Source organism: Diadema setosum, chromosome 14 (assembly GCF_964275005.1).
Source record: "Diadema setosum chromosome 14, eeDiaSeto1, whole genome shotgun sequence".
Taxonomy (NCBI): Eukaryota; Metazoa; Echinodermata; class Echinoidea; order Diadematoida; family Diadematidae; genus Diadema; species Diadema setosum.
Window position 1 is genome coordinate 6,613,258 of NC_092698.1, and position 72,089 is coordinate 6,685,346.

The window sequence follows — 72,089 nt, forward strand, 5'->3', positions numbered from 1 at the left end:
TCACTTTAACGAGTCTGATCTTTTTTATTTTTTAAGACTGCAAAGAAGGCTAAATAAGATTTTGCCCCTTAATTTGTAGTTGCATGGTATCCATTTTAATGTACCTCCATGGTGTTTACATTATAAAATTGATTTTAATTAGAAATAGATGAAAATGATTACTGACAGGAAGGGTTCAAATTTGTGAGGCAGTTTCTAATAGCGGAGACATTATTGTGTTCAAAGTTTGACTCGCAAATTAATGTGCCGACATCGAGAGCAAATGGGATTTCATCAATTCGGAGCCCATTAGCGCCAATGAATCGCTGGAGTGAAACTCAGGGCCAAGCAAATATTGTGTATAAATAGGTATCATAGCTTAGAATAGTCTCACTTCCTTTGGTAGACCGTCAGAATGTTTGACCAATGAGAGTGGCTAACTTTGGTAACATTTAACAGTACAGTTAACTTCATGACGTTCGCCCGATTGAGGCCTAAGTTCTAAGAATGCGAAGAGCAAATAATGTATTGTGCAATGGTAAAAAGCATGGTGCGCAAGTATGCCCTGTTCAATATTATGCGGACGAAGATAATGCTTGTAATATTGCCAGTATAGGCAGATCAAAAATTTATTTGCATATTTCCGATGGCGATTTCATACATAAGTTAACAAATTTGGTTACCAAAAATCGACTTAGACAACTTTATTTTGGTAATGCCAATAATGATGTGTTAGAACCTTCGACAATTAAGTTCCAAACTGTTAGCTAATCTTGATAAACCACAAATTAAGTTGGCGTAAACACACACACACACACACACACACACACACACACACACACACACACACACACACACACACACAACGTAGACGCCGTGAGCAATAAAGCAACCAAAAATGTAGGCATTTAGTGACATCACTTTATCCTATATAAGAAGGCGTGACTATCTTCTCATTTTGCTTTGTTTTCCTTACGAAACCTTATTCTGTGTTATCAAAGAAAGTGAGATATCTATGCTTTAGTAAAACAAAAATATAAAAAAATAAATAAATAAATAAAGTTCTGATTGAATTGAAAATTACACCGCTGTATATCACAACAACTCCAAATTAGGCAAAGTCTAGTCTATCAAATTACAGAGATACTAAATTCATCAAAAAGTGAATATGAACAACACTCAATAGCCTATGGCTCACTCTTATTCAAACAATCATTTGAACTCTCTATACGTTACTATATAATCTACTTGTGGCGTTTAATTACGCAATGATTTCAAGAATTTTGAAGTAGAATTATGCTGCTTGATTACTCCAACGGGTGGCTTCTCGCGTTTTGTGAAATTTCTTTTTCTTCAATCATAATTATTTAAAGGGATGGTATCGTTTTGGGTTAAATTAGGGATTCAGATTTTAACTATTTGCCAGATGATCAGAAACCACTTATATTAAAGAGCATACAATTCTAGGAAGAATTCAAGGTTTGTTTGATGAAAATCGGTTTTGAAATGGCTGAGATATCTACAAAAAAAAGGAAATCAAAGTGGTAATAATAACGAGTGGGTGACACCTTTTATTAGGACCCCTATGCTTTTGGATATCTCAGCCGTTTCAAAACCAAATTTGATCAAAATAAACTTTGAATTCCTCTTAGAAAGTATGCTCTTTCATATACTTGATAAGATTTTTTTTCATTATCTCACAAAAATGTTGGAAACCTGAAGCCCCATTTCAACCCTAACTATACCATCATTTAAGGACTAGAGATACAATTTATAAAACAAAACACAAACAAGACCAATGTCGCTGTATGAGTAATCCTTTTATTTCAAAGGTCTTAACATTCAAAATGTAATTTCCTTATACGTTTGATCTTAAGTTTTGACTTGAAATTGTACCAAATATTTCTTATCACAAAGTGTACCATTAAAGTATAAATGAAACTAATATTTAGGTATAGGTTTTCTTCAATTTTAGTTTGTTTGTTTTTCAGTACGAATAAAATAATTTATTGTAAGATCACAAATGCTAATCAACATCTTCACACTTTGTCGGAAAAAAGGAATCAAACTTGTGCTTTCATTTAAGCCGATATTCCACTTTTTAAAGCCAGTCATTGCGTAGTATATTGTGATCTATTACCACTGTACATCGGGTGATGAGGTATCATAAATGAACTTTTTTTCCCGCGAACCCATTCACTCTTACCGAGTTCCGCGTGGTATTCCATTCATTTGTATCTGTGTGAATATACTTTCTGATCTTATAAATGCATGGTGTGAAATAGATTGTATTTAGATTTATTTCAGTTGAATTAAAAGCACACTGTGGCTTTTAAAATGTCAGAGCTGCCTTTGTAGTATGTATACATCTGTGCATATTTTCGTGTATTAATTACGTCAGTGATAGCGTTGGATAAGAAAAATTATTTTTTTTTAAAAGTTGGATAAGAAAGAATTTTATAGATAGTTAAAGCTAAGATACAAAGTTTGCCACAATACGCGTTGCTATATAGATATCCACGCTTTCCGGATGCTTTCAGGGATTAAACGTGCGCCGCCACACGGCGTCCAGTGGGTACACCATGATCGGTCGAAGAATAAAATGAGCAGTTCCTTATTGAAAAGCCGGGTGTTCTACTCACCCCATCACACAACGATTGCGGTGCCATTATCCGTTTATGACGACATTACTACAACAAACTTCGCACAAATATTTGTCTAGCTTCTACGGATGAAACAAAGGGCCTCTTTGGTCAACCCCGTTCTTTCTTCCCCCCTCTCTCTCCCTCCATCTCTCTCCTCTCTCTCTCTCTCTCTCCCTTTATTTCTTTCTTCCTGTCAGCTAGTGTCTCTGTTTCCTTCTCTCTTCCTCGATCGCTAACCCAAATTTACCTCCAATGGTTACCTGTCCCGATGCATCAATTAAAGATTGTACACGAATGGACATCTGGGAGTATTCATGTGATTGCGCCAACAACCACGACAAGACATAGGCCCATGGACCCCGCCCATATTTTTATCTTGTATGACAGGAAACCACAAGGCAATCTGAAGCTGACCTGCTTTGATTTCTGTAATCCATTAAGAAACTCTTGGTACACCTTTACCAACCATATCCCGTCTTCTTGCATTTTCTTGTTTAATCGTAGGGTCGTTTTGTCAACAGTATGAATACCAGAGCCGCCATAAATGAAGACGCTTATACAATGCATCCAGTCATCCCATTTGGGAAGTATTAGTCTAATTACCCAAGGCTCAAATACAACTGTGTTGTTCGCGTTTAAGGCCAGTTATTGTCATTGGTATAAGACACCAGAATTTGCATGGCATCGCCATTTGTAATTGATTTAGCGATGTTTGAATTAATTAGTGGTGTACTCAAAGAATGTTTTTGTCGACCTCTTTTCAAGTGCTGTTCCGGTTTGTTTAAGGCCAGGCAAGTCGCGCATGTAAATATTGGTACTGGGACTTTGAGGAAACTCTTTCTGCTATTTCTCTGCTACGGTCGTCTGTGTAACGTAAGCGCAACAGGTACCGTTTGTTAAAAACACCTAGAATCAACGTTGAAGTGCCCTGAGAACATGACGCATGATTTTTTTTTTTTTTTTTTTTTTTGGGGGGGGGATCTCATGGTTCCCCTGGTAGTAGCGCTCCCCTTTTCGGATGTTTGATTTGAGGATTCGAACCTCACCTCGACAGCGACAATTTTTGTAGGGTCTTACATGGCATGTTATCTGCGGTTTGCAACATTTTGCTTTTTATGCATCTTAGCCCAAAACTGAACAGCTCTTGATCAAATTAAGTTCTATGCAAGTTCAATGAGATATAATAAGTACATATTGTTTTCTGCATCATGGAAGCATGTAATCATGATCTAACACTGGCTATCGAGATCGAATAAAAATATAAAGACAAATCGAAAAATGTAAAAGAGATAATAGAATTGGCGCAGAGGAAAGAAAAATTAGAACGAGAGCATTCGTTTTGTCATACATTACGTGACAAAATACATCTGTATGCCTTGTTACATTACAGCTATATACTATATATATATATATATATATATATATATATATATATATAATTCGTTTGCTATCACTCTCATTTTCCCTTCTTATGCACCAAATTTGTTATTCATTTTCTCCTTTATCTCTTCATCTGTCTACACGCTTTTTATCTGCTTCCATGTCTACACCTTTTCTCTCTCTCTCTCTTTTTAATGATAATGTCTTAATTGCCTCTTGCGCAAAGGAATAGAGTTTAAATTCACACGTATGATTCACCCACACGTAATCTCATTTCAACGATTACATAGTTGTACTTTATTAGTTCAAGAAAACAATCCCATGTGCATGTTTATGTACACGACAGCTAGAGGTAATGATAATCGAGAGTATAAATGTTGAAACTGAAGAAATCTGGTCTTTTGCAATGAGTATTATACTTCCGGATTGGTCACCAGTTGGACGTCCTATCTATGCGAGCACCCACATTGGACAGTAACAATGTTTCTGAAAGGTCACCTCCGAACATTTACCCCTATGAGAGAAAATCGTGTCGAGTTAGCATCCTCGGATTGCTGTCTGCGTACTAACTGGGTCAGCCGTCTTGGAGGCAGAGGACTTGATATGGTGCTTGATTTGTTATGTCAAGACTGTGGTAATGATGGATTATTCAGCCAACAAGTTATATCAATATAAACCCAACTGGACATTAGAACGTTTTATCATTTGTTGCAGTTTCTTAATTATATCTGGTCTTAAACCAGACGCAACTGCTGAATTTCCTCGAATAGCAAATTAAAGTTCTGAATACAAGACGCTGCAGAATTAAATGAGAATTTGATAAGGAAAGAGTGGGAGTGGAAGGGAAGGGGAGAGAGAGAGAGAGCGATAGCACAATAAATAGAAAGATAGAAAGTAAGAAAGGTAAAAAATGTCATTTAGGAACATAAGAAAAAACAAAAACAGGTCACTTTTTTTTCAATTAATGGGATTTTTGCGTCGAGTTCTTGTTATGCAACTGAACGACAAAATGCCCTACCAGGACGTACATACCCGAATAGATCAGTGTTTTAGTAGCCATGATTAAAAAAAAAAATAATAATAATAAAAGAAGTCATGGGCATACGAAATTGGGCTGGGTTGGAACCAACGACAATTTTGGTGATCAGGGCCCCCGTTTTATCAAAAAAATATAATCGATTATAGATATCCTTTCCACACAGGCTGCCATAGACTTACAACAGAAATCAACTATATAGTCAATTATAACTCATCATTAAAACAGGGCCCAGGAGGCCATAGGTTCGAATCCAGCCCGAGTATGTAGGCCCATTTTTATATATATATTTGTTTCTATCATGGCTACTGCTAAAACACTGTTTAATTCTTTGCTTATTTACATCGATGTGAGGCTATTTGCGTATCGGTTGCATAAAAAACTTTTTCTTTTTATGAAATGTTATACCATTTATGAAGTAGCGTCAGAGGTATGTCAATCTGAGTATCTGAAGAAGGTGTCGCTTTCATGCTATCCGTTTGGTCACTCCGTAATTACACCTCTTCAGTCATAATTACTACTTACTTATATTTATATATTTCAAATATGTTTATGTATTTATATAGATTTATATTTGAAAATATATATATTCTAATTTGTTTATGTATTTATAGAGATTTATATAATATATATATATATATAGATATATATATATATATATATATATATATATGTTCAAATAGTGGAGTACAATGTAAATAACACCATAATCACGTGATTTCGACGGCTCTTTCGAAATACCCTTTGTAGATCATCCTAAACATTCCGGTGTTGAGTCCTTCAAAGGTTCGACAGAAATGTCATCTTCAACTGAGATGATCTATGGCGGCTGTCCTTCGGAAAAAAAAAGTTTCTACTCTATATATGATATATATATATATATATTATATATATATATATATATATATATATATATATATGATGTATATATTTCTCTCTTTTTCTTTGATATGCATTTAACTTTAAGTGTTAGCTGTTTTTTCCCCTTTTCCTGTATTCCTGTCTGTCACAAATCGTACTGTATTTCATTTTATTAAATACTTTATGCAATCTTTTTTTTTTTGGATATATGATATATATGATGATTGTAAATCGAATTTGATAACTCATTGATGTGTAATTCTATACACTCTTCCAATCTATAACCCTGCATTCGATGTACTTATACAAACTTTACATTATGAGACAAAAATGAACAAAATGCACGCGCCAAGTATACTACTACTACTACATAGTTGTACTACTACTGGTTACAGCTTGTTATTCCGAAGGTTCGTTATTCCGAAGGCTATTCAGTCCGAAGATTCGTTATTCCGAAGGTTCGTTATTCCGAATTTCATTTTCGGATTAACAAATCTTCGGAATAACGAACCTTCGGAATAACGCCACAAATGTTCGGATTAACGAACCCTTTTTCATTTTCGGATGAACGAACCTCTAGGTATAGGGAATTTGTGTGATTCAGATTAACGAACCTTCGGAATAGTGAACCTTCGGAATAACGAACAGCACCCCTACTCCTACCACCTTCACTAGAACTATATGATTCGTCTCACACACAAACTCATCATGACTGTTACAGACCAATCGCACTCGATAAAAGAGTTTGTGATGTTGTTGAAGGAATCATAAACAGAGGCTGGTCCAGATTCTAATTCATTTTCTTCTTTTATTGCAAGATTTGCGAAGAGAATCAGTGCCTATCGTACATAGAGCAAGACATATTTACTGCAGCAAAGATTTTTTTTTTTTTTCATACAATTTGAAAATACAGTATCATTTTGAAGGCTATCCTATAATAACGGCACGAATTTTGCCAAGTGCAACTCAGTAGAATAATTTAAGGAACGCGGGAAAATGCCAGACTGATTAAGCCTACAAATCTGTAACAAAAAATATTTGAGCGACAGATGCGCATGCCTTCACCAGTTCCTACACTATATTGCGGAAACGCGTTTTCTCGTATCATTGTTAAAGATGCGATACGTAAATTGTTCGTGAAGTTACTTGGGATATAAAGGACTACTCATTTTAATCTATATTTACGCCACTGCAAGGATGAGTTGGACGGAGAGACCATGGAAATACTTTCTTCTACTTCTTCTGATGTGTATCAAGTAGAAAGAATAGCTTTAGTCCATCTAAGGACATTTTGAATTTGCCCTGGGGTACAGCACAAGCAGTATGCCAGTATGCATAAACGGTGATACACGCTTGTCATCTTTTGATAGTGAATCTAACATGACAAAAAAAAATAAAAAATAAGCACGTGTTCTCTGTTTTAGTTAGAGCATAGGTCGTACTAACAGGTGTAACATAACGGAGGTGATAACACCAACAAGCAACTCTGTGGAAACCCAGGTAAAACCGCAAAGTTGTCATTAAACACCACATATTCTGTGTAGCAGAATCAAAATTCAGAATGAAATTGATTTGTGCTATTATATTTGTTCTCTTTCCTTTCTAGTTGCAGAGAATTTACATCATAAAACAAATTTGGTATCACAAAATCTAAAGGGATTATATAGTTTTGGTTTAGACCGAACTTCAGGTTTCTAACTTTTTTGGTGGGATAACGAGAAATCTCTTATGAAATAATTTTTTTTTTTTTTTTTAGATGAAAGAGCATGTGATTTCAAAAGGAATTCAACGTTTATTCAATTTGATGAAAATTGGTTTTGAAATGGCCGAGATATCCAAAACAGGGCAATCTTAATAAAAAGTGGGACCCATATTTCATTATGATCTCTTTGTTTTACTTTGTTTTTGAATGTCTCGGCCATTCAGAACCCAATTTTCATCAAATAAACTTTGAATTTCTCATAGAATGGTGTGTTCTGTACTGTTTCGTAAGTAGTTTCTTGGTAACTCGCAAAAAAGTTAAAAGCTCAATCCTCATCTCCACCAATACTGTACCCATCCTCTTAAGTACTTCAATAATCAGGCTTCGATTTATATTATATTCAAATCAACTCATGTGAGGGTTTACATATACAAGTAGTCCAACTTGCGCAGGTATCAAACGTGTTTATTTCATCAATTGCCTACCATCCTTATTCACTGGAGATCTTCCTAGATTAGATTGCGTGTTGGCATTTTGTAAAGCATAAATATTCTTACATTCACTCAAGAAACTAATAAAAAATAAATCTAATGATAATCAAAAACTCGGACAATATTGATGATCACTGCTGTGGCAAAGTGTATATACTTGGAGTAGTTTAAACCGGTCAAATTCTGAATACTGAAAGCAAAATGTAACAAACAAATCAAATGTCAAGACATCGATCGTTTCATCTAAACAGATAGCCACTTTTCATATTGTTGCCAGAGTAATTTTCGAAATGCCTTCGATATTTCCGCTGATGATAATAAATTAACAATTTCAAGTACATTATCTATTCATATAAAACAAGTCAAATTACATTATACAAGTCATCTTCTCGAATTAGATTTCACTATGAAATATCAAAGCCTATGAGTTGAATAATGCACGAGTCATTTACAAAATGACTATATCATATATAGCATTTACACTTATAGTTCATACATTTACTTTGTACACATTCAAATAAGCATTATAAATACAAACACATTTTGAAAGGATAACAAAACAAGAAATAAACTCGAGCAACAAAACTAGCTTTGATCGAATATCAACCCATCATGAATCATCTTACAAAACAACCATGAGAGCATTTGTTGAAGGGCACAGACAAAATTTAATCAATGATAATTTCGAAGAAATCGTAACAAATTTTCTTGTCTGCTTGTTGTAATGGGAACATAGAATCTGCAAAGTGTCGTTTTGCCCGTATGCAATAACGTTCGTTTATACGTCATTGTACGTGGATGATGATAATCATATTCAGCATCATCGTCATTATTCTGACATCAACACAATTATATAAAATGATAAAATCTCAAATTTTTGGCATGCCAAGCATGTCGCGGCCACAAATTCGGCGTTTGTCTACTTGAAATATGTTAGCTTTTGGAAGCTGTAAGATAACTCAGTTTTGAAAAAAAAAAAACACCGCATTTACACCTTTTTATATGGAGGTCATTTGACCCTTGTTTCATAACAATTCCTAAAATCTAGCTATCTTCAATTTTATTACCTATTTTGTATGTGTAAGCCACTATTATATCATGTGAATTTTGTTACTGTGCTTTAATCGGAGAAGTTGGCCTAGTGGGCGTTTGATTACAAATCCTTACATTCACAAAGAATGTCGCTTTCCTCTATGAACATCGCATGTTGTCGCCATCCATGTTTGCTGAAATGTAACTAAGACCATTCGCCATTTTGTCAATAGTGTACTACTTGCACACAAATATAAATGAAATCATAACTCCTTTTACGTTTCAGGCGGGTTACGGGTGAAGTCGGTTCCAGACAATGTACAATATACGTTACGTTTGGAACCACCACGTCACTTTCAGAGAGCAAAGAACTCAAGAGAGTTAGGGAATGTGAGATAGAGAGAGAGGTATATATAGGGGTATAAAAAAATAGAAAGATTAAAGAAAAGAGAGCGAGTCTATATTTATCACTTACAGAATACATGTTTGTTGTGTGCTTGCATTTTTTAGTGTTGTGCGCGTTACAGTTCACAGTAAAATCAAGAAAGTTATTCAGTAATTGCAAACAATAATAGGGTATATAACTTTTGGTGGTAGCAATATACCTGATTTGAGCTTACGCGTGTACGGGCTCAGCTTCACCTACAGAACAAGAAAACTCTAGAGGCCACATACTCCTAACATTATTTTCTACATCATGCGCCCGACTTTAATATTAACATTTTTGTGCGTATGTGTTTAATGATGAAGACACCTGAAATGAAATCGTCTAGTGGCTCTCGATTTACTGTCGCAATGCGTCGAAGCACTGATACAACATCATCAAATTATATCGTTTTTGTTATCAGGATTTGTGACTTTGTTGGCAGAAGGAATTAAGGATGCTTTACATGAGTCGTCAACCATGTTACAAAAGAAAAGAACAATCAAAGTGGAGCGTAAGTTTACTCCGGTGTTAGAGTCTATGTATTTATAAGAGTAAGTCGTAAGAGACTAATCGTTTGAAACCAGTATGTTACTCTTAGAAAGGACCTAGTCGAATAAATCTATGTATTTTTTATAGCAATATTCAGCATGCAATGCTGTTTGTGCCGAAATTAATAGACATATTACAGATTCACTCCTGGTATGCCCACAGGAATGTTCGTGCAAGTGCAAAACTCTGTAGAATCAACCTAGTGATTTGTTATCATGAATATACATCACCGTCCTATGAGCCATTACCACTTCATCCAAACTCGAAGATGCCACTTTTTCGACATGGGTGGGGTTCTAGCAGGAGAACCGCACCGCATCGCAACGTTAGCTTAACTGCTCCAAACTCTATCGTACCCCGTAGGTCCGTCAAAAAGCAAACACATCATGTTGAGTCATGAAATCAAGAGGAAATTCACTTTTGTTGTGGCTTCATTCTGCATAGTTCCAGCCAGTCGGTCAAGTGGAGTGAAGAGGTTTATTTCACTTTTGTCCTCGCTGCTTGAGAGAGAGAGAGAGAGAGTGAGGTCAGTTATACCTCAACACCGGGATATAATCTATCACTCGCGAAGTATTTACCTAGTTTGTAGAGTCCCCGCGTATACCAATGCACAGTCTTAGCTTGTCCCGTGTCTGTATCTGCAACGCCCAGTAGGTGTTTGACGCTCGAGTACCACCGGTACGGCGCGAACGAGGCGTGAGCTAACCATTCGTCTCGGATGACGGCGTACGACGACACGGCAACGTTGTCGACGATGAGCGATCCGCGTCTTGTGACCGGCGCCACGGCCGACAAACCCCACCTTTTCGTGATGCTGACAACACGCCGCGGTCGAACCTCCCCCCTATCGTGGTTCTGCACGGTGGTGTAGACAAACTGACTAGTCCGTACCTCGCTGGCGAATACGGCCTGGCTGTTGGCAAAGCCAGACGCGGTGTCCGAAACGTAAATTAAGTGCTGTGGCGTTAGCTGAACCACTCTTCCATCATCGGTCTCGATCACGTAAAATAGTGTGCTGTCGTTCAGTTTTCTGTGCACGATCATGACGACGTCACTGAAGGTTAAGCCGCCGTCGTCGTCGACCACGGCTACTTCATCGCCGACCCTGATGTCCAGCATCCTGATTGTGCGTCCGTTGCTAAGATATGCCTGAGAGAGTCCAGGGAAGCAGCCGTCTGATTTCGTTGCCGCCGCAGCTTCTGCAAACCATTGATAAATATCATTGTCGATTCAAACCCCAAATATTCCAATATCAGATAATGTTCTTTGATTATACCTCGCTTGAAATTTTGCCTACCAATAAAACGAACTTGTGATCAACTGTAGATATGAATTAATGATGTCTTATGTTCAGCATTCTTTGAATATTATTGATTGCTACAATTGATAAGGCTTCCTGAAAAATGCAAAATTTTATTCCGTAACTTTCGAAGTTTTTGGCCAGATTTTAAACGAAGTCCACATTGTTCGAGTTACTTAACTTTGTTGATTAATATTAACAGGAAGTAAGGTTTCACTTAAACGACACATTTTGAATTTCTCAAGCTATCAGGGGAATTCTTCTGAAAAGGCTGAATTGTTGTTTTTGCTCTGTAATAAAGTAAGTACAGCATCATTGAAAAGATTTTATTTTTTCAATATTTCTTGTTATAGTAAGTGCAGTATGTTGGCATTCATTATTTCATTTTTTCTCTATTTGATGATTACATCACTTATAGAGTAAAATAAAATGTTTTCAATGATACTGCACTTACAGCAAAACAAGAAATAGTTTGGAAGGTACATGTATTATTAAACTTATCGTATATTTTTCAATTACCTTCTTTGTTTTCCGGGAGATCGAATCTCACATATAGAATATCTCAAATGGATAAATATAGATTTATCTAGTTTTTACATTTAAACTCTTCATAACACACTTTTACTCAATATACACACACTGTATCCACGCCCATCGATTCGGTATTTGTTACGGGCACTAGGTCGGGTCATACCAAGTCAACCACCCCAGAGAGAGAGGTTCTAGAGTTATATGGCAGGCGGGTACTGGTACACAGTACAATTCTTCGTCCCGTTGCAGACAAAACTTTAAACTCTCCCCCTTCAATACTGGGTGCATGGCACATGGAAACTAGTTCCAGGAGAAAGCGCGTGACGTGCGCGCACAAAGAGAATCTGCCAATCACATGCTTAGGAAAAAAGGAGGTGGATTCTAAAGGGCGCCGTTTCGACTTTCTCAGCCTTCTCTAGCTGTCTTTTTATAGTTCTCTTTCTTCTCCCTCTCTTTCCTTGGTTCTCTTCTACTTCTTCTGCAAGTCGTAATATTTGCTCGACCTGGAAACACTTCTTCTCAATTTTCCCCATTTTTCTCCTCCTGTTTGGAAAGGGTAACGACACGGTAAGCTGATTTACAGAGACCTTACGGGAGAAGCTATTTCACCTTTATTTTTTTTTTATTTTTTTTTTTTTGGGGGGGGGGGAGTGTTTTGCCAGTCGTTCTCTTGAAGATATTACATGGGAGTACCATTTGAAAATATTCTCGAAAACATTTCTGTCTTTGAACCGCCAAAAGTCCTGCAATCTACAGTTTAACTGTTAAAGATGCAAGTAGCATCAAAACTGACGGTGTCATTAGTGTATAAAATGAAAAACCTATGCGACTGGGGGAAAAAAAAATAGCCAGGGCGATCAATGAGGTCAAGATTCTGATTCTTCTTCTTTCTTTCCCTTTGATAATTGTGTGATCTTCTCCTTTTTGATCCCCTTCCTTTTTCCTTTTTGTCCCCTATTTTTTGTTTTTTTTAACCCTTTCTTCTTTCGTATTTCATTGTCAAGATTGTTTTCTTTTTTTATGATCTTTTCAATGTGTGTTAATTTAGAGTTTGAGATTGGTTGTTTGTTTTTAGGGGGTTGTTTTTACACTCACCTGTTTTGACCGAACAATGCACCCAGGACTTGGTCTCGTAGAAGACCCAGTCGAAGCCAGCGTCCACAGCCAGTCGGGCAAGGGCACCGTACTTCTCCTTGTCTCGGTCGCTTGTGGTGATGTCCACGGCTCTGCCTTCGGCGTGGAGTGACTTCCGGTTGGGTTGATCCTCGTCCCACGCCTCTACGACTCGGAGTTTGATGCCGGGCCACTTGTTCATCACGCTGATCGCCAGGGTGTTCAGCTTGTCTTTACATCGCTGTGAGGGAAATCAGTCAGAGTGGATAAGCAGAAGAAATATTTTAATCAAAGTTTAATCAAATTTAAGTCAAAATTAACTCCATATTTTTCATCACTTCAATAAGCAAGTGATTGTCATCGGTATCATTCCATGTTCTCTGAAAACACACGGAAATTCCATAACCTTTTCATTCGATATCCGATTCTAATGATTTTTGAAGTATGTGTCTTCTTTATTTATCAAAGGCATCTTGACTATGGTACATAGGGAGTCACTTTACATCTCACTTGCTACCTACCAGCATTTACAAAAAAGCGTTGAAAAGGTCTGTTTTCAGACATACGGCGTCGTTGACGTTTTCCCTATGAAGAGGTGCGTTGTCATTCTTCTTTTCTTTTTATTTTTAGGAGACCTATTTCATTAAAAAAAACATCGACATTCACTACTGTATGCAGTGTTGTGGATTATGTTCAATCTAATTTGACATCTGTTTGATTGAATTCTTTAATGTATTTTAGGAAAGGATTACTTTGTTGTAATTTTCCAACCAGTGTATCAGCACCTATTCAAAATGACAGTTTAGGGTATTGTAATTGGTACCATAACGAAATATACTTGTATGCTATTTTTGGGTATGCAACGTCTCAAGTGACGCCATTTAGGGTCCATTAGAGATATTTAGACGCGGATGGGTAGGCCTTATATAGCACATTAATTTTGTTTTAGAGCGACCCACGGGACGTGGAAGAGTTTCACCCGGAAGATTCTTTTTTTTTTTTTTTGCATGTGACAAATTCAATTTGTTTTCTCTAGAGTCTTCAAAATTTATATCCATGCATAGAGTTAAATGAATTCACATGAACAGGACATAATTGTCCTTGAAAAAAAAAAAAAGATCGTTTGTGTGTGTGCATGTGTGTAGAGTGTGTGTACAATCTGTTTGTTTGGGTGATGTTCATTATTCCAAAACTTCATTAATCCGTAAATGAAATAATGTTTGTCATTCCAAAGGTTCGTCATTCTGAAACACACAAATTCTGTATACGCAGGCACGGCAGGTGTTCGTAAATCCGAAAATGAAGAACGTTTCGTTAATCCGAACATGTGTCATTATTTCGAAGGTTCATTATTCCGAAGGTTCGTTTACTCAAATATGAAATAAGCTTCGTTTTCCAAAGGTTCGTTTATCCGAAAATGTAATCAGTTCGTTATTTCCGAAGGTTCGTTTATCAAAAAATGAAAAGAAGAAGCGTATCAATGAGTCTTTTAATACGAACCTAATTTTGTTTTCGGAATAACGAGCCTTCGCATTAACGAGAACTTTTTGATCTTAGAATTAATGAATTTTCGGAATTACGAACCTTACTTCTTTTCGGTTTAACGAACCTTCGGAATATTGAACCTTATTCAATTTTTGAAACTACGAACCTTATGACAGTGCGAATGAAGATAATTCCAGCGCTTCCAATATTGGGCATGCCCCGAGTTTGTGGTTGAGTTTTCACGACTATTGTCTTTGCTCCCTCCGTTATCATGCAATAAGCCTAAATTAGCTTGATAAAAACCCATCGCTCCATCTTGACGGTGACATTAAAGACATTATGTTTAGTGAGTGCAGACTAACATCAATATTGATGTCAGGCAAACACGCATACGCGGTCCAAACTACTGATGACGTCACAGAATGTACAGCCCTATTGGAGGTCACATTTTTAGGCTCGAGCTAAGCTAAATCATTTTCGCTAAATTGTTTCAAAAAGAGCCAATCATTGACGACTGTATACAAGGCTAGGTGATAACGAGATGGTGAGTGAGAAAGGTTTGCGATTTGTATTTCCTCTTATGCATCTAAAATAGAAAATGATATTTTGATTGAATTGACTTATGTTCATATCATATTTTCTTAAGCACGATTATTATCATATTGATTAATTTGCTTCCTTAAGTCAGGAAGGATTCACTTCTACGCTTTTAGTAAATAACACAGTGATTGATAGTTTATAACATTTTTCTTTTTACAACTCAAAGTTCATTAACTGCAGAGGGAGGCAATATTGTCGTAAGCTATATAAATGACAAACGATAACTCAAAAACAAAAATGTATTGATCTTGCCTTGTAAGGGAACATAGATATCGGTAGTAAGAGCGATAAAAAGAGCAGATGGCCGCCACTTGAAGCATAGCTTGAAGGAATTATCATCATAGAATGTCATTCTGAATAAAGTACTTTTTAACTCAGTTAAGCTCATTTGTAAATTCCAGATGAAGCGGGTATCTCTTCTACCAGCCTTAAAGGGATGATATAGTTTTAGTTGAGATGGGGCTTCAGGTTCCCACTTTTTTTGTGAGATAGTGAGAAACCTCTAATGAAATATTAAAGAGCATAATTCGATTCCAAGAGGAATTCAAAGTTTATTTGATGAAAATTGGTTCTAAAATGACTGAGATATCCAAAAACAAAGAGGTCCTAATAAAAGATGGGACCCATCTTTTATTAGGGCCACTTTGTTTTACTTTGTTTTTGGATATCTCAGCCATTTCAAAACCGATTTTTATCAAGTAAACTTTGAATTCCTATAAGAATATAGTATGCTTTTTTTAAATAGCTCCAAAAAGTTGAAATTTGAATCCCTCATCTCAACCAAAACTATACGATCCCTTTAAGGCATTGACCGTTTTTGCTCTTTGTTTGTTTGTTTTGTTTTGTTTTTTGTTTTTTGTTTTGTTTGTTTTTGTTTGTTTTTTGCTTGTTTTTGCTTGTTTTTGTTTTTGTGTTTTGCTAATAGGATCAGATCAACATCTGTTATACATTCGACGCACGGATTCACATGGATCATCGCAGATTATCTTTCATATCAACCTCGATTCCGACTCTATAGAATATCGACTCTATACATGGAAAAAAAAAAACGAAAAACACAACCACCGGCAAGATGACATTCGAATTTAGAGCAAACGAAAGTGTGATTTGGGTTCGTATCAATTACAGTGGGAGACTTATATACTCCTCAACGTCTTAGAAGTCAACCATGGCTGTATACAACTGCACAGAATACTTTTAGTATACTACGTTGAAATGCCAGGAGCATTTTTCATCCATTTTAACCGCATGAGAATGCACTTCTCGCCCACGCGATCGCAGCCCGACGTCACTAACCACCCTTCTTGCAATACACTGTAACTGAAGACTGTTAAAAGTCAAGAATTTTACAGACCGCTAAACGAAAGGGTTAGATGAAGAGGAAAGAAGGGCGAGAGTGGGAGAGACAGAAAAAGAGAGAGGGAGGAAAAAAGTGTGTGCGTGTGTGTGACAGTTTACATTGATAAGTATACCCTCTTCTCCCACACACCCCCATACACACGCGCACACACACACACACACACACACACACACTCATGCACACACACAGAGCTGATTATATGGCGCTAAAATTCAACTACAGCGTCCTGGGGGTGATACTTCCTTATAACCAACTTCAAGACAAATTTGAACTGCATTCCGTTCCCAAACTTGTCCTCCCTAATTAACCCCAGATTAACCATGTTAATCTGAATCCGACAGATTACCGACTTCTGTCGACATGGCGAAAAGGACATAAAATTCATTGACCTTTATTGAATCAACATAACTAAAATATGCACCAACTTTGCACTAACCTGCATACATTCACAATATTCAGTCAATGAACTTTAGCTTTGTCTATTGAGGAAGGAAAGCAAGATATCACAAGAAAAGTGACGAAAAATGAGTATTAACATCTCACTTTTTGATGATATCATTCAAAGAGCTATTTCATACCATTTTTCTTTGCTTTGATACTCTGATTACATGCATCATTAAATAAAAATGCAAACATACAATATGTAAATAATATTTTTTTATGTATATTACATATCTATTACATAGATACATAATATTCTTTTAAAATATAATGTCAGTGTGTTTCTGTATTTGTGAGGTATAGCTGTATGTGTGTGTGTGTGTGTGTGTGTGTGTGCTTATGTGTGTGTGAGTGTGTATGTAGACTGGATGAGGTCACATTACCTATGTGATTTTTTTCCCAGTGCTCTAAAATGATCGGCTGCCAATCACAGCTACCATGTTGACATGTCGATTGGTGCGTATAAAATACCCCCGGGGAGCCGGTATTGTGCTCTGATTTGTCCCGCTACTCCCGGCTAAATCCCCTACTCCTAAGTGCTTTTATTCAAGCCAAGAGCCCCCAACACACCCCACCTCACCCCCTCCTTTTTTTCCTCCTTTGCGCGACGGTCCTGTAGATTTATGCCAATCTATTTCAGTACAGTCGAGTTAAAAAAAGGCACGTCTATTCTGCTTTTAGTGGTATAGTCTAAGCAGAAGTCACAAAAATCACACATTTCGCTATATACGTGGAGTGGTCACAACTTACAGTAGTGCATTGTATATCCTGCATTTATGGCGGACCCCACGTGTATCTATCAGCGAAGATATGACAAAGTATTGATAACCTTTAACATAGAGGCCACTGAGAAGTGTATCTTTCCTTCGATATTTTACACACGATTCAAATAAGTACTGAAACCAATCACATGTAAATCATTTCGTTCTAGGTTTTTCGTCAGTTTTTTTTCTTTCTTTCTCTTGCTGTTCTGATGTAAAAGAATCTATTCCCGCTGAGAAATAGTTTTTCCTAATCTGACATCCTAGACATCTTATACACACGTATTAATGAAGCTTATTAAAGAGTCACATTGAAATAATATATATATATATATATATATATATATATATATATATATATATATATATCAATCACATAGGTAAAGTCAATACGCATTTTACTGGCAATTTAATAATGAAATTATTTTAAGTAAAGGTATCCTATTTCAACTTGAGAATTGTATTATCCATTCTTTAAGATTACTAAGATGTAGATGAATTCGCAAGTAAATGATATGAAAAGGATGGTGATTATCTGCAATATTCGTGCTCAAAAAGCGGTTTACCCTTTAAGAGACGAGTAAGCGAGTATGGTGGCTTTAAACGGTCAGACAAACACACAGTAGGCCAAATTGCTCGCTACTCCCATTCAATACGTGTGGTCCTTTGTTGGCCATTGTGGGAGTAAAACATACAAACCTGTCAGTTTTCGGGCTAAATGCTCTCCCGACCAAGTCAACTCTAACAAATTTGTTGATATAGTCGGAAGCTTCCCATCCCTTCATAGACAGAACAGAGAGAGAAAGGGAGAGAGAGAGAGAGAGAGAGAGAGAGAGAGAGGGAGAAGTCCTCCAATACAACTACTTACTAGTACCATACAATACGATAAATACAAAGCAGTATGTACAATACAATACATTTTCCACGATTTTCCGGTATGAATAGAATTGACTGAATGGAAATCGGATGTTTTCTAAAGTTAATGTCAATTTTGTTCGTGCTTCCTACTCTCTGTGAAAAGCAACGGAAAAAAAAAAACCGGAAACGGAAATCTTCACAGCCAAGCAGGCATTTTATTCACCTCCCCCTCCCCTCAACATGCTCAATATGCTAGCAGTAATGTACTACTAATATGTGACTGGATAAAATTAGAGACGATGAAGACCGGCACTAACGCTATGATTCATTTTTTTTTTTTTTTTTTTTTTTGTGACAGCTACATCATTATAGTACTATTGTATAACGCTGTATATTTGTTGCGGAAAAAGAAAATTGCTTTTATTTTGTATGAAAAAAAAAATCACTTGCATCTTGCATACTATACAATTATTACCCTTATATATATATTGTACTATATATTTCGTGATTTGTATTTTTTTTTTAGATTGTTCAATAACGTGAATTGACAAAAATATAAATACTTTGCATTATGTGTAATATGCTCCTATTACTTTTTATAGATGAAAAAAAAAATGAATGGAATTGAAAAAAAAAATTCTTCTTTCGAGCGGGTTTTGTGTGTATCATAATGATGCGTCTGTATGTACCTGCTTAAATCTGCTTGTGTATACGGAATTATAAGACAATAATTGGGTTGCTTATGGTTTGCTTAGATGGAGATGATAATCATTATGTCAAGGTAATTGTCATGCCTTATCTATCGATAAAAAGGAACGAAAGAAAAGCTGTAAAAAATGATGCTCGATAGGAGTTTAGATGCAATATACACGGACTGAAAGCACATTGATAAAATTAGCATTCTCACGGTAATATTTGCATGATGTGTAAAGGTGCGCACTCACACACAAACATATATACACATACAGATAAACACACAGACGCACAATTATAACGTCATGTACAAATATCACGAAGTTATCATATTGTGTATCTGTATGTGGATTTCTGCGTAAACACACTGGTAGGAAATTGAATGGGTTTTTTTTTTTTCTCCAGACTCAAGATAATGGTAATGACGAATTATGCGCATGATATCTATCCCGCCAAAACATTTGTCACAATTTTCTTAACGTGTCATTTAAACTGACACCATGAAAATGTAAATCTAAGACTCGTATGGTTTAATATCTTGTTGATTACATGGAAGTTTACCAAAAACACTCTTTCCCCGGCAGCAATCGCGATAATACATGACACAAAGTGGCAGGTCTTGTCATTTGCGTTGAATTTATGCATGAAAAAAATGCAGAAATGAAATCAATCAATCAATCAAACAATATCACATCATTATAATCATATCAAACTGTCAATTTTGAGCAAGGATTGTTATTTTCAGATCATTACCTATACCTTGTTATAAGAAATCAAATCAACACAAAAAGAGCTTCCAAATCAGATATGCTCAATATTTTCCTTAGTGTCATAAAACCAAATCGAAATCTAAAAATGGATATTAGAGAGCAGTCGTGAAATGATAACCAAAGAAGCGAATTAAAATGCATGCAGAACATGACAGATTTGAGATTCAGAAAATCTGAGGGCACTCGTATACCTGGATGTTAATTGCTTTCAAACACAACTCAAGAATTTTCCTTATTTGTGATAAGTAAGAAAACCTTACTTTCTTTCAACAGTACACGTTTTAAATGCGTTTAAACCTGAAGTGAAGACCTTTTAGTAGGTTAGGTTTTAACAAGGAGGGAAACCTTTTTCTATATGACATCCCCCCCCCCCACCTTCATGAAAGCGGATTTGCGAAATTTCCTGGTGAAAAGAATAGACCAGAATCTAAGCTCAACGGAAAATCAAACTAAAATATGCTCCATTCGATTTGCTCACAAAGTACACTGTAGAATACAATAGACTGAATTTGTGCCACCACTTGTATACCAGCCGGTGAATCAGGCAGAAGATATGGATGTCATCTTGTAACACCTCCCTTTCTTGTCTTCTTTCTCTTTCTTATATTTTCATCATCTTTTCTTCTTTTTTTCGTAAATACAAAACAGTGACTCATCAAGTTGCGAAAAAGTCTTTGGCTTTCGTGTAACTCCATTGGGACAATCCTCGTCAACACGAATATGTTTAAAAAACACATATTAATGACACGAAATGACATGTCGAGAATGGAAACGTTTCTTGGCCAAGTAACGTGCGTGCCATTTTCACCACTACAGCTGGTTTTAACACCCTGCCTCTATTCCCAAGTGTCTGCCGGCTATTTGAGGCTAGGTGTGATCGCTCCCCACGGGCAAACACCCGGCAGCAAAGAGCAAAAATCGCGCTCAACAATCGCCACCTCCGCCAGTCGACCAACTCCAAATCAAAAGGCACAGATTAAGTGATAAACTGTGTTTGGAAGAAACCCGTCAAGTGTACACTTGAACGTGACCAAGTGGCGACCGCCTGTGTAAAGTGAAAGAAAAGCGCCAGTCCATTTGAGCGCTGGAGGAGAAAGAAGGGCGAATACATACTCAAAACAGTTAAACGCTCTTCAAGTGTCTTCGCCATTCAGGCTAGCCAGGTTCAATAGCCTTGGTAAGTCAACATCAGGGGGTGCATATATGGAACGCTGGCCACACAAAATGATGGAGTTTACTGCTTTTTGGTAACTTTATGCCGACTGTGGCAGCGCATACACGTTGACACCCTTCGCTCGGGGACCAAGCCGACGAGCTGGGGCCTGCCAGAGCTGGCGTCGTGGAGGTGCAGAACTGTTAAAAGAAATAAAGTTTTGTCGAAAGGCGTTCGCCCTCCATTAGAATGCATCCTATGCATCTGTGAGAGAGTGAGTTCCACATCCAAATGGACCCGACGGAAGACCAGCTAGTGCAACATCTTCTCATATATGGAAAATGAAAGAAACAATTAAACGAACAAACAAACAAGTGTGTTTTCGTCTTGCAAAAAAAAAACAAAAACCCAACAACAACAACAACAAACTATTAAGTAGAAGATCCAAAATTATGAGATAATTGTCACACACACACACGCACACAAGTTTAGGGAATTTTAATTCACAAATATGACTTCAACATGTTAATATCTAATTCTCTTGATTCTTGAACATAATCAGTATATCATAAGCATCCCTTGTTTCGAAATCACATAATAGTGAAAACCTATCAAATATAGCGTTAACAAAATCTGATTGTATTAATTCAACTTTATGTAATTCGGAATAACTAGACAGAAGAGGTGAAATGGATTGGCAGTTCGTTTTCAGAAGTAGAGTGAACTGACAGACCATAATACAGAATTGGGATTTAATGGGATACTGTCATGCACTTTTTTGGCAAACTGTCCATTAATGGGAATAGCGTTTGAGTAAGCCCTGCCCTGAATGAACGTTAACATATGATTTTTTTTTTTATCAAGAGAGAGAAAGAGAGAGAGAAAAAAACGAGGCAGACAAAAAAAAAATGACGCATGGGACTGTCATAGCCTTGGTGTCAACAATTTGGAGTGAAATTGTCAATTTAAAAATTCAAAATCTGTCCCCGATTCGGGACAAAATCCGGAAAGGAGACCTATTTTTGTGCGGATTTAAGCATTCAGTGGGCGCAGCGGAGCTCGGTAAATGGTATTTTGCGAGCGAGTGGTCGCTTTGTGCGACGCCTGTCCATTAAAAACAGGATTGTCAATCTTGATTGTCGGGGAAAAGAAAACACGTCATTTTTTTTTTGAGCCATTTGCCATAGACGCAAACGCAGCCATTCCACATATATTTCAAGGCCTTCGAAAAGTTCATTCAGATCATCACAGTCCATCTCAAAAAAGGGTACATCGTTGTGCAAGTGAAGGCATGATGGGCATGGAAAATGTAACCCAAGTTTGCTCGTATACGGTCTGAAAGATTAATTCGTTTGTGAAAACTGTTATATCGACAAAGAACGTGTCAAAATTTAGGGAGAAATTCGATGATATTATACCAATACGCAAAAACACTAAGTAAAGTTATATTCCATATCTTAAATTATTATTAACATTGAATGCTCAAAACGCTGGAATATAAATAAAATGTGTTTATACATACATATATATATATATATATATATATATATATATATATATATATATATATATATATTTATATATATTTATACATACATATATATATATATATATATATATATATATATATATATATATATATATATATATATATATATATATATATATATTTATATATATAGTGCGAGAGATAGTTCCCCTCCCAAACCTGCGCGGTGCCTCATTGTGGATAGCATATATACTGAAAGAAATTAGACTGAGGCGGACGTTGCTCTCGATCTTGAGTCTCCCTTTTATTCAGTCAAGCTTTCGGCCAGTCATCAGGCCTTCCTCAGGATCTACCAACAGAATAGATATTATCTGAATAACCTGATGTGTCATAATATATAATGCAATTTCATATATTACCAATCTTCTGAATTATCTCCTTTATATATATATATATATATATATATATATACACTTTTGGACGTCACATAATGGTTTGGTGATAGATGCAGTGTTTAGCCACATTTGCAAAATTAATTTACTTATCTAAGCGACAATGACTCATTTCAAGCCTCATCTCCACAGTGACGTCTGTCATCACAAAGGTTGTTGGGGTGTTGGGTTGTTCTAGATAAAAACACGGCTGATTTGAAGCACGACACTTAATTCTTTCATTTTCTCTTTTTTCGAACAGTGTTGATAGGAAGATAGATTCGACTGTCCATGAATTGCCTATTATTCTTCTAGTGAGACAAGGGTATGTTCGTAGTATACCCTGATTGTGGAGTAAGTTTAGGGAAGAGGAAAATATGGGTGGAAAAGTACACATAAAGTATAAATATCTCTTGTGCTCCAACAACTGTTTTCATATCTGTCCGCTAAATTGGAATAACGAATTAGTCGAAAACACTCGTAGTATGAAATATTAGACAAACACGCGCACACCTGATAATCAAATACTCCATCAGAATTTCTGAATGCCCGGCACATTTGTTTGCAAGTTCTTCAGACCAAAACTCCAAAAGCGATTCTTTCCCCTCCCCCTCCGCCCTTCTCGAATTTCGCTGATCCCTGCCTGTCTACAGGTACTTAACACAAAGTAGTGGGATTAATCGCGACACACGAGGGTGAGCGATGATAAGGAGGCGCCCGCAGACCTAACGTCGTAGACGAGGCAACCGATTGAAGGGGAGGTTATTTTTGGTCTCTTTTTGAAAATGAATTTCTTCTGAACAGTAAATAGGACAGCACGTTGCAATACTATGTAGTCTTCACCGATAATAGCAGTGCACCGTCTTCCTCAGCAACCCTTGCCTCTGTGCATATCTTTTTATCAGTGCATTAATTCTTCATTCAATTCATTTTTGTCTTTAGATTAAACATAGATATAATAATTTCAATTGATTTTGTGCTTTGTAAATGCTTTTTGTATATACTGAACTTATAATTTATCATTTTTATGACACTTTACATTGCCATTGATGGATGTTGTAAACACAACACTGTGTGATTTGTGTGGAAACCTAATAAATGAAATGAAATGAAATGAAATGAAATAAACTCCATTTTCCGCTGGTGGACGTAAAAATTGTAAATATGAAGTATAAATGTGAAAATGCAACCTTTTTTTAACCGAAATGAACATGGGCCATAACCGATGTTGATGGTAATTAGGTGATCCATGTATTATTAATTGTTAATTGCGTTTGTGCTCCTGTATTTTATAGTGTGCCTGTTATTATCCACGTCTTTTCTTTCCCCCACATCACAACTCATGTTCGCTTTTCTCTTTTATTATTTTTTTTTACCCTCCTTTTTTCCTCTATATAACCTCCTTCGTCTACCCCCCCCCCTTTTTTTTGTGCCTTCTTTGCTCTCATCTCCTTCATTGACTGACTGGGACGAAGATGAATTGAAAAATGTCAAGTGCATGACCCGTCTCATCCACTCAGCATAAATACATAACTTCCCACACATTACACAAACACGAAAAGGGCACAACAGTCCCACCTATGCATTTTGAACGACATCAAGCCATGGCAACGGCAAACAAGACAGTGTTTTCGGTTGCTTCGTAATCATGACCCCTTTTGGACAAAGACAATCGGTGCATAAAACCTTATACCTTATATTGTTTCTGTTAGTGCAGATCCAGTATTGCAGCTGTTAAGCGCAAAGAAAGGTAAGGAACGATGTAAGGGAAAATGTGTGTCCTTACATTCTTTAGTTTACACATAATTCAGCAACGCAAGGTTACATTTTAAATTCTTACAAAATCAACAAGTCAAAGACGACATTGACAAAAGTAGAATTGCATAATCATCTGTATAAATACCATTGGACTGTTTGGTATACACTCTTTGTCGAGGAATCTGTTGGTCACGGCCAAACCAGACAGGTGTATAAGAAAGAAGGTCTTGAGAAAGAACGAGGAAGCAGAATTTCTATATCGTCAGCAGACGGTAAAGAGTAGCTATGTATCCACACTTGAATCTTTAAGGAATATCTTCATGCCTCACCTATTTTTTTCCAATTAATTTGATTCTATTTCACATCCTTTTAAATATGTACAAAGATATGAATGCATTAAGAACAAGCCACAAAATGATGTTTAAGCAATTACGAACACGAATGCATTGTACAGTAGTACCAGCGACGAAAACAGAGATCAGTAAAACAGTAAAGACAGTAAAAATGCAGCATGTGACGAAACAGCAAAAACCCTAATTGGCCCATCAGCTGATATTAAACCCTATCGTAGCACTGCATCTTACGAATTCACATCATAAAAGTTGTTTAACTTAACTTAAAAGACAGATACATAGACATAATGATAGAAACAAGTGGAACGACAGGCAGGAAAATAGAAATTAAAAGCATGGCATGATGAAAGCATTGAAATGGGTCAAGAATTAGATAAGAAAGAAAACGAAGTGCGGACAAAATGGGTCAAGAATTAGATAAGAAAGAAAACGAAGTGCGGACAAAAATTTACGCATAATAAACTTTTCAAGAGCTGACGTATGTGTTTATATATGAAGAGTTTGTTTGCAAAAACCGATAAGTCCATATTTGCCAAATGGGGATATTTGCGATTAAACGTCAAGAAAAATAAAGAGAATAATAAGAAAATTTTTGTTTCTTTTGACCATAACTTCAAAAATATACCTTTATATGTAGTGACCAATATATCATTTGAAAGGTATTATTTTGTACTTTATGACAGAGATCGTACTTCAAAAACTTCAAAAATGGACTTATCGGTTTTTGCAAACAAACCCTTCATATATATATATATATATATATATATATATATATATCCAAAAGATATTTACATTATGAGGTGAAATTACAAAGTAATTGTGAAAATACATCTTCCTTACATTTGTCTTCCAAGTGCAGGCAGAGATTATTCATTTCGGATAACATTTGACATGACATTCCAGATTGCAGGGCATTGATAAGATAAACTAATTCTTTAAACCTCATATTTATAAATGGGTACGTTTTATCTCTTTCATCAACAGTTACATAATCATATTTACGATCTGAACTTCACGTAATCCTGAATTGCAAATGGTAGAAACTTGTTCAAAAATTTAGAAATTTACTTAAAATGTGAGTACATAAAAACGGAAATATAATTATATATTTTTACGATTATAATATATTCATAAAATAATCAACATGTGTGTTCATTAAGTGTGTGTGTGTGTGTGTTTGTGTATGTGTGTTATTTGAATGTTGTATTTCGCCGTCAATGCTTGCGACACACTCTAACAATACTATCAACGCCGAAACATGCAAATATGACAAAATGAAAGCAGTGCGAACTCGTTTAAACCGTCCGTCTGCAAGCTATGAATCATCTCGCAATATTTCATGTCAAAAGCCCTTTCTAAATGAAAAATTAGTGAGGAACTATCTAGCACATATATTTCATTTTCGTTGATGTTGTGTATTTTATGTTGAAACAAATATGTGGAAGAGTCATGCCAATCAAGATCTTTTGATGGGAAGTTGTAAACTTTTATCCTTAAATGGCTCCTTAAAAACCAAAACTGTGTGTTCCGTCTCATGCCAATGTTGCACAACGAGATTAATGCATACACCAGTCTTTCATCCAACAACTCTAATCAGAATCCTGCCTGAAATAACAAGTTGACTGGACTTTGGTGTGGTGTTTAAGCTCTTTTGAAGGCCATGATACGTATTCTGGGAATAAAATATTCAAAATATAACTGAAGGAATTTATTTATTTAGATGGAAATGCATGCACGTCTTCAAAAGGGTGTATGATACATTCTGTTCCAATTTCATCTTATCAAGATAAGTAACCAATTCTTCATATTCACTTTCTGTCTGTTAATATCTGATTAAGCCCATATCTTAAAATGGAATAAAGTTCATTTCGTTTCCCTTAAAAAAGTCATCAATCGTACATCTTTTGAAAATTAAAAATGCCTTACAAATTCTGAAAATGTAAGATGTTACATGAAGATGTAAAACGAATAAAAAGGATAATGAATCTTGGTAGTTTTATCACGCACCTTATACATTGTGCCACAGGAACACACGTAAAATCATTGTGGGTTTTTTTTTTTCCTGATACATAGTGAAAATGTGTCATCATAGCTATGCACTTATAGGAGATTCGACGGTTATAGCACCCTACATATAGTGTCAGATGGTATTAGCCTCTTTCAACACATTGCAAGATGAATCATTAAAAGTATGATTGCCAACCATGCTTGAGTTTAATGAATTTGTATCTATTCATTAAGGTCTCGTACTACTCCTCTCCTTGTATCTCATAAGACACCACTTTAATGATACTGAGGTGCGTTTAAGAGAAAAACTTTCTTACTTATTCCATCGTGGACAGTGATTAAGCTCAACTTTCTCCGAGTTCACAAATTTTGGGCATGACAGCCTTAAAACTAGCCTCAGAAATATTGCGTTGTGGCAATGTGACACACGAGGGATTGTTTCTTTTTGTATCAACACATTTGAAGTCTACCTTATCTAAATGTCCTCTATTTATGATCAGAAGGCACACAGTGCATCGAATGTCCGTGAACCTTTATCAATTCAACCTCCTTTATTTATCTTTATTCGAGTGGGGATCGAGATAAAGTGATAAGTAGAAGATAAAGAAAGGAGACGTAAAAATGGGTTTTTGTCTTTGCAGTTTGTTCTTTTGTTGATTTTTGCTTTGTCTTACTTTGTTTTGTTTTGTTTTGTTTTGTGATTCTTGTTCTTAACTGACTCGTACGCTGTGCGGGCGGGTTACTCGGGCAAAGTCTGCAGCTTGAAGTGGATACCCCTTTAAAAAAAAAAAGAAACGTTCCTATTTTTTTTTTTCTTAAAGCAAGACCCTGGTGTGATAGCTTTATTATCTGAAGTTTTCATTCCGGGTGGTTCACAGTGATACAATTTAGTCAATACAGTTATTTAAAAGGTACGGCATCAATATTGAATATATATTTAATATGAATATTTGAAAACAAAACAATAACAAAACAGACTAAAACCCACTAGAAAGTCCCTTCTGATTCATCTATGCTTTAACATTTGACCAACAGATTGCACAATTAAAGTTTCTTTCCCAATATTTAGATTTCCCATCTACTCTGTACTTTTTAAAACCTGCCACGTGGTACGGACGCTCACACACACACACTCATACAGGGACAAAGAAACATAAAACTATTCACACACTGTGACGCGTGTGTATATATGGAATAGAAAAGTTCGATCCTACTTTAAAGGTGTTGTTTACCATTGGGAGCATTACAAAATCTTCGAGTTATCACATTCGATGTATAATATGTGTAGGTCAGTTGTATCACAAAACATCTTACCATATAAAAATTTCGCAATAAAGCCTAAAATATAAGGAGATATCATTATATTTCTCTATAAACTATAATTTTTGACGGTTTATTCTAGAAACAATTTTATTTACATAACTATTGTTCAAATTTTGTATATCTAACAATACTTAACATTGATTATACTGATTTACATATTGGTTGTTCTATCCCTAACTCGCATTTTAGAACTATTTTGAAGCACTAAAGCTGGATTTTTGTTTCATTTGCAAATGGTAAATAATTTCTTTAACAGTCACATTGACATAAGATGATAATTCTCTTCTGACAAGCTGAAGTTGATTCGGAAGTTCATCTACGATATTTGCTTTACCTGGCCACCTTATCTGTACTTCAGCTATGTAAGCAACCTTGATGAACCTAGGTAAAGATACATTTCATGTTGACTACTGTTGATATCAATATGATCCCCTCATAACAATAATCAAGGCTTGTATCTCCCATATCATAATGTCTCTGTTCAGCATTCATTGTCTATTTATAAATGTGTGTTTTTTATGTTTCATATTTCTTCGTCTTATGATAAAAAAATTACACAGAATCGACTGTGGCATAATGCATATGACAATTCATAAGCTTCAGTTTCACCTGACATGATGACATACAAACAACAATTATCTTAACTATCAAACGAAACTCGTTTTGTTTTTTACTTTAAAAGGTTTTCTTTTCATGAGGTTGATGTGCGTGTACCTCCCAAATTAAGTAAATCGTTAATTCTCCATTAATACAACGTATGATTTTTTTTAAATAGAATATGCATTTTCATGTTATATACACTTAATGCGTAACGGAAACTGTATGTATGTATGCAAGTAAATGATATATATATATATATATATATATATATATATATATTAGATTCGCCAGAAAACCTTTAGCTGAACAATTTTAATTCATGCATTGAAACTCTCAGCGAAATTTACCAGTAAATCGACACGGTTTTGATTAATTTTCCTATTTCTGTCTAACTGCTTTAAAAATCATTGCCCGGAATAAAAGAGACATAAATGTGGGTTCGATGCAAGTGCATGACCCTTAACACCCAAACGCTGTTGAGGAGGTCAGATATGATCAAGATATATGCTGTATTGCCATGATAAATACTAATTGTCGAAAGATACTATAACCAGAATACTGTATACCAGAAATATGGTGTCCATCAGTAATTATAGTTGTCATATACCACCATGTACATATCACGGTCTTACCAAACAATCTTAGTCATTTAAAATCGCACCGCATGGACTTTACTCTTTGACTGTTTTATGAACTCATTAAATGCTAATCACCTGAAAAGGGGAGATCTTGTTTTCGGGTGAGTATTATTAATCCAGATTATGTCCGTTCCGATAGTGCTAAATCAATGAGTGATAAAAAACACAACAATTATATAAACTTTCTGCCCAGCTAAGTTGGTGCTTGTGGAATAACGAAAACTCTTATTTCATGTATAATATGACGCTGTTTAAATGTTCTTAAATACTTTTGGAGTGTTTTTCTTTTAATCAAACACATTTCCCCAACATAAACCCAATTGCGATTCTATGTATATTTCTATGATGTTGACTAAGTAAAATAAGTTCTCTTTGTCAGTCTTCAGGCTTCAAGTAATATATAAATATACATCTCTCTCTCTCTCTCTCTCTCTCTCTCTCTCTCTCTATATATATATATATATATACTTATATTCGTATATATGTATATATATTTATATATATACACATATATATACTTATATATATTTTATATATATATATATATATATTTATGTATATATATACACGTATATATATCTATATATATTTTATATATATATATATATATATATTTATGTATATATATACACGTATATATATCTATATATATATTTCATTCTTTAATTATTTTGTTAATTTCTAACAAAAAATATACACAATCATAAGCGCAGCGTAACTTTACCAGAACAAAGTTTTTTTTTTTCAAATACACACGCACACACACACACACACACACATATATATATATATATATATATATATATATATATATATATATATTCAGGACTATGCACAAGTGTACAATATGTTCATTTATATTGCGGAGATATGCAAAGCGAGGGTCACGTTTGATACTTGCCTGTAAAACTGTCCTGGTATTTCACACAATAATGGTGCGTGCATAATCTTTGTGATGCCTGTAGCTATAATGATGCAGCTGTATGCCTCGTCGATAACATCATTTTGTACACATTGTTCTTACTCATTTTTTCTTCTAGCCTTTACATTCACATTTGGGTTCAAGATCTTTGAAAAGAAAACCCAAACGAGATGATTTATTTTACTGGGAGTTTCTTCAGTGTGTCGTATATTCATCATTATTTAGTTACATCTGCATCTCCCCTAATCTGGTATATGCAAAGACATTCGCATATGGAACGGGACACTGTGTTGAATCCAGTCATTCAGATTGACTTAAAATGACAGTAGAAGGGAATCTTTTAAAAGAATCATTCGATGGGAAGACACTAGATAACTGTAATTAGATCACTTCTCATTTCAGGTAAAAGACTGTCCTGACTAAAACGTTCTACTCTTTTTTCCTTCTCCACACTTCACAGTCAGAAGCCACTCGTTACCGATGATAAGGTCTCGGTGACATACAACCTCGCGCCATGAGCATTAGCAGTGCTGAGCTGACTGTCGCCTGCTAAAAGACGCGCAAAAACCCCAACCTGTTGTAGACTGAACGCCGAATTGTATGTAATATCGTCAACCCATGAATGCTACCTATACTATCCGTCGCAAGACTACTGTCTAAAAATTTAATAGCTGTTCGATTTGTATTAGTAACCTGACGTTTAGCTGTGCATATTAGCATAATTGTTATTATCACACACACATGTGTGTGTATGTATATATATTGTAGAATATATACATATATATATATATATATATGTGTGTGTGTGTGTGTGTGTTTGTGTGCGTGTACGTGTGTATGCGTGTGTGCGTGTGTGTCTGTACAGAGAGAAGAATACATAAATGTACATGTGTATATATCAATGCACAACATGTTTAGGTAGCAAGAATAATGATAGATCTTGCGAGAGAGAATCCGCACTTTAAACTCAGAGATGCATAGGCTACATTTCCGATCTTTGTTGTCAAAGTTGAATGCCATACATCCACTCATCAAGCCAACATGTACTTCTTGCAGTTGTTAATGGATTTCTTTGATTCAATCTACGTAAGAATGTCCGCCGTGCATGCAACAACAAAAAATGCAACAACAAAAAAGTTAATGATGTTTCGGTTTTTTCACTTTCGTATCAGAGCGAAGCCCAGTCTTATTTTGCCTAAATCTGGCACTGTGTCTTAAATGGCGGCATATTGTGTAATATGATACAGACTTGTGATAAGTGTGTCCGCCATTCTGTTCAGCGACTGGGGCAGTCGACATACTTTCTGGCTATTCGCGTTGGGAAACATAAAACAAGATCAACACCTTACGCATATAGCCAAAGTTCAGTCCTCGGGTTCATTGCTTGTTTTTGTAACCCTTCCTCCTAATAAAATCGGGTCTTGTCTGCATGGAAAGAAGAAGAGGGAATGGATAGAGAGAGAGAGAGAGAGAGAGAGAGAGGAGGGAATGGAAAAGGAGAGACTGCAGAAAGAGAGATGGAGAGAGAAGGAGAGAGTCGGCGAAGGGCGCGAACACCGTGTTTCGTCAGACCCCTGGTCAGACAGTGAATCTCCACTGACGCCTTGGCGCAGGGATGCTGTATTTTCACATTGGATCTCGAGCTCAATGCGTGTCCGCGCTGGCTGGCTGTACACTCCATCATTCTAATTACGAGTCTCGAATGTCCTGACAAACTGAATTCCTGTTTTCCTTTCATTACTTACCATATTCGTACGACGGGAAGGAAGCAGAGAGTGAGACCCGTGCAGGTAAAATGTCGAGAGCGACCGGGATTCTCGCGCGCGGGAAATAATCCCACGGTTCACGCAAACTCCGCAGAGCAGCAACCCCCATTGTATCTCTGTGAATGGACTACGCGTAAATACGTGTTATCAAATTCTTGAAAAAAAAAGTCCAGTTTTGGATGCCTTTAAGACAACACCATCCAGAAAACTTGGAACGGGGTGATAAAAAGAATGAGAGTAAGAGAGGAAAGAGATACAATATAGGCCAATAATCCATCGATAAGAAGAAGGAAAAAAAGGAAGGAATAGCAAATCAATGGTAGAGGTTATTGTAGCCATGGAGATACAGAAAAAAAAAGATAGGAGAAGAGGAGGGGACGATATTGAGAAAAATCGTGCAAGAAAAAGGAACAAGTCAGAAATATGAACCTAAAGGGAATAGTTATACGACAACGACAAGACTAGGAACATAAAAGAAAGTAAAGAAAGATAGTAAGTAAAATGAAAGCCAAATGTAAGAGAGGGTAAATGAGAGTGAACAAGGATAGGAAATGACCAACATTCTATCGTCCATATGTTTTATGCAGATTTACATAAAGTGGTTACGTCCAGGCAACAAGCTTACTTTGATGAAAAAAAAAATTAACTATGCGTCACATTTATACAGCGTATATATTACTTGTAACGGCAGAGGAAAAGTTTTGAATTGCCGGTTGTTGCAAAGTTAACAGAAAACATAGAAAAGAGCGATGCCTTAAAAGTGTGAGCAAATTTAAAACACCAGATTTTATCAAAAGGGCGTTCGCCAGCCATCGACCATGGCATAGATGGTGTTGCCGGGGGTACCAATTAATTTCCAAATATTGTTATAAAAAGTCATCAATCTTCCGAGATAAGATCTGACGAAAATATGAAAGTCTGACATTTAAGCGGTATTTTGCGTACAAAGATGAAAGTAGATTATCATAGAGTGTATTGTTCATTCATACTTTGGAAAGGAAATTGATATCATTGAAAACTGTTTGGAGGAAAAAATTAAGAAAGGGAAAAGTTGTGCCGAGAAAAATTTAGCACCTATAGTTTATAGGTGCTACGTTCAGTTCACAATTGTTTTGGCGTAATGATAGCATACTATGTTTGCGTGTAACAGCGCATTACTTTGGTGACGGATTCTCCGTAAGACACAAGAGATCGGGAAGTTGTGATATCACGTTGCTAGGAAACCATCCTGCTCCCATCCCATAACTTTCTCGAAGGCAGCCAATGAATGGGGCGGTTTGGGTAAACCATTACCGAACTCATAGCAGAGACATCTCGAGTTTTCTGATTGGTTGTCCGCTGCTAGTACACTAGATTAGTGGAAATGAGAACATGCTGAAGGATGTACATGTTTTCTAGGAAGAGGATGGATTAGAACACTGCTTGAATGAAAGACCTTTTGGACGGAACTCTACCAAACAATCGTATGTGCGGAGACACAAAAATTAAAACATTTTGATTTCTGAAATTTCCAAGTTGAGCTTCGTGGTCCATCATAACATCAAGTTTCCTACATATTATTATTCGTTAAATTATAGCTTCTTCTCCTTCTTCTTCTTCTTCTTCTTTTTAGACAGGAATGGTCCATTACGTATTGAAACTTGTTGAAGCTTGTTGTGATTGAAGCTTATGTGATTTGAAATTCTTTTAAAAAGTTCTTTACTCATGTAAGCGATATGTATATTATTCTGCATTTCTATATTTTTTTTACGAAAATGAAATTATTTAAATTTTGAAATTTATTACGCAGTGTACAGGATTGAAAGTTGATGATAATAGCAAACAAGAAGAAGAGGAGAAGAAAAGGAAGCGTAGAGAAGATCACCATAATCTTTGGAGAAGAAGCATTTTATAGAAATGAGAGGGAAAAAATGAAATGATAAAGGAAGAGAAGGAATAGGAGAAAATAGCCCCGTGGCAATCATTACATAAAAATAATAGGAACAGGATCATCACAAAATGAGGGAAAGTGGAAAGGGGTGACAGGTAAAAAGAGGGGAGAGAGAAGTGTTCAGGGTGGAGCGAACGCGCCAGATTAGCTTACTTCTCACAGGCAAAGAGTACAGAGGAGGGAGGGAAAAATCAGAAAGCAAAACTGTTTCCAGCAATTAGTTCGTGACGCCATTTCTTTATATGGCGAGCAGCAAAGCGGAGAGCCCGCAGCGTTGACCCCCCTCTCTCTCCGGTTTCAATCGGCGTGTGATACGTCCCAATTTTTCATTAAAGCTGTTTTGATGTTCGCGCTATTATTCGCAGTGGCCATTGTCGACTAGCCGCAACAGGAGTTCAAATGGCCCATTAGTCTGTCGGTTTTCCCACCCCTAGTACACACAAACGCACAAACGCACACACGCACACTAGAAAAGTATCTACCATTACTTTCCCCCCCCCCCCCCTCTCCTTTGTGATATCTTCGGAATGAAGCTGTTTCGGACGAGACGCGTTCAATGTCAGTATTTCTTTTCGCTGACTGCTGGCGGGAGGGGGAGGAGGGGTAGCTCACATTTCTGTCCTGTTCCACACACTTGGTCATAGATTTTGATTGGGTGCAGATCTTAGAGTTTTAGTGTAGAATTGGTCAGGAGTCATCTTTCTGCTAGAAATAAAGGTTTCTCTATACGTGCCTAATTGATGTGTGTTATCATTTAAGTGTTTCATATTTTGTAAGCGTTAGTGTAAATTGGTACATACTAAAAGACGTGCATGAACCAAATGTCACTGTGACCGAAGGGAATTTTGATTGTCATGACCAAGTTAAAGAATGCTGTTTCGAAATTGGGTGAAAATGCATGACAGTGGGCCTTTGTATTGTTTAAGTTAAGAAACCCGAAACTACCTTAAGTGTACAAGAAAAAGATGGAGGGTAAATGTTGGGTTTAAGATACAGCTAACAGGTGGTAGTTATACCTGTCCGTGAAACTGTAGCATGGCACTCGAGTGATACCAGCAGACACAGTATGCTGCTCGTGTACCAGAAAAAAGTGGTATCTACTGACCACTAATCACTGACCACTGAGCCCTAAGTTTATATAGCAAACTTCACCTGATGAGCATAATCTCTCGCCTCGTCGTTTTGAGAGCCGTTTAGATGCTGCGGTGATGGAACAAAGCGCCTGCTTCGACGGACAGGCAAAATATTTTGACACGATTTCCATAAACCGTGCGCCACAGAACGACTCTAACGCCGGTGATCACTTAAGCAAACTGTACTAAGCGCTGCAAACTATTAACAAAGTCAGCGATTTTGTTAAAGACGTTATATCCTATGTTGAAACAGCTCTGTCTTCTACTACCGCATCGGAACAATACCTGGATTGGTGTTCAGATTAACCCGTGCACTGTGCGGAATCAAATCGCTCAATATATACGCACTCTACTGGTGCTTAGATGGAGTGCACGCTTTGTGACGAGTAGCAGACTCCTTCACCCCCTGCTTATGATGGAGCAAAGATGTGTTTAAAGATGTTGTCATACGGGGTTAATATTGTCCTTGACTTTAACTCATTCGTCACTTGTGGAAACCTGTTTGTACACAATGTCAATAGCATTTTCAGGTTATGGGTCTGAGAGAGTTAAAAGTGTTATGTCATGACAGTATTCTCATCGAAATGAAACGGCTGGCTCACCGCGATTGCACTGCATCTGCTAATAACCGGAAAGCAAAGGAATTTTGCCCGTAGTCGTTTTAGTGAATCACCATACGTTACAACGAGCTTAAATTAATCAAAGGTAAACAGTCGTTAAGGCGTTTGATCTGTAGACTTTATACGTTACATATTAAGTCTCGGGGACTGGCAGGATTTTGACCCGTAAGCCTTGTGTTGAACATAGTATACTAAGAGCTGTGCATGTGTGAGTATTTGTGTGCTTGTGTGAAACTGTTGTGCGAGTCTGAAGTATGCAACGTGCTTGTCGTTCTGATGCAACTACATTCGAAGAATGATACACTTTCCCCTACCAAGAGGTTTCTCAAATTAAACCAGAGTTCGGCGAGAGCGAGCTTAAGCATCGCCACCGAGAGTGCAGAAATGGCGTCGGCAAGCACCATGCCGCGAGCAACATCATGCATTAACCCACAAAGATAATTGATGTTGTATCATAAATTTCATCCAGGAGGGAATCCCTCTGAAATATTGATCACAGAGTCCTTCATACTCATGTGTGAAATCGAAGCTGACCGCATGAATAATGCACTTAGTTACGAGATGTGCGTGTGTGTGTTAAAGAGACAGAGTGCGAGTGTATGCGCGCGAATTTGTGCGCGAGTGTGTTCTCATTACACTTTGTCTTGCATAAGAGTTAATCTGTGAGAACTCTGTTACCAAGTTCATGAAAAGAATAACATTACAACTTGCTATGGATCAGCGTCAAATCTGATAAAACCATTCAGATAAAAAAAAAAGAACAGAAACACTCTTTTTTTTTTATTTGAGATTTCGGCATCATTGAAATTTAATCCCAGTTAGACAAAGTCAACATTTTTTTTTTTAATTGTACCTTGATCTTGAAGAACGACGATTCTAATAAAATAAAAGGCTGGCAGCCGTGCATGAGAACTTACCTGTGTCATGAGACGATCTGCTCCGGTGCCTTCTTCATCCTTGAAGACGATGTCGCCATTCGGGTTCGGCGACAACGAGTGGAACCTCTCGTCACCGCGGGCGATGGGTCCCTCTGCGGGGCCACTGGCCCCTACCATGTTCTCGGCGATGTTGGGCACCCTTTGCTTGTACTGCAGCGGGGTGCGGTTCTGCGGACGGTGGGACGTCTTGCCCGAGCGGCCCGGGTTGCACGACTCCGACACGGTGACGAGGCACATCAGGACCACGGCCACTCGCGAGATGACACTGTGCGACATGTCCGCTCTCAGGTTTGAATCACCACGGGAGCTTAATTCTTCTTTATCCGCCACTCAACTTCGAAACTTGGTGGCTTACATTCCTTTCGAACACAGCTTCGTCACCCTTCTTGGAGATCGCGATGAAAAGAAAGAAGGATTAAAATCAGCCTGTCTTCATCCGTAGAACTTGCCTCGCTATCTCTTCTATAATTCAATCGCCACTACGGATGACTTTTAATCCAGTTTTCCGAATTGTACTTCGATTGACTCCTGGTAGTCTTTTACAAGAGGAGCGGTACATCGATATCTACATAAGACTTGGATCGCTGTCTCCGCCGCATTCTCCACAACATGTGTGAACGCCGCAAATCCTGCGATGTGGGTTTTTATTCTCCGACTGTCATAGAAATCCCGACAAGTAGCAAGAAAGAAAAAAAAATCGAGTCAAAGAATGGAAAAAGAAGCCAGTATACAAAAAACACACAAGGCGATGCGGGGAGGGCGTTGATTGGCTGAAATCAGCCGTATCCAAATTGTTTGATTAGGTCCTCGAGTGGTGTTGGCGGAGGTGAGTCCACGAGTTCCCCTCATCACACCAGCCTCTTAGGTGCGTCGCCGGTGACCCGACCCCACCCCCCACTCAGAGTTTGTCTTGGTCTGCCCGCATTAGACTTTGAAATTTGGAGCACGGCGATTAGTTTTCGGATATCGTTTTTCGTCATCATTATATTGCGGTTAGAAGGTTAGGTTGAGTTCTGCTGCGAGCAAAACCACGTGTTAACGAGACTGCGATAGATGTAACATCCGAGGCGAAGACCTTGCATCGCATCACCACCGCTCGGAATGGGAATCGCCGATCGAGCGATAGCATGTATCCGAGTGCCTGCGATAGCCTACATGCTGCCCCCAAAGTAAACACGTCGATGAATCGAGGTAATGAAATAATACCGGCAGGACGGGAGGGTTCACACGCAGTTCACGTCGATGCCCTACATTGGGGTGACGTCGGATACACTCTCTAATTTGAGTCACGTCTATAGCTTAGCCTTCTCTCAACATCGATGCGAATGCTGCATCAAAAAACAACAACCACGGTGAGCAAGTTGTTGGCGCGAATTCCCCTCTCTCTCGCGCCTGTTTGGATGCCCCTCCACGCACCAATATCAATAATTGGCAAAAATAGCTTCCGTCTCGACGTCAGCCGTCTATCGCATATCCTTGACACGGTTGCTGAGAGCCATCTAGAGCGCATGCGTGGCGCTTCGTTTTAACCGAACATCACGTGACACTTGATATGCCCCGATTGTAGAGCCATCGATCACTCAATGCAAGAAAGCCAATGCTAAAAATTACGATGATGACCTCAACTGAACCGAAAGAAATCACTTGTCAAATGACAAAGAATAAAACCAAAAAAGGTTTCATCTTTTCAATCCGTCATTGAAGGGATATAAGTTGATTATTGGTCCTTTTCTTATCATTAAAGGATGTTGCGTGTTCACTTATCGAAATATCACTGGGTGATTCTCTTCGCACTGATTTCACGTTCATCAGATGATAAGAACTCGATGAAAATGTATGGTTTGTATCATGTACAGACTATTTTGTGAATAGCTCATTAACAAATGAGAACTCCTTTCAGAATGAGACCGTTATCTCTGTCGTTTGTTTTATGAAAATTATGCGGCATTTGTATTTTCCCCCAATTATAAGATATCAAATATGCGTTTACAGAGCATATAAAAAAAAGCGTGTTGTAAGACAGGGCAATTCTATTCTTATGCTCTGTTTCTTTGCCGCTTTTATTTACATGGAGCCCGAGGGAGGAGCCGAAGTCATGACGAGAGGAACCCTATATAGGTTAAGCCTTCAAATACCGCAGGCCACCTATCTATATACGGCGCCAACGACACTGTGAGATGGAGACACTGAGAGAGTTAAGACAACCGGACTGCATCCCATTTTTGATTGACATATCGCTGTACATGCATCAGGGAATGGAAAACCACCGATATCTAGCTCCCCGGGGACTGCGGGTGGCTATCAGTGACGACGGTTCGGCAGCTACAACGATGCGTCATAACGCAGCTCTTCATGATCTAAAATCGTCGACATTAAAAGGGAGATAGACTCTGCTCCTACACAGTGATTTTTCCTTCCAGCTCTCTGACAATGACAAAAAAGAAACGCAATCATCCCATGTCCATAACTATCCTTCCATTACAATTTATAGAAAACAATCTGGAAATTGTAATATACAAACATTATCTATTTTCATTAAAGAAAAAAAAACTTATTACAAGAGATTAGCTAATTAAGTATATTCTTTTTTTTTTTTTTTTGGCCCTGAAGGTTTGCGTAGCTGCGTTAGTGTTCGTAGATATTTTCATCTTTTGATTTTAAAGCTATACAAGTGTGACAACTTGGTCGTGATTTTTGTCATATCAATTGCTCAGGACTCAGCAGCGGTCATCGTGATACGAACGAATAGATTTAAAAGAAACCAAAAGATGGCGAATGATCTATAAAAATAAAATATCCAAGAAGATGTTCCAACCGTATCCTGGGAGATAAGATCTTTTGTGTGTATATTGTATTGGTGAAGTACAGTTTGGTCTATGGTGTCTTTACACATACTGATCGGTCCATCGCTCTTTTTGGGACTTTTTTCGTTTTATGCAAATGTGAGATTCTGGATATTCTGAAAAACCCCAAATAAGCCAACAACAATAACTTTTAACTGACGTAGAAACGCTTTCAGAATAGGTCATTCGTTGAAAAGTCCCCGTGGTATCCTATTAGGTGCACACACACATATACGAGCACACACACACACACACACACACACACACACACTCACACTCACACACGCACACACTCACACACGCACACACACACACACACACACACACACATATATATATATATATATATATATATATATATATATATATATATATATATATATAATATCATATACCACTTCCTATAGTCAAATAAATTCATAAGCAAATTAGCAAAAAAAAAAGAATATTTTTGTTTTAGAGTTTACATGCTTTCATGGACTGTTGCTACTAAAATCGCCAATTAAGACTTCAAACTCCCAAATGGTTTATGCACATGAATGACACGAAAGTCATTCTTCAACGGTCTACAAATCACAAACTAGAACTCTTTCCCCTTAAAAGTCATCATTGCTACACATTATTATTGAGTAGGTCATTGCAGTACAAGAAACACTTTATGCGAAGTTTGTCAAAAAGAAAACTTAGTGAAGATTTGTGTGCGCGTCAGTGAGAGACTTGCCAGGCTATGACATCATCACCAGTCCTCATCTCATATTTATTGCATATAGTGGCTATATATAATTGCTATATCACTCTTTTGAGAAAGCATGTGAAGAGTTTGAATACAAAACGGTTTAAGCACCATTTTTATATATTTGAAATAAGTTCATCATCAGATAGTGAAAAATAAAACCTTGCCAGGGATACTTCACTTCTTTCATTACAATGAATGTTCTGGGAGTTATGATAAAGAATAATTCATACTTTATTATTTCTTATTGTTTTCTTTGTTTTTTATCAGCTTTAATCGCAAATATCTCAAATTAACAAGAATGGGGTTATTTCGTTTTGCGATAAAGCTCTTCATTCGAAACTTCGAGATCTCTCAACTTTCTTAATGCCAGGTCGAATTTCGATGAGATTTCATATGGTCTCTTTTGCTTTTTATCATATTCTATACATGTAGTTGCACTTTAACAGTTAGGGGGTTTCGAATCTCATCCATCCTCCCCTTATCTCGCCCTGGTCCTCGGTCGAACGTACAGGTGTCTAGCAGCCTGTGTCACCCCATCCATTGCAGTGCCCATCGGCCCCTCACCCGGGACATTTACGACCCGCTGATCAATGACGTTCCGGCAGGACGTCATCTTCAAAAAGCAATATTCCGGCGAGTTTATCGGTCCCTATTCGCGGGGACTCGCCAACTTTCGGCATACCCGCCAAAAATCCAGGACAAGCAACATGTCAAATGCTTTTCTCTCCGGGGGGTGCAACAGAAACATAGTAATTGTTTCACCTTTGTGTGTCCTGCCTCCTGGGCCTGTGCACATCGAAAAGATCCATCCGAAATTAATCAATCACTTGTGGTATTGATTTGATCACTGAGTTCACTTCATGCCATCATGAGTTAATTAGAATCAGAATGATGCTCGTTCATATTAGATTGATCACAGATGGATCAGTTTAAGGTTGTCTCCTAAGGTAACTTTTGTCTTGTGTGAAAAGAGACGCCCATGCGGTATTTAGTTGTCCGTTGTACTACAATCATGATTTTATGCAAACTTATTATGCTCAAAGAAAAGAAAAGAAAAGAAACTACCCATAATGAGAACGAATTCAGACTTCTTTTCCGCTGTATGTTTAAGTCATTTCAACACATAGATCATGTCACTCGCTGACGTTATATTTGGAGCTGCAATGCATAATGGCGACACAGCTGTGAGAAGTTGTGGTGGATAAATTACCCTTTAAAGTGAATCGTTCTCAGAAACAATGTTACCTCGTTGCAGCACGAACAACACCAAATAGATTGTTGTTGGGAAATGCAATGTAGAACTTCATGCCAATTGAAGAACATTGAAAAAAAGGAAATGCTCATCATTTCTCCCGATGTACAGATGTTTTCATCCCTTGGGTGTATCTAGTAATGCAAATGTATTCTGAGAGAATGTTTTTAATTGTCTTATATAAGTTTTGCTCATTGAGCGTGCTTTCATTGACAAGCTATGAATATGCGCTCGATGTATACCAATTCTTGTTGATGATGGCGTGCTCTAAAATCAGCAAATGTTGTTAACGACAAGCGGCAACAGATACCGCAAATGAAAATAATCTTCATCTATGATGAAAAAAATCTATAGTGATTGATAACTGCATGTTAGGCTTCAGAGAAATGCCTGTTGATACTCCCTCCGATATCAAATTTCAAATATTATTGATGAGCAAACCTAAAATACTGCACTGTTCTAGCAATTTCTTCTATGTCATATATACTGTTCTTTTTGTTTTTGAAGAGTGCAAGCTTTTAATGTAATTACTGCGGTTCAATGATTACAATCTTTGATTGAATTCAAGGATTTGTGACAAACATTTTTCGTCACTTTATAACTTCCAAAAATAAGTTTTTCTCAAGTAAGAAAATATGGGTCACCCCCATGAGATCGACACCCATGAGTCATACAGCCCCCGAGTTAGACATTGAAAAAAGGTCTATGAGTCGTACAGTCCATGAGTTTGACACTAAGGCAAATAAGACCCATGATTTCGACACAGCCCACGAATTCGACACTACTTAATGTGTCGGTTTCGTGGGCCTTGTTTTCTTAGTGCCGAATTCATGAGCTATATGACTCGTTGGCTGTATAACTCGTGGGCTGTATGACTCATAGGTTGTATGACTCGTAGTCTTTATGATTCGTGGGTGTTGAACTCGTGACTTGCACCCAGAAAATATGTGACTAATTACAATTCACAATATGAAGAAAGACATGTGCTTTAATAATATTTTAGTGCGCGGACACGAAGACTATCAAGAACATATTCAAGAGCAAGATGTGATGTCTTTATATTTGTAGGGCAGAATTCAAGTGTGAACGGGGCCATCCAACCCGACCTAGAACATGAATGTTGTCGGTCAGATCAGCGATTGATCGCTCCTGTCATGGTTCAAGTCGTCCCAAGCTCAAGACATAGATCAAATGTGTGACGGTCGTCTCCCAGCGGTCATGCAACTCTGTGCTCGTGACGTCACACGAAATTGATTCACACGATATTGTTCTATCACTCAAAGCAGGAAATGAACTACGAAAGGCGGGAATATAGCACGTTTTGATATGACCTTCTGTCAGACGACAACCAAAACACAAAAATGGTAAGAACGACTTTGTTATTGTTGTTGTGGTGGTGGTGGTGGTGTCAGTACTTTAGAGGCGCGTCATTCAAGATTATATTTTGATTTTGTTTTAATGTTGATACTTTGATAGTATTGACATTTTTAATCGCAATCAATCTAACTAATTCCCATTGAAACAATAAGCTTCCGCATAACAGTACTTTCTGACTAAAATTTCTTACACTGGGAGCGGTCTGCTAGATAAAAATGTCCTGTTCAAGATCAAAGGTAAATTCTGCACAACCCGGCTCGGTGTGCGCACGAGTTGGTCGCCGCCCCAACTGGCCTTTTTCTTGGCAAAAGCAAAGGCTGGCAATTGTATTTTCTTTTCTTTCTTTTTTCACACAAAGGTATGATAAATCAACGTCTCACGTATTCGTCAGATTCTTCTTTTTTTTTTTTTCAATTACATCTACGATTTGGTCAGCCTCCTCTATAATGAATGGAATTCACAAATTACAGACTGAAGTAACGCCACTTGCAGATCTATACATTCATGATTGTAAGCCAATTCTAGTATTAGTCTGTTAAGTCGTTCAATTGCAATTGTTTCACATGAAGATTCCTTGCACTGTGCTACTTTTGTGTCAGTGGGTTTGTCTATTTATCATCAATGATGAAGTGACCAGGACCATTTCTAACGTCAAAACGTTGTCTAGACTCATTGGGCATTGACATTCGCCACTATAATCATGGGCGTGTCAAGGGTGCACGTCACGTGTTCGATACCTACGACTCATATAGACCACGAGTCATACAGCCCACGAGTTATACAGCCCAGGAGTCATTCACCTTCGAGTCAGACAGCCCATGAGTTCGACACTAAGCAAACAAGGCCCATCAGATCGACACACTAAGCCCCGTGAGGTAATGTCGATCTCGTGGGCAGTTTTTGCCTCGTGTCGAACTCGTGGGCCTTTTGCTTAGTGTCGAACTTGTGGGCCTTGTTTGCCTAATGTCGAACTCGCTGGCCTTGTTTGCCTAGTGTCGGACTCATGGGCTGTATGACTCGTGAGCTGTATGATTCATTGCCCCATTTTTTATGTCGAACTCGTGGGTCGTATGACTCGTGGGTGTCGGTCTCGTGGGACAATTAACCCCGGCGTGAAGACGACAGTGCAAAGCAAAAGCTGAGACATTTGCAGATAGCGTCAAGAAAGTAGTAGATAGCATCCGGTAAAGAAAAAAGTACGCACTCGGTCTTACCAATCAATTTACCCCTTTTCCACCTCTTACCCATCATTCCCTCAGGCTGATTACAGATTGATAGCATTCTAGGTATCAAAATACATGGTGATATGATCATGTATATGGAACGATAAGGAAATAATTATGTTAAAATTGAGATGAATGATGGAATAAATAAATAAAGGACTTTATATAAATATCTGCATTCAAATAAGTATTTAGATATAATGTGTATGGTTATAGGTGCATACACAGACAAACACACTCACACTCATATATATATATATATATATATATATATATATATCTGAGTGTGTGTGTCTGTGTCTGTGTATGGCATCTATAACCATACACATTATATCTAAATACTTATTTGAATATGTATGTATATACATGTATATATATATATATATATATATGTGTGTGTGTGTGTGTATCACTATAAAATTTAAAGAATTTAATCTCATTCCTGTGTTGTACTTATCAATTGAATATCTAAAGAAATAAATGATTTTATTTTGTCGAGGTGAGAAAGGTCTGTCTAGTGAGTGTACATCTCAGTAAGAAAGGAAGAAGTCTACGATTGTCAAATTCCTTTTACTATCAGAGGCTGTGGCATGTGGAATACGGAGCAGACTTACAGTATTGAGTTCAATGTGATTCCAGTCTGTTTAATACGCTAACTGGAAAAGAACTTTGCACCTCTTGTTTGTTTTTATTCTATTCGTAGACGCGTGTAGGGCCTGAAGCATAGACTGACCAAGAACAGGAAATGGCTCACAAAACATCATTTATCAGAAAGGAGGAACAATTTACTGCACTCCCACACACATATATAATTTTAAATTAATAATTGAACTATATGCGTACTGAAACATGTTTTTATATTTTTTGTCGTCTATTTTGGCAGTATTATCGCGAGGTACAATTGCTCTATTGAAGCAACTTGCCTATATGCAGCAAAGCCCTGGCGTTCTGTACCTCCTTCTCTCTCTCTATCGTCACAATTTTCTTTTTTTGAGGTTGATAATTCTCTTTTTAAGGCGTAGCACACAGCCTAATGCGATCAGGGCCGTGAAAGCTACGAGAGTAAAACTTGCATTGTTACTTGCTGGGACGTTATTCACCGGGGTCTATCAGGTGGAAGCGAAGCGAACGCCCGGAGGCCCCGCGTCTATTCTCTGGTAGCGTTGATTGGCGTTGTGCTATGGCCAAGAACGTCAACATGAACTCTTCGAAAAATTATTCGAGAATAGTTTTTTTTTTCCATAACTTCACACCACCAAAGGGGAAAATGTGACGTGTATTTGCGCTCAAATTTAACAATGGAATGTGGATTTTGCGAATTTTCCGCATCCCTCCCCCTTCAAACTATGTTTTTTTCCTTCCCCTTTTTAAAATGACTGACACTTGCATTTCCGTCACACTGCCTCCGTTTCCTGCTGTTAAGCTATGTCAGTTGTAAAGGATGAGTATTACACGCTGCAGTTGTTTTCATTTCGGTGAAAATTTAAGCAGTATTTTAACTTACCACTAAGACATGTCATGGCCATTTTTCTCAATAGAAATCCTTTCCTGATGAATTCAAAGGGTTAAAATTCAAACTTTCCTAATGGTTAGGTTGCTTATTAGGGTTATCCTACGCTAGGACTAACTTGAATGAAAGAGGAATGAGGCTATAGTCAATTACGAGACAGGTATTACCACAAAAAAAAAATTTCTGTCGGTAAAGGCAGATCAATCAATCCACGCTAGATTTGATGAAATGAGTTAAACCTTTGAAGGACAATAGTGATTTTGACTTGTCAAAGGATGCAGGAAAATGTGGATGCACAATAGTCACCCAAGTGGCAAATAAGAAGATTGCGTAAGTACCGTGGTAATTTTTACTATTTTTGTATAATTTAGATATCATTCTCAACCTTTTTAAACCTGACGCTCACCTTGGCTCCTAAGTTTTGTTTCTATGCCTAGTTACATAGAATACGAACATTTTATCATTCATTTCTGGCCGACTGGCCCACTTGAGAGAGGTAACTCGCGGACCACCAGTGGCCCGTGGTCCAGCGGTTGAGAACTGGGGCTTTTGATGAAAGTGACGTTTCCGTGATCAGTGAATAAGCGTCAATAGAATGATGTCGTCGATGAAAACACCACTTGAAACTGAGATTCTCTAGCGATCGAAATAACTTTATCTGATCTGTTTATGATCATTTTTATCATTCGATCGTAAAGAGTACAACGCAGTATGGATATACCAAAAAGTGTAAGAACAAACAGCGGGATACAGTAAGAATACTGGAGGGCTACGGCTTTATGCTGGGTTTAATAAGCTTGCAACATTTGAAGGGTAATTTTGTACCAGTTAAAATTTCGTCCGAAAAGAAAGTGTTCAGGTTGATAAGCACAACAATCAAATTTTGATCAAAATCAGACGAAAATAAGGCAAGTTATGAAATTTTGAATAATGAAGTTTGCTAAGTTTCACAAATCAGACCTCGAACATTCAATAATATGAATACGAAAAAGAGTGGGCGGATGATGTCCTCGCCTTGCAACCTGTCATATGGTTGTAAACAAAATCTTGAAATCTATAGTTTGTTTGTTGGCTTGTTTGTTGTTGTTGTTGTTGTTGTCGTTGTTTTGGTGGAGGTTAAACGCGATTATACCCCTTGTCTCAAATCTGACGTACGTGGGTGACTTGATTTAGAGGAGAGGGGGAGGATCAAAGGACAGAGAAAAGCGATATTCTGCTTTCGTTAAAAAAAAAGGATATAATACAATCCTTTGTTTTTAAACGAAAGCAGAATATCGCTTCTCTCTGTCCTTGATCCTAGGATAATGAGTAGGACTTGTTTGTTATTTTGCTATCGGTTGACTTCTTTATGACCCAATTTACGACACGTGCACACTTTATGTAACTATCTGGAAAAATAATGAGAATATCTTCGCGTTTGATACACATTTCATATCATAACGAGTTTAAGGCCAGTTTATATGGCCAGGTTTAAGGCCAGGTCATATCATAATGAGTTTAAGGCCAGGTTAAAAAGTCATCTCTTGAAGTATTTTCTGCTTGAATTTCTTGTATGCATGTCATTTTGTAATGCGCAGTAGAGTATATCATTATAGTAATAACTGCGTAATATAAATGTCCTTTTATTATTATTATTATTATAACGGTTATTGGAACAGCAATATTTGCAAAGCAGCCTCTCATATCAGCTTTCTCGTTCTTTGAATGTGTGCATTTATAGATGTTAATGCGCTAAGTTTCATCAGGTAGTAAGTTCGAGACGTATAACTTTCTGTAATAAGAGCAAGATGATGTTATTAAAAAAAAGAGACTTGGCTAGCATATCACAGTACTACATGCATACATTAACGTACCAGATATATAGTTCATCAATTAATGTTGAAACTCACTATAACCAATATTGAAATTATTGCACGCGACTGTCCCAGCTCAGTTGCCCGAATATTAAATTTTCAAATGATTTCAACAGTAATAGAGAAAATCGAGCAAATATAAGGAGCTTAGTTTGTTTTTGTTTTTGTTTTCAATTTAAACAAATAGACAAATAATTGTCTCCCTTTTTTATTGAAAGTTTTCCAAAATATTCCATCCAAGTGAGCACCGGATTGTTGAATTTCAATTTTAAAAACGCAAAGAGGTCCCTCGTGTGGGAGTTGGGGTAACCCTCTCCCACACATCCTCACTCGCGGTCGCTACATTCCGTCGCTTGCGTGTTTCCCCCACAGTATTGAACATAATACAGCTCCCTCGATCCCCCCCCCCCCACGCACACAAAAGTTTTGCACACGACAGTGCCTCCCACACCCTACCCCGCTTCACTCTCTCAAAAAGGTGTACTATTTCCAGTGTTGCCCCCCCCCCCCCATCCTGTTTACGGGCATATACATCCTTAAGACATTAACTCTGACCTACTGAATTCTGAGTATAGGTATTGGGAAACTCTTTGTAGTTTTAGGCTATTCACCCATTTTCCTCTTCCTTGTGAGAACCCACGTAGTACAAGCACAGTCTTTTAAGTGGGTACCTCCATTTTTATCAACAGAATGTATAGATATGTTTGTATAAATGATGCTTCATTTTGTAATGGCTGCAGGTATATGAACATGCTATTCCTTACTACCTGTGTATCATTCCTTTAAATGTATGCAAAAATTACGTATTCTTTGTACATTCTGTAAAAAAAGAAGAAGAAAAGAAGTAGAAATAAAGTTTAAATTGAATTAAATTGAATTGACTTAGTTACAAGTCTTTCTAACACTATGGAGGGACTGGAAAGGAAAGTGACAGGTTGATAGTGTGATAGTACCTTTTTATCTTATACATTGTTATGATTTTGAAATTTGTTTGCAATTGGAACAACACCTAATGAAAGTGGCTTACTAGTAAAAACAAACTACAAGTGGCGTCAAAATATCAAAAGCGATTTTGCTTTGTACTGATTTCACCACAAACACAGGACTGACTTGAAGTTTGCAAAAGTTTGCAAAAGCCGACATTGGATTGTCATCTCTCCGTGTAACGAAACGGATCTGTCATTTTGATTGACGGTAAAACAAAAAATATATGTAGTTTCTTCCAGCTGAATTTATTTTTAAGTTGTGGGTAGGGCCAACACGAACAGAAATAGTTTATTCATATTGAAACAAATAGATGATAATACATATTGTGAATGATTTAAATAGTTTTCATTGGTCCTTTTTTTTATGTTCTCTTTAAGCATATTTTTCGGGATAGTCTACTGATATTTGTAAGCTTATTCCTGTGAGATTTATAAATACTTGACAAAATTTTCACTGGGGTATTGAAAGTTAAGATTGTATATCTTTTAATCTATCAAATAGAACACAAAATGTCACAGATATCCATGGGTTCTTACTTTTCCCATTGTACACTGTCAACCCAGCAACAGGTAAAAGATGTGTATATTGCGTAAATTTACTTTTGATATATCAATACTTCTTTGTGTTACACTAACAAATTAATCATAACCATTATCATAATCATATGACAATAATTAATGTGTTATCCGGGATTTGACTGCATAGGAGGCAAGAGTGCATTGAAACCATTTTCAACATATTATATTATCTTATATTTATAAAAAAAAAAAACACCTTTTAGTTAACGTCGATGATTTTTTGTTGGTTCATCAATCGTTGGGAGTAAAAATTCACACATTTACAATTTACATACCCGGTTAATTTGCAAAATTAATTGGGCATGGAACTCTGAAACCTGATACGTCCACCTTTCCAGGTGGAGGTAACACCTATCTAGTAGAAATGCTAGTGGCCCTGCAACTTTATAACCCTTTTGCTTATAGGTGATTCAGAATTTCTATCCATTTTGCAAACAGGTATGAAAATATTGTACTTACCGATACAAAACTGCACATGATGTGTGTATGCATTTGGAATGACCCACTCCTCACCACCACCCCCCCCCCCCCAAAAAAAGAAAAGCGTTTACTTGTAAGCGTTGCTTCTTAGGCACACAAACCACTGTAATGCTCCTGGAACATACTGCCCATAAATACTGTGATTACACAGTGAAAAAAAAAAATCCATGACGTTATGATACACAATGGTCCACAAAACAGATTAGTAATCACAAGAAGGATAGCTCACTGAAGAAAAAGAAAGGAAAATAAAACACACCTTTAAAAAAAATTCTTGAACTTGGTAGGCAACCTTAATAACCTGCTGGATTAAGGATCTCTTTTAACATTTGACATTTTTTGTTTGATCCAGCTTCTGTCTCAAGAATATGCATGCATTTATGCTACGTAAGTCAATGAGAATTACTGTATATACATTCGCGGCTTTATCATTACGTCACTTGTTTGAGAATTAAATCGTACGATATTATCTTACATCTTTCTTTTTGAATGCCGATAATTGAAATAAAGCGGCAAATTTCATACAAGAAACGAACGAAGGAGCCAAACGAGCAACGATGTCATGTATTTATCTTCGCCAATTACAGTGAACTTTTCGAGGATTGTACAGTGAACTCTTTTGACGATTGTACGTTGTGTTTTTCTGAGTTTGTCCAAATAAGCATTATCTTTGTCGGATGAGTGAACGAACTGGCGTAACCCCCGATGGTACACACATGGCGACAAAGAGCATAAGAGATGTCACATTTGCCCTGTCAATAGTGGTCCAAGGCGAGTTCCTTCCTATTCTTTCATACATTTCTTATTCTCCCTCCTTTTTCTTCCACCCCCCCCCCCCCATCCCTTCCCCCTTCCGGCAGTGCCTCAGTCTGGTTACTACTGTAGCACCCGTCGGCATCATTAGAGGATTGATAAGACGAAGGGCAAAGTCTCATCCGAGTCTTCACTACCTGGTAACGATTCGATAAATTCGGCATTTTAATCCCCGAAGTATGGTAATCGCACACTTGCATGTATCTCCTAAAAGGGGACGGGTCTTGCACCTCTTTTAGCCTGCAACACTACCTCAAACATATCCCCCTTCTCCTTCTCCGGACCTTCAAAACACGGCGGACCCACTAGCACACGCACACAAAGGTTAAGTAAAGGAAAAGCAGACAGAATTTTACCTTGACACAAAGGTGACACATCAGGTGCACGTCACGGGTTCGACAACCACGCGTCGTACAGCCCACGAGTCATACAGCCCATGAGCTCGAGGGCCTTGTTTGCCTACTATCGGACTCACGGGCCTTAAATATTTGCCCATTGTCGAGCTCATTGGCTCTATGATTCGTGGGCTGCATAATTGCGTGGGCTGTATGACTCATGGACCTATTTTCAATGTCGACCTCGTGGGCCGTATGACTCGTTGGTGTCGGTCTCGTGGGATGACTCTTATGAATCGTAAATATACATTATGTTTATCGCATATATTTAATGTACAAAACGAACATGTTGCGAAGTGCATGCACTGTTCCAAGCAAACATGATCACACATCTTGCGTATGCGCACATAGTATCATTATACACACGAATATATTATACACTCAACCAAAAAAGTAAGTTCCCCCCTAGCATTTTGGATATATCTCAAAAAGTATTTTACCGATTTTCATAATTCAAACGGGAATGGATAGGGAATTTTATTACTCATAACATGAATGGCATATCATTGCCACCAAATATCATTATTGGTGTGAAAAAAGGATGCATTTTATGTCAAAATTCATGGGGAAAAAGTTGCACTTAAGGTTATATGAAGCATATTGTGTACATTTCTTATGCAAGTTAGCAAATTACCTTTTTAAATTCTTAGGTAATTCTCAGGAATTTCTGCAGGTACAATGTGCTTCCCTATTAAACAGATGTTATGCATACTTTTTAAACAATAGGCCTTTCCAATATGAAAATGTTGGTCGAAGCTATGTGCTTTTTAATTCCAATTTGGGTTGATCACATTAATGTGCTTATAGCCATTTTGTATCATGCCGCGTCTGCAAATTTTTGAAAGAGGGAGAGCTACAGCTTTCCTTGAAACTGGGGTTCTGGTTAAGAAGTGGCCAGGAGACTAGTCGTTTCGCCCAATGCCATAAGGAAACTTAGACTAAAGTTTCAGGAAACTGGAGAGGTCAAAGGTCTGACAAGAGGTGGACGACCATAGGAAATGTACACAATATGCCTCATATAACCTCAAGTGCAACTTTTTCCCCATGCATTTTGACATAAAATGCATTTTTTCACACCAATGATGGTATCTGGTGGCAATGATATGCCATTCATGTTATGAGTAATAAAATTCACTATCCATTCCCCTCGTTTGAATTATGAAAATCGATAAAATACTTTTTGAGATATATCCAAAAATGCTAGAGGAAAGTTACTTTTTTGGTTGAGTGTATATATATATATATATATATATATATATATATATATATATATACGTGTGTGTGTATGTGTGTGTATGTATGTATGCATATGTAATAGATATATTAATTTTGTGTAAATGCGTACACTCTGCACATAGGACATCGTCACCATATACTGTTCTCTAATTAAGTGGCGCCATTGGGGTATAAAATGGCGCCACTTTGTGCTTCCTTATACGTACATAGCGAACGCTGTCCGCACTGTTCAGTTTCAATATTCTCGCTCACTTTATGGAAATGATTCCTGTTCTCGTCCATAATGTGTGAATTAGTAAAGTGCACATAACTGTCTATATTCCTACTTGCTGGACCTTTTCTGGCTCCTTATACAACATGTATCATTACAATGATTGCACAATGGATGAAAGATCCCCCCCCCCCCACACACACATATATATATATATATATATATATATATATATATATATATATGTATATACATTAGTTTTGGACCACCAAATTTATCTTTTGGTGGCCCGATCGTTTTACTTTTGCTTTTATTTTGGGCTACTACTGTACATATCACCAGTCAAAAACAAAAGTTAGTGTCGAGCCCTGATTCACATACATACTAAGATTATGTTTATATGAATTAACAATAACAACGGTTATCTTCCGAACCTCGCTTCGATCATTACCTTCTTGGGATGGAAATCTCCAACACGAGCCGCTCCGTCTCTTGTTGTCTCATTCCAGAAAGCAAAGAACTCGGTGGCTGCTCGGTCAATTTGCACTGTGAAAAGAAAAGGCTAAGTTGTAAGAATTTCCCGATTTTGGAAAAACAAATGGATTTAAACACAGACGAAATGCGCTGTTGAGCTTCTATTGGGTATCGTTGATAGAACATTTTGGCTTCACTACTATTACAGGCCTAACTACTTGCAAAATTTTCACCGGCAGATGGTCTGTGTTGGAGGAAATGTTCTTCTTATCAGACTAGAAATGAGAAATAATGCCAAAGACCCCCTGAATTTCAATGCAAACATGCTTCCAGATTAGGTTTAATTCCCCAAGTGTTCTCCCAAACATTACTTACTTCTGCTTGAGTGTCCTTAGAAGGAAACCGTAATGATTTCAACCTGGCACTCAAGCATCAAGTGTTGTTACTTTCGACCAGGGCTCATAGACTTGAAATAAATTCGACAAATGCAGCCTTGCAATAATTTCCTCCCCTCTCAGTTTGCAACAAAGCACTCACGGAGGAATACGCAAGAGCATATTCCGCAACATTACTCGTGGTCTTTTCCTAATCATTAGCTGGTAAATCATTCCATCTATAACATTTTGTTGATTGATCTATAGAGTATTATGTAATTCTTGGTTTCATGATCTTATAGACTTACGACACTGAAATATCGTTATAGTTTCACAATGCACAAACATAACGATTGGCAGAATATTAGGAATATGTACGATTACTTTTCATTCATTCAAATTGACAAAGTGTGCACTTTATCAAAATGATCAAAGATAATTTTTACTGTCCATCCACTGGCAGAAAAATCGTTGCTAGGGAAATGAGGAACCAGATGTTGTCTTGAGAGCTACTATCATTATTATCACTTTCGTTTACTTTGCATTTCAACATAAAATTCAAGGAGAAAATCATCTTACATGATAAAAAGAATGTGGTGATTCTAGGTGAATACACAGCTGGTTGCCTACGGCTATAGCTACCATTTATCTAAAAGCTACTAGCATTTTATTGATCTTTAGAAGACAGTGACATGGAATTCTGTTATCAGTCAGCAATTTCATTTGAGAAGTGTAAACTCAGCTTTAAGGATTTTATAAATTTCAACGTGAAATATGTTTTTTTTTTCTTTATTGTTGTCCATTTAGCGGAGGTGAGAATATAAAAAAAAGAATGACCATATATTCAAGCAATGCGACTGCCAAATAAAGATTTATCATCTTTAGTCAATTCGACACACCCACTTAACCACCAACACACTTCAGAGTGGAGGAGGGGGAACCGTAAAATTCAATCCTTTCGAGATAAGTTCTTGGCCCCCTTTCACAATGATCCCTTCACACCGTGATTTCGCCCGGATGTGTTCCAGTTTGTGATTATCCCTTTTGTCATTTTCCATTCTTTCAAAATAGTGTGCCACAAAAGGAATATTGATCATCATCGCCTCCGAGAGTCGACACTGCTCCTAAATTCCCCTCACATAAATAGAGAGACTTCCTAATGGCATCACATCAAGAACAAAAAGGAGAAGAGAAAGAGACAGAGCTGAACGAATAGAAAGAGAAAGATAGAAGGAGAAAGAAAATGACAGAGAGGCAGGGGTGCATAGAAATAGACAGAGGGAAAGAGAAAAAGACAGTGATGGGGAAAGAGAGGGAGTTAGAGAAGGAATTAGAGTGTGTCTCTTTTGCTATGTTGTCTAGAACGCTACGTCTTGCCTCAAGCCACAAAATATCTTCCCCGCAAAATCTATACCACATTATTTCGTATGTCAACCTGTGCGGGTTCTGCATGTTTGATATAATTTCCAGCGGGTTCAGTGTCCGAGGATGTTCTATTTATTCCCATGCTGTGTTCACAGTTAGACTTGTTTTCTCTGTTTTCCTCGCTTCTTTGTCAACAACAACCAAAGGTTATTAACTACCGAATGCAAATTTATTTCGGTTAATCACTGGCCGTAGACAATAAATACCAAAGTGTCATGGAATAACATCAGTGGACGAACATTCAGCTGTCAAAGCCGGAGACATATTTGATTTATGGCCTTATATTTTTCTGCAGACGTACAGAATAAGCTATGTAATTCCCGTCCAGAGATTATTTTAGGCATCATCATCAGACGGAAGAAGTGTTTAAAGGAAGGTCATTTTTTTAAGGATCGTCGATCAAATCTTCCTGCTAAGCTTGCGTGATTATTTACGACAAATTACAAATTCATTTTATTCAGGCTTTCGTACCACTTTCACTTCCTACGACTGCGAGTTAAGCCGGAAATGTATTTGCTGAAATTGATATTTCGATTTAACTTGTCACCGGATATATAAATGACGACTTTCAAGGCCATTTCTAAAGATTTATTAAGATCGAAACCCGATCATGACCGTAGTTTCACTTTAGGCAGTTATTTTTTGGTTGCGTCTTTAAGCGAAAAGGTAAAGGGACCACGAGATTGGTTCACATGGATCAATTACAAAACAATCTGTTCTGATCGTAGTTAATTGTTACATCATTGATAATACCTAAGCAGTTATGTTCTGGCAGTAAATGACTGCATAGCCTTTCAGCGTACATGCGAGTGCAAATCTATACCCATTCCACCTTGGCATTTTTTTTGTCATACACACTTCACGACAATTAGTGTCAAGGGAGATTTCGAAATAATAAAAGACATTTATATGCTTCTTTGTCTGCAGCTGCATATTGTTAAGAAAGAACATCTTTGGTGCCCCCATGAAATTAGCGTTTTCACTTCCGTTGCCTGGATATTGTTGTTAAATCCTAAAAAATGCAGTTTTAATAATGTATCTATTTTTCGAGAATATAGGCTATCGATCAATTGAAAGCATCAAAAAGCCATAAGGAACTTAATGTTTTTACTGATTTTGGTAAGGAATACTGACACATGTCATATACTTCACTAATTCACTAAAATAACAATGTATGATTATGTATATATTTGTATGTCTGTTTGTTTGTGTGCGTGTGTGATTATGAATATTTATATGTGTGTTTCTTTGTGTGCGTGAGTGCTTTTTTTCATGGCTAGAGACATATTCAGGTTAAAAATCTCAGCGTACATGTCCGGAAGAAGATTAGGCTGAGAGAGACTGAAGGGCATTCCCCGATGGGATGAACAAGCTCGCTCATCACGCGCCGTCATCCCAAACTCGTCCAGGGAGCCCCAGACGATCGCCGGTGAAACCCGACGCCAGGGGATTAGCGGTCCTAAACGGTGCGCTGGGGGTCCTCACGCACGCCTCAGCCCGTGGAGAGGGTTTGTTAACGTAATGACCAAGAATAACATGGGGGTCGATCGAAATAGCTTCCCCTTGCTATAATCCCTCTGTCCTGTATGGTGTAATCTATTTAGCTCGGTCCATTCCGTCCATCTCTATCATAACACTCAACTGTCTTTCTTATTTTTCTCCCTTATTTCTTTTCATATATTCTCGGTGTCTATATCATCTTCTTATTTATCACATTCTCTCCCTTGTCAGATCTCAACCTTCATCTCCTTAAACCGTTGTTTTCTCTCTTTCTCACAATGTCTTTTTTGTTGTTGTTATCCTGGCGACGCTGGAATGCGTATCTTCAATCATACAAAATCCAAAAATGAGAGAGATACAAATGAACATAAGTAAAAAAAATGACACAGCTTTGTAATATCATGTAGGATAATTGCTCTCTAACTTTACACACACACACACACGCATATATATATATATATATATATATATATATATAGTATTATATGTATATATATAGACAGAGTATATATATATATACACATATTTACATACATATACATATACATACACATATACATAATTATACATTTTTGTTTTCAAAAATACACATACAACTTCGCCTTCGCAGAGATCATCAACCTGTACTAGTATATTATAACACAAGTCTCTTATATGCGTCTCTCGATATCTCTTTCTCTCCCTCCCTCTCACTTTTTCTCCCTATCTCACACCCGACTTTCTCCAAAAACTGTGTAGCCCCTAGCCGCTGACAGGGTCGTCCTAGTCTGAAATAGATGAGTTCGTCTTGATCGAGATGAGTGTTTGTTCAAAGCTTGCCCTGGACTCGTATGACTAAGTGCAACCGCCGAGGTTGCTCAGGGTTATCAACCTATACCATCAAACTAAGGCCTATACTACTATTTTCTTCTGTATATGCTTCTTGAAATCGTTTAAAAAAAATTGTAAATAATGACAAATAGAAAATAACCATAATGGGTAATGCCATATGTGTATATACAATGTTGATAGAATTGCTGAAGGGTCATAAGATTACTGTAAAGCAATGCCGTTATAGAGAATAAATCAAATCAAATCGAATCAAATCAAATCGAATCAAATCAAATCAAATCGAATCAAATCAAATCAAATCGAATCGAATCGAATCGAATCAAATCAAATCAATTCAAATCAAATCATACCAAATCTAAAGGAGAAGGGTGCGACTTAATGCTGCAACGCATGTGAAAAAAAAAAAAATCAGTTACCATGCCAGCACTTAACCAGTACTGTTAACCCGCAGTTAACTGGCTATGATATCGTGAATTGCATATACAGATAGCTTCACCATCAAGAAAGTTTCTGTCTAAAGAACTTCCGCAATGTCGAGTTTGTTTGTTTTTGCGTAATTGTAGCCGGATTTTAAAATGTCTAAAGACCGACGGATAATTTATGTACTGTATCACAACTATTTGTGTCTGATTAATTATGATCGTCTTCTGTACTTCTGTTACATTTAGAGTTACTTAATTTATCTTTTGAACGGCAAGTACATTCTTAAGTTTGCATAAATGCATAGAATAATGCCTGCTCGTCTTCACCTTCTTTTATTACGGAATAATGTCTAACATTTTAGTTAATCACTAACTTGTTTCAACTGTTAACAGATTCAAACCACTTTATAGTCATTAACATTGTTCGATTAACTTTGTGTTACATTAATTTATAAAAAAGAAATGTAGAAACAATATAAACCAATCAATCAATAAAGACCGACGGATGGGACTCTACCGTTTTGGACAATAATTATTGAGCGCGTCATCAAGGACAGGTAGCTATCTGATGATTTTGCTCATGTTTGTGCATTGAAAAGTCAGTTGAGATTGAAGGATAGTCAATAGGGACAGTCCTAACAGAAAAGTAACATGCAGAAAACTTTCATCTGTTGGGGAGAAGAATAGGAGATTCAGGCTTCTACCAACCTTTAGTGATTTGCTGGATAGCTTTCATCCACTCCTGTGGACTTCTTCACAAAAACGGTGCAATATCACTTAGATGTCACTTAGATATCACTAACATGTCTATCATTCATACTCTCGAAATAGATAAATGGGAAATTATTCCCCAGACCGAATGGCAAGTTAATATTAAGATTGCTGTGAACGCATACACACGTTTATACAAATTCTGGTTACAGTTTGTTATTCCAAAGGTGAATTGATCCGAAAATGAAAAAAGGTTCGTTATATCGAAGGTTCGTTAATCCGAGAACGAATCAAAGCTTGTAATTCCGAAGGTTCCTAAGGTTCCATATGAACCTTATTTCATTTTTGCACTATCGAACCTTCAGAATAACGAACTTTTGGAATAACGCTACGAAATATATTCGGATTAGCGAACTCTATTGCTTTTTCGGATAAAATTAACATTTATACTTTTAGGGACTTCGTGTGTTCCAGAATAAGGAACCTTCGGAATAACGAATCTTATTTCATCTTCGGCTTAACGAACCTTTGGAATAACGACCATCAACCTAAATTCAGACAAAGTTAAAAGTTTGTGGTGATTATCATTTTATAGCATTATTAAATATTAAATTCTAGCCTTAAACAATTAAATTTACCTGATTTGTTGTCTTTTAAAATAAACGTGTAACTTATTTACCCCTTACCTTTCCAAGTTTTCCTTGATTTCTGTTTGTGGGCTGCCGTAAAGTCTGAGTCGATTCGATGCCTCCTCGTTTTTCAAAGCAAAAACAGAGACAACAAATTAAAACAAACCAGAATTTAAACCAGCTGACCAAATATATGATGATGATGATGATGATGATGATAACAAAACTGATATTGTAATACATCGCTTTTATAACGCGCATTGTATGAATATCTCATACCCTGTACAATGCATGACACAAAATATATCGAACATAAAACAAAGAAGATACTTAGACAGTAAAACAAACCTTCATCCAATTACACACATTGAATAAAAAATAGATTAATCTTTCTAAGTACAGCTGAAGCAATAACTTATACAAATACAAACTAAACAAGTTTTAGGGACTCTGCAGATGAGGCTTGCTACAAAGACAGTTTTGAGACATTCCTTAACGAATGAACTTGACCATAAACGTGCATTTTTCACATGCTATCTGTTATAACCCGAGATTTCAATAGGTTAGCATTCTGGAAAAGTTTGCTACCTGGAGGGACATGTCAATCTGATATTACGACATCGAAAATGTAGGATGTGGCGGCATTATGTGTAAAACAGTCAAGACAGTGAGGAGGATACTGAACTGGATACAAGGATGAACAAAGAGTCAAGGAGAAGAAAAATAGCCAGTATGGTGTCAAAGAACAATATTGTCATTGCATAACGCGAACTTTAATGTCCCTACAACAACAACAGCAGCATCAGCAGTAGCAACAACAACAACAACAACAAATCTTGACAACTAAACAGTAATTGTTACAAAAAGTTATTTAATACTTTTAAACATGTATTTATGTGAAGCTGAATTTTGAAACATGTTTGATTTTATGCCACCTTACTCAAGAAGAGTTGGTCAATCTGATTGGCGGAAATGCTACAAAGAGCGGGTACTGTTGTGTAGTAGCGACAGGTCATGTTCGTCATGCCGAAGGTTCATTCATTCGGTTACAGTTCGTTTTTCCGAAGGTTGTTCGTTATTCCGAAGACTCGTTAATCCGAATATGAGATAGGTTCGTGATTCGTTTTCGGATTAACGAATCTTCGGAATAACGAACCTAATTTTATTATCGAAAAAAAGAAACTCCAAAATAGAGTACCTTATTATTTTTGGAATTACTTACTTTCGGAATAACGAACATCACTCGTTAATCCGGAAATAAAATGAGATTTGCTCTTCCAAAGGTTCGTTAATACGAAAACGGAATAGGGTTCGTTATTCCGAAGTGATCGTTCGTACGCACCCTCTTTACATATTCGGATTAACAAACCTTATCTTATTTCCGGATGAACGAAACTTGCGGAATAACGAATCTAATTTCATTGCCGGATAAACGACCCTTCCAAATAATGAGCCTTATTTTGTGTTCGGAATTAAAAACCTTCGGAATAACGAACATCGCTCTTTAATCCGGAAAAAGAACTAAGGCTCGTTATTTAGAAGATTCGTTATTACGAAACTGACAAAATCCGTTTACCGAGAAGTTCATTAATGGCAAAAAACGGTTTGTTAAAGCTAACATTTGTGGCATTGTTCTTTGTTTCATTTTTGGAATAACGAACCTTCGGAATAAGGAACCGGGTTTTTTTTTTCATTTTTGGTTTTACAAATTTTCGGAATAACAATCCTTATTTCATTTTCTGATGAACAAACATTCGGAATAACAAACCTTTGGAATAAAGAATTGTAACCATGGCAACAGCGAGGCACGAAGTGAAACCATCCATCGTCAGGAAAGGCATGGGCGGGTACGCCTCCACTGGCGTGCGATGTGGGTTGGTGTGGCGCCAAACTTGTTACTGAGCGCTGCTCTGTTATATTGTGCGTCCGCCAGTCATGTGGCAGTGACAGCTGGAGATAAGTAGGTTAGACAATTATCCACATATTTCGAAGAAGCACGGCACCCTTAGCTCATGTCCTCTCGGCTGCAATACAAATAGTGACGAACATTTCTTCCAGCTACATCTAATTGATAATCCATCTTGAATGGGAATGATCTGTCATCACGGTGGACGTTTTTAGGCAATGTTTCTTGCTTTAAAAACCTGAGCTGCATGGTCTTCCATGCCATATGATTCGTGTGTCTTGTTTCCTCTGGGATGGTGCAATAATGAAGTTATCAAATATTGTTGTTGAAAAATGTTGAAAAAAGTGCAATGTGTTTGTATGTGACTGGATTTACCATAATCAATTTTCACATAAATATACAGTAGTGTTACCCTATCATAATCGTTCCTGAACTGTTCAAAAGCAAAATGGTTAATTGTATAGATATAGTGATATAAACGGAATAGTTTTTAAACTACTCATGCATTAGTATTTTTTTTTTCATCCATTCGTCAACAGTCCAATCTTTCATTTCATTGTTAAGTGAAACACCACAATATTGCACATTGTCCGTAATCATTGCAGTTGAATAATTTAATATTATTTACGTCAAATATATTTTTCATGACTGAGTGATCGAACTTGCGGAGATTTGAAAGAGCATCATGCGTCATCAGTTCAAGAACAAGTGTCATGAAGTCATACTTTACTTCTTAACATTTGCACACACACAAAAAAAAATCGTTACTTTTATTTGCAATCAAAATGTTTGCTATTGGTACAGATTTTGTCTTTGGCCAGCGAATTTCAATTCTTATCTTGATTTTACAGATTGACATAAGAACCAAGAGAGCTGGTGGAGATTTTAACAACTAAGAGAGCGATGACTTGCTTAAGCAACATGCCAATCATCCTATATCCTATATAACATGGGATTGTCATATACATGTATCCATGAATCAAGGCATGTCTCATCTATATATGAATTTTCTTCAATTCTTAAGTCTTCTTATTTTGCACCTGGTTTTACAGCTGAAAATCGAGGTTTCTCTAACTGGCTGGAATCCAAAGGGGAGTAGGGCTAATAAAATGAAAACACATTATGCAAACGTGGCCCCTAAAACGAGTCCGCTCGTCACATAATATCTAGGACTCACGACTATCACTTTGGAAGAGCATAAAATGAAATGTTTTCATTGAAGAGGAGCTGGCGAGGAAAATTCCAATAAATCTCATCCAGGGCATCGAATTCCTTGGATGGAATGTCTTCTTCCGGATGCAAAGCCCCTTTCCTCGCGATGATTAGTATAGATTTGACACATTTTTCCGATAAATTGCAGTCCCGTCTGAGGACGCATGAAGGAGGGTAAATGAACGCCTGATGGAGGAGGGGAAAAATAGAGACTCATGGAGGTTAAAAGTTCATTTGCTTGTTCTTCAAAGCATTTTTTCTTCAATATGTGTTTCTAATTTCCTTTTTTTTTCCAAGTCGAAATGTACAAAATAACTTCCAGGAAATGACCCAATATATACACAAAAATGACAAATATTGATATAAAACTAGGTGATGTACAAAAAGTGAAACAATTCATAACCTCTCCCCCAAACACAGTCCAGCACGCCTCGCTTCCTATCTTTCTCTCTGCTCGTATGTCTGTCTGTCTGTCTCTCCCTTCAATATCTCTATTGATATTGGGACTTCAAATCAAGCGAACAAAAAAAGGATTACATTAATGTGAAACGTTTGCTCCGTAATATTTCCTTCAGCGTTTGGTGGTCACCAACCTCTTTTTTATAGTACATTTCTCACACCTTTGTAGAAATTTTTATCAGTGGGCGTGATGTTTACCTGCCTCTTGCAACTAATAACATCCGTGCGCACGTATAGTTAACGAAAATGTCACATTTTACACGAAATTCCTTCTCAAAATGAGATTGATCTAAAGCTGGACGTCCAGACCACACAGCTCGTTGGAAGATCAAGCGGGACAAGAAGTGCGAAACAGGACAGGGGACCACGGGAATGCTTGGCGATGATCGGGAATGAGTTCCGATAATGTCCGACTCCAATCTGACATCATCTGTCTTCGGGAATTAATCATGTTTTTATCTACGGTCCCCGGCATCTCAGGGGATGGGCATCTCGATTCCAATCCACACGCGGGACCATGAACTAATCAGTGAATTTAATGAACACAATGAACACAAAAGTTTTGAGGTGATAATATGAACACATTTTTGGTGTCTTTTTTCATGAGCACTCATCAGTGACGGGACATAGGACGTAGCACTTCTGTCTCTTCTCGCTGTCATTTCTCTATTCTCACCATTTGTTGGGTCACAATCTCTACAACTTTGTAACTCCTTGTCATTTCCTGTTAGGCTCCTCCCCTTTCTCGGAAAAAAGCCGTAATGTGGCGGAAGACATAAAACAGTGAAGCAATGTGCACAATGTCATCCAAACAGTGTAAATCCTTTCCATCTCAAAAATCTGTCCTCGCTGTATCCTTTTCATTATCTATGAGAATGAACAGGTTGCGCCTCTTTTTATAACTGAAAAAAAAAACCCCCAACAAACAGCCTGTAATGGTTTCTGCCGCGTCTTTTAACAGTCATACCATGATCAACACAATTATTGTTGTCATTCAAAGAGACATAACGCCAACTTTTTCTTCTGTGGAATCATCATCAATGTCAACACTGTTATCAACGAGCTATATATATGAATTTCTTGAACTTTATGACTTAGGTCTGTATCATTATGATAGACCTTTGGTAAATGATGCTCTATTTCTATTTTTCAATCAACGACCAAATGCAAAGGACATGAGGATACTTGATTGTTGTTTTTTAACGTGTTGTTAAAAAAAGATATCAAATTAAAGTGCAATTGGCAATTCATAGCCTTAGACTCTCATCCGCAGTCGCATGTCTACAGGCCCCTTATCTTTTTAAGTGTTTTGAGATCATTCTCTTGCTTATGAACTACAACTCATATTTTTCACTGTTACAGTCATAACAGACAGCAGCGCAGATTCATTCCCAAAGAAAGAGAAGTCACGTCAAGCAACAACTAAACAAGATAATGACGAAATAAGAATGGAGCATGACATGGTCACCGGTGTTATCACAAAAACATGTCTAATGTTATGATGCAGACTTAACATGTATACGCGCCTGTTACCCATGGATGCACATCCACACTGGGGGCTTGTCCGGTGCGCCGACCTTTCACACGGAGAGAAGTGATCGGAGAAATTTCCATGGCCTTGGGCATTATCGAATCCTCTGCGGTGCACGTGGGCAGGTCTTGGGCATCTCACGAGAAGAAAGAAGAGTTTCATTCATGCAGCTTGTGTGGGAGGAGAGGCAAAGAATCGGGAAGATTGGCTGTAATTATTAGATACAAAAAGACTCTCGTTAAATGCTGAATTCCCTGAGGATCTTTACGCCATGCGTGCAACGCCTGGTAATCAAGTTTTTGACACGAGACTCGACATGATCTTTTGAGACGTCCATCCACTTTTTGCACGGTGAGCAATAAGAATCTTCGCGTCTAAGGAGGCAGGAAAGAAGTTGTACAAAATGAAAAGTATAATAAAACGAGTGGGGAATAGAAGAAAAAGGCAAGGAGTATATGTATAAGCATGAGTGTATTGTATGTGTGTGTGCGCTTCTGTAATTTTCAACGCTGATTGTGTATTTCGTTACAGGATTCAATGTAACAACTGCTCGCTTGACATGAAAGAAAATCGAGCTTCGCTATTGCCACACGTTGAAGTCCATGTTTATTTTAGTTGGTATTAAGTGACTGTGAGGGGAGCGCGACTTACAAAGACGCCGACGAAATCGCTCCTAATAGAGGTGTCAGCGACCGAATTCGAACTACCGACAGAGTCAAGACGGAAAAAGTTCTTGGAACTTGACAAAGTTAAATGTGAACCTCTTGACTCAGGTAGCATAGTGTGCGTTGCCAGGTCGCGTGGTCTCATTTTGGTCGGAAGGTCGTACGACCTGTACAGGTCGTGTAGTGTGCGGCGGGCTTAATAATGCGCACAAAATCTCTCAGTGCTCAATTTCGCTTCACGGAGATCGGATCTCGCTACGATGACAGCCTGCCATCGGCTTGGGTAGATCATTGAAAATTGATATTGCACATGCGTTTTTTCTTCTTTGTAACGTTAGTGCCCCCAGTTTAATCATGTTATTCTAGGGTATATTCGATTCTGTTCCTATGAAGTTGTTCTTCACATATACATGTCGCACGTATAATGAATAAGCTTTAATATCTTTTATAAATTTGATTAGCCTGTCTGTTTCATACGTTACATTGATTTTGTTTACCAATTGAATTGTCTGAGAGACTAATCCCTACATACTCATAGTTTAACATTAAAGAATCCTGAAAGTTTTGATTGGAAGCCATGTCGTTTCCCTGAGTTACATTTCTCACTGTTCATGTCCTTACAGTTAGTTTTTTTTTTCCGCTCTTGTCTCTTGCAACCTTTGTTTCGAACAACGTATCATTTACAATTATGTCTGATGTGTTATAGAGTTAGGTCCTCTTGAGGTAATGTTCCAAGCAAAATAAGTTTGATTGTTCTTCTCAGTTCAATCAAACTTTGGATAAAATATTTTTTTTTTTCATTTATACTCAACCCTAGCATCGCTAAATGTGCATTAAAGTACTTAATCACAACCATTTGTCAGATGTTTCAACGGTCGCCAAACGGTCGCCATCTTATTTGAGGAAATTATTCACTACTGTCAATGTTCGTATATACTCATTGTATATTCTTTATGTCTATAGTATTTTGCTGAAATGTTGCCAACACACATACGCACAAACACACGCACACAAACACAAACACAAAAAATACAAACATACAATAAATAAGCCCCTCTGAATTCCAGAATTCCATCACCAGAAAATAAGAGAAGTATCGAGTATTATTTTCAAATTCATATCTGAAATGACATTAATTTCTCAGATCTATAACCCGTAGATGATACTGCTTATTCTCGAGGCAAGTGCCCTGACTTTATTAAGCTGCGTTAAGGAAAGAAAACCATAGGACGAGTAAGTACCTTGTGCTATCCTGATTGACCTGTTAATGTATGCCAACGATATGATCCGCATTGATCTGGTTCTTCTTTCTGGTATTTGACCTTCAAGTTCATTCCAGTCATGGCAGAATGATTTATATTAAAATACAGTAAGATGTATTCAGGAATTTTCGGAAGTACGGGCCTACCATACACACTTTTCATCTATGTATGGATAGTACTCGTCATTCACAACAATGATGTCCAGAATTATAGATATGTCGTCCCCTAAAAAGAGTAAGCATCTTTCTCAAGTGTTCGTCTTAACCCCCTCAAAGAGGTATCGGGTATACTCGCAGCCTCATGTATATTTCATGCCGTGGCGGGGCGTCGCATCTTCTGATATGATTGTACTTGACTGGTATCTGTTTTAACCCCGGGGAGATATTGGGCCTGTTTCAGATGTCCTACATCTCCGAAAATAGGGCTACTTCTTTTCGTCAGAGGATGAGCTATGCGTCCCAAAAAATAATGTGCATCGAATAGCGAGGAAGGAATGATAGCATCCCCCACTATACAACAGGAAATTTGAACTGCCCTCGGCTCCACTAGAAAACAAAGATGAATAATTCTATAAATTGAGTCATTACGGATTACAATATTAATGATGTGTATTTCTAAGATTCATTGTTCATTATTGATTCACATGTGGAATTTGTCTCAATATCTTAATGCAGTGCACATTGCAGAAAACGTATGACATGTATCTATCTGTACGCCAGACAATCTACGTTATGGTATCTGTACGTTATGGTATGTAATATATATATATATATATATATATATATATATATATATATATATATATATATATATATAATATGAAAATCGTATGACTACGAATCTATCTGTACATCATACAATGTACGTTTTACTTATGTACGTACAGTAAGTGCTTACAACAAAATATATACAAGGAATGAAAGAGAAGTTTTGGAAACCAACACTGATAGAACATCGATCAGACCAATGATAAATGTCCTTCCAAAGTATAGGCCTAATGCCCTCGTAGAATAACATCCAGCATGCAAGTTGCAGTCAGGCTTTTTCGCAGCTTCACCAATAATATACCCACTCCGATAATAGAATGCATGGAGAATGCGTGGCGAAAAATGACTCGACTGGTTAATAACTCCAACCCGATGTTATTTCTGGAGATTGCATACATCAAACGGCGCGTTGCTCAATATTCTACACCCACGTGTGTTAAGCAGCTGGGTAACCCTGGGATGTGAGCAGAATGCAAAGGATCGAAGAAGTTTAGAGAGAGAGGGAGGGGGGTGAGAAAGAGAAAGTGGGGGAGGAGGAGGAGGTTGCCATAGTGCTGGCCAAAGAGAGTAGAGATGAATAGAAATAGAGAGCTGTATGATATAATGATCAACATAGCTATATCTACGCTCTCTACGTAAATGATATATCATGATAGAATATATGCCATAATATTAATTGATTAACGTTAGATATATATATATGATTATACTTATATATAAAGAGAGCTGCATGATATAGTGATCGACATTGCTATATCTACCTATCGCTCTCTATGTAAATGATATATCAGGATAGAATATAATATGCCATCATATTCATTGATTTACATTTTTATATAAAGGTATAGTCATATTGACAAAGGGACAGACACGAACATACAGACAATCACATAGAGATAGGTACAGAGAAAAAGATAAATGTGAATGGAATAGAAGACGGTTGCAAGTATAAGAAGGATAAGAGGAGATTACACATCATGACTTCGCTATGCCTCCGTCACTCAAGCGGTACCTAGCGGAGATGGTCTTTTATTTCTTTTACTGCGATCTTTGTCAAAAGTCAGTTTCCACAATGAGCTCCCGGCTGCCAAAATGACGTTAGGATAATCACGACTTGAAGTGAATGGCCTATAGTGTCGAGATATTACAGTATTTGGCTATGCATCAGAGCGGAAGATATACAGGGAGTTCATTCTACTCACAAATAATTGAGCTCTAAAAGCTATAGATGAGCCGTGATTGGCAAGTGTCACCGGATATTCAGGATCTAACAAAAAAAAATCAGAAAAGCTTTCAGCATGTCAAAATTATGATAAGTGATGTGGTGCAACAGAACTAATGAATACATCATGACACTGTAAAATCAATACGTATACAGAATGCTAAATAATGTGCGCGTGGTTATGTGATTTTTTTATGTGTGTGCGCATTTTACTCTGATATAATAAAAAAAGGAATGCGAGGCATAGCATTGCAAATGTCATTTGTCCGATTCCAACAACAAGAGCTGTGGCGTTTTGCAAGTACAAAATGTTCTTCGGAACCAGTATATATATTTATATTGTATCTATCCCAGATACATCTACTTGTTATTCAAAGCAAGAGGTATTGAATTGACTGCAGAGTACAGAATGAATACAGTCATATGGCGATAGTCAAAGCTATCACTTCAATATAGTAACAACATTTTGATGCGAAGTATTATTGTAATTTCTTCTTCTTGAATTTATGACATGACAAATAATGTAGTAAAGTTTGATTGTGTGTTATCAGAGTGGCCTAATTAGGCTAAGATACCATCTTCGTGAGATTGGGGCTGGTATCACATTGTTCCAGACAAAGGAATGGACTGGTATAAAACAGCATTTGGCTGAGGCCTATACCGTGACGAAATAAAATGAAATGAAAATGAAATGACGTCATTGTCACACGTGTTTATTCCACGTCTTCCTGTATATAACTCTTCCGATTTTGTTAAAACTTCAGAGTTGTTCAAGTTTGCTTAATTAACCCTTTTATGTGCTTTGAGTGGCGATCGGCACGAAAAAAAACAAACAAAAAAGAACAACAACAAAACAAAACACCTGCAGTGTTGTCCATACTGTCCAATGTCCCTGGAAGGGAAAGGATTAGGGAAAGTCAACTGGACTATGATGTGGATTTTCAGAGTAACAAAAGAAGATCACTTCCTCATGGGAAATGTTGTCTTTTTTTAGGTCCAATATAGTTGAATTATGACCCAGAGAGGCTGTGGAACAGTGAATAAAGACTCCTGAATTTTTGATTGGAGGTCCCGAGTTCAAATCTAGTCAAGTGCCTACGTCCTTTGGCAAGAAGCCTCTCGACCCAGGTGTATGAATGGTTACCTGGCAACGCTATAGGGCTATGATATCATTACTAGTGTTGTTATTGCTATTATTATTATTATTATTATTATTATTATTATTATTATTATTATTATTATCATTATTATCATTATCATTATTACTATTATTATTATTATTATTATTATTATCATTATTATTATTATTATTACTATTATTATTATCATTATCATTATTATCGTTATTATTATTATTATCATTATTATTATCATTATTAACATTATGATGATGATGATGATGATGATGATGATGATTGTGTCATGAAAATGCATTTGTACAAAGTGGGTGTGGCCTTTACGGCCCACGTTGGTGAAAAGAAGATGGATCGAGTCTGGGACGATGCCGCTTGAGGCGAGGGAAGAGTAAAGTTTTCTTCATTTCATTTCATTCATTTCATTTTTATTTCATTTCCGGCCAAAGCATATAATATGACAATATGATATAAACAAATTAAGTACAATGTAACTTTTACATTTCCAAATGAAATGTAGATGTACGTCATTTGTTTACATGAATCAATAAACATACTAGTTGAAGAAATACATGGACAAAATGTGACTGAATCATAACAAAGAAAAGGTCGGAAATGGAGGAGACTGCTAAAAAGCCAAGCTTGTAGAATGCAGACCCCTCGTGAGTCGTGAAAATTATAGTAATAATGCAACGAGACAATTTGACATAATCCTCGGGAAACAGAACATAAAACGAGTACGCACAAAAATGAACACACAGACAGAAACAAAGCTGCTCTCTTACATACGCGTGGAAAGAATAAACAGGAGGTCAGAGGCCAGAAGGGGACAGGAAGACAGAGGAAGACAGAGGAAAGGGCAAAGGAGGAAGAGTTCAAGGGTCGATGTCAGGGCACATGAGACTTTGGTCTTACCGAGAAGTGGACTATCTGCGAGTGATATTTTAACGGTTATGAAATAAATTAAACAAAGTAAAGACATTAGCAGCAAAGAAATCAATTAGGAGCTTTCGAAATGCAAATCCCCAGTGATGTAAGAATTAACAAACATTTTCTCTAATTTGAAAGTAAAAGTGTTGAAACTTAGAGATTCTTTTATGCTGCTGTCAAGGGAATTCCAGAATTTAGGTCCAACGAAAGAGAATATATCGTCCTAAACAGTGGTAAATGGAATTCATTGGTTTGTCTGGTGGGGTATGAATGTACAGTTTTATTTTGAATAAACACGGAGTCAAACGCAAAAGGAAGGGAATTATTTATCAATTTGTACATAAACTGACCTAGATTCAAACAATACAAATCCTTGATTTTTAAGATATTATTTTGATAAAACAAGTCATTAGTATGACATCTCCACGATTCTCTACAAATAATACGAAGAGCTTTTTTTCTGCAATAATAATATTCTTTCTAAATATGAGGAGTAAGTGTTACCCCAGGCGAGAATGCCATAGTTCAGATAGGGTAAAATTAAAGATGAATATAACATTAATAAAACATTTTTGGGGAAATAGAATTTAACTTTATTGATTACGCCGACATTTCTAGCAATTGTACGGCAAACTGAATCAATATGCAAATTCCAGGTGAGCTTATTATCAAGAATCAAACCTAAAAATCTAATAGAAGAAACTTCTTCTACAACTATATCATCCAAATAAATGTTCTGAGATAACTTTTCCAAAGAATTACTGAAAAGCATACATTTAGTTTTTTGAAGATTAATTGACAATTTGTTGACTCTAGTCCAGGAAAGTAACTTTTTTATCTCGATATTCATAGAGTCGATCAATAACACAGGATCAGAACTAGAAAAGAACACATTTGTATCATCAGCAAATAAGAATACTTGATGAATTTTCAATATCATTGATGTAAAGAACAAATAAAAGTGGACCAAGTAAACTTCCGTGCTGTACACCACAAGTGATATCATGCATAACAGATTTAAGACCATTTATATAAACAATTTGTTTGCGATTGTTAAGGTAATTCCTGAACCACTCCAAGGCCATGCCTCGGATACCATAATGGGATAATTTGTAAAGGAGTATTTTGTGGTCAATGGTATCGAAGGCCTTGGAGAAGTCCAGGAACACACCTATAGTATGATGAAATTTATCAATGGCCTTGGAGACTTTATCTAAGAAAGTAAGGACTACATGAGATGTGTTGTGCTCTTGCCGAAAACCAAACTGATTATTAGAAATAATGTTATGCTTATTAAGAAAATCCAAAAGTCTAAAATGTACAACTTTTCCCAGTAACTTAGAGATAGTAGATAACAAAGATATTGGTCTATAATTACTGATGTCTTCCCTATCCCCTTTCTTAAAAATTGGAATAACCTTAGATACTTTCATAGCCTCAGGGACAATACCATTACTTAAAGACAAATTAAACACATGAACCAAAGGATCAACAATAAAATCTATGATGTTTTTTTAAAAGGACATTATCGATATTATCATAACCAGCACTTTTTTACTCTTTAAATTCCGAACTATATCAATTAGTTCGTTCCGGTGAGTGGGAGCAAAAAAGCAGGAGCTGAGATTAGGCGTTTGTAAAAAATCAACAAATAACTTTTGGGACTTAGGAATCTTTTTAGCAAAATCATATTCTATTTGTGAAAAATATTGATTAAAAACATCAGCTATAGACCTTGGATCAGCAATTGCAAGATCATTATGTTTGATTGTAGTAATACGGGATGTTTCTTTGTTTCTATTAATGGCCGAATCAATATCTTTCCAAGTATTTTGGATATCATGTTTAAAATAATGTATCTGATCACTAAAATATTTTCGCTTTGCACAACGCAAAATTTGAGTAAGAACATTCTTATAATGAGTATTCTTATTACTTTAAGTCTGATATCATGGTGGTGGTGATTTGTTCGCTGTCAGAATGTGTGACATGTTGTACCACCAGTATTTCCCTCCATTCCGTAATAATTGTCATCATCATCATCATCATCATCATCCTTCCGCTTGC

At 37.1% G+C, this 72,089-nt stretch overlaps 1 protein-coding gene across 1 annotated transcript; it reads right to left on the reverse strand.

Annotated features, from left to right (window-relative positions):
- Positions 1–10,633: 10,633 nt before the first annotated feature.
- LOC140238021 (sonic hedgehog protein-like) lies at positions 10,634–37,351 on the reverse strand. Its single transcript, XM_072317948.1, has 3 exons — positions 37,055–37,351; positions 13,029–13,287; positions 10,634–11,301 (listed from the first exon to the last, which is right to left on the reverse strand). Exons 1-3 carry the CDS (start codon positions 37,349–37,351, stop codon positions 10,634–10,636), a joined length of 1,224 nt encoding a protein of 407 aa, XP_072174049.1.
- Between the last annotated feature and the right edge of the window lie 34,738 nt (positions 37,352–72,089).

What these genes read in the sequence shown, in the direction of transcription:
- LOC140238021 (XM_072317948.1), bottom strand. Translation starts at nt 37,351, where the DNA reads ATGTCGCACAGTGTCATCTCGCGAGTGGCCGTGGTCCTGATGTGCCTC. An exon ending in CAGATCGTCTCATGACACAG is followed by an intron (nt 13,288 to 37,054) that starts GTAAGTTCTCAT and finishes TTTCCCTCACAG; the next exon opens with CGATGTAAAGACAAGCTGAA. An exon ending in GCATTGTTCGGTCAAAACAG is followed by an intron (nt 11,302 to 13,028) that starts GTGAGTGTAAAA and finishes AATGGTTTGCAG; the next exon opens with AAGCTGCGGCGGCAACGAAA.